General features: G+C 40.0%; 1 protein-coding gene across 1 annotated transcript; it reads right to left on the bottom strand.

Moving 5' to 3' along the window:
- Window positions 1-38,920: 38,920 nt before the first annotated feature.
- LOC140785607 (chloroplastic import inner membrane translocase subunit TIM22-2-like) lies at window positions 38,921-51,477 on the bottom strand. Its single transcript, XM_073133531.1, has 5 exons — window positions 51,235-51,477; window positions 40,308-40,372; window positions 40,037-40,109; window positions 39,894-39,947; window positions 38,921-39,395 (listed from the first exon to the last, which is right to left on the bottom strand). The coding sequence occupies exons 1-5, from the start codon at window positions 51,437-51,439 to the stop codon at window positions 39,157-39,159; spliced, it is 636 nt and encodes a 211-aa protein (XP_072989632.1). The 5' UTR covers window positions 51,440-51,477; the 3' UTR covers window positions 38,921-39,156.
- Between the last annotated feature and the right edge of the window lie 20,612 nt (window positions 51,478-72,089).

Here is a 72,089-nt window from a genome sequence, read left to right as displayed (position 1 = left end):
AGATGATTACAATCGAATATATTTTATCATGCATTTGATTAGGTTGATATGGGATATGAGTACATTGGTGATATATAGAGATGATGAGAGATGATTATATTATTATAATATTATGTCCAGTTGATCTATAGAATGAGTATGCTTGTGATATAATAGCATGAGTATGCATGTGTTGACTACATGGTCGGAGACTACATTGCATTATTTTTCTCTTGATTTCTATTCCACCTAAATTCCTATTATGCATTGACTTGTTATCTTATTGGATATCTGCATATGATCTGTCATTTAGAAGGAAAGCATAAAATGTGATTGATAGGATAGTTGATAGAAAGCGTGAGGATACCCGAGTGGGCGCGAGGGTTAGGACGCGATTGGTGAATGATTGATTGCTCGACATAGTCGCGATCTTGTTGGCCTTACGTCCGAGGTTGTTAGTCTGTGTGCGCAGAAGACATTCGGACACATGCCATTCGGTAGGGCATATGTGGCGAGTTATCCTTATGAGATTTTTATCAGCTAGAAGGGTGCTCGGTCTAGATGGATGTTGATACCCTTAGCAGATGGCAAGGTATGATTATATTTAAGATACTCCTTACGGATGGTAGAGTGTGCTCTGAGCCTTCGGGGATGATGTTGAGACCGGGTACCGGGTGTTGACTATGCAAAGTGGTCTAGTATGATGATGACATATAGAGCGGATATTGATGACTGAGATGTTGAGAAATGCATACGATTTCATTATCATCTGATTACCTGATTATCGAGTAGTCAATATACATCATATATGGTTGCATTTGATATCATAGTATCGTCATGGTCGGCATGCATCATGTGTCATATTTGAGAGAGAGATATGATGATAGTATCACATGAAGATTTGTTTATTCATTGTCGAGGATTATACAATTTATCGATTATGACATATTATTCACTTTTTATTTATGTATTATTAATGATACATTCATATATTCATTCATGACATGATGTTCTTTCTGATTCATCTTATCTAATACATGATTTATCCTCTGTTTGGCATCATTGATTCGGGATAAGGTCTATTCACTGAGTCTTTTCCTCATGACCCTCTCTTTATTTCTTTTCTAACCCCCTGAGATTTGTGGTACATGATAGCGACTTGAGATATCTTGAGAATATAATTTAGAGCGAAGATGAGGTGAGCTATAGATGTGAAATGGTATAGATGATAGTTTATATAGAAATTGAGTTGTACCAGTATTTAATATTTGTACTCTTTTGTATTAGACGATAATTTGTATAATACAAGTTGAATCATAGTGTACTCTTGTATTAGTTGATTTAGTTGTATCTTGATAGTTTGTTGTGGCCTGTGTGGGTCATGCAAGATTATGTAGTGGTCTAGTATATATTTTTATGTTAACAGATTTATTTGGTTAATAGTATGATTTATTTGGTGATGGATTATGTGATCATGGATAGGTTAGCATGTTTTATTTGATGAAAATAAACACCTAATGCAATAAGAAAAGATCCTAACTAAGTATATAACAACGCCGAAAAGTGCACATAGTTGCTCAATCTGTCAACGACCACAAAGATAACAGAATAACCCCATACTAGCAAAAGACCCCCTATGAAATCCATAGAAATGTCTTCCCAAACACGGTCCGATATAGGTAAAGGCTGTAGTAATCTGGCCAGTTTCAATGTGGTTGCCTTAGCCCTTTGATAGACTTTGCAAACACGGACAAAACTCCTCACATCCCGCCTCAATCCTGACCACGTTCATCTCTGAGATATTCTCCTATAAGTCGTCAAGACACCCTCATAACCAGCCTCTAGTGTTTGGTGGAAGTGCTCCAACAATTTCTGCCGCAATCCATCATTTACGGGCACTCGAATGTGAAAAACCCCTAGACACAAGTATGTATCTAAATACTAGGCAATGATATCACTCGTTCGCTTAAGTAAAAGTCCGTAGAAATATTAAGAACGAAAACAGAGATGAACGCCAAGATTTTAACGTGGAAAAACCCAAATGGGAAAAAACCACGGATCCAAACTCGGATCAAAACCAATCACTAGAATAGTAGCAGTTACAAGACTGACTCACAAAACAACCCATCAATCCAAACGACTTTGTTCCTCTCAGTCTTGATCGCTAGAACCCACGATTCACTACTTCTCGTGATTGAAGTCCAATCTCAGTAACCCTCGAGATTGATCTTTCGTCTAGATAGCCCTTAAGACGAAAGATTAACTTTTGTAGATGAGTGGAACCTTGTTAGTTGAAGAACCGATGTAGCCTCAAGAAGTCTCCTACAATAATGCATCTTCAACCACCCTCAAGATAGGGCATCACAATCCTTATATATGATCTCCAAGATAGAGCCAAATCCAAATCTTATCAGTACTCACGAAAGTACAAGATAGAGCTAAATCCTAATCTTATCCGTACTCACGAAAGTACAAGATAGAGCCAAATCTGAGTCTTATCCGCACTCACGAAAGTCCAATATTCTTAAACTTTGTTAGTGCGTTCGATCGGGCTCGAGTGCGTTCAAACGCGACAGCTTGAATTCTTCAGGTTGCGTTCGAACGCATTTGTGAACGCAGCTCTCGGTCTGTGTGAACGCAGTACCCGCGTTCGAACGCGTTTGTGAACACTGCTATTTGTTTGTGTGAACGCAGTACTCTCGTTTGAACTTATTTGTGAACGCGGCTCTATGTCTGTGTGAACGCAGATTCCGCGTTCGAACGCGTTTGTGAACGCGGTGTGAACTCGACGGCTTTTCTCCAATAATCTTGCAATTCTTCAAACCAGAGATATTATAGACTTGTGTAAAGCTTATATACATGAAAAAATACACCTAGAAGACGAAGGAGGCAAGGCAAAACTCAATCTCAATAATCAATAATAATTTTGGTTGCCCTACATATCCTTTTATAGGCTAACGAACAACTCACATTAACCCTAAAACACAATTTTCGCCGACCGCGTTCGAACTCGTCCGACCGCGTTCGAACGCACAGAATTAGCTCTTCTGGATTTGCGAACGCGATGCAGGCGTTCAAACGCGTGATCGAACGCGCCTGTCAGTATTTGCGAACACGATGCAGGCGTTCATAGTGCGTTCGAACGCACAGTACATTCTCTTCACCACGTTCACAACCCCGTTCACAAACCACGTTCGAACTCACTCCACCCGCGTTCGAACGCGACTTACAGAAAACTTATTTTAATGGAAATGAAACACTAAAACATGAAGCAAAAACACTCCTAAAGTGAATCCATGCTCGAGACGACATCGGTGAAGTCCGAATCGTATCAATCCACCACGCTTCCGCAACCTTGTCCTCAATTAGCACTTCAGTCTCTAATCTGGTCCCATGGCGTCTTCTCCTGCGGCCTAATACTCGGACCGGTTTAGTGGAGCCATCTTCCTCCATTAGTTCGGGTAAGGCCAAACCCACCACATGGTTAGGCCCGATCTGGGCCTTCAATGCTGATACATGGAAGACCGGATGTATCCTGGTTCCTTCAGGTAGGTCCAACCGGTAAGCTACTGGACCGATTCGTTGTAGCACTAGGTACGGACCGTTGTACTTGTAACCCAACTTTTGGTTCAAAATCGGTCTCAATGTGGATTGCCGATACGGTTGAGCTCGAACGAACACCAATTGATCCACGTCAAATTCTCGCTTCATACGGTTTTGGGCTGTGGCTAGGTGAGTCTTGAGCCGTCTTAATGTTTCATCTCGATCTGCCAGCTCCAAGTCAAGCTCGGTCCTATCCGCCGCCGTGAGTCTATCATAGGCACGCAAGACAGGGGGATGCGCCCATAAACCGCCTCCAAAGGGTTCATCCTCAGTCGAGCTTGGATACTTGTACTCCTACTAGCCCAAGGTGGAATTTGGATCCATCTACATTGAGTCCACTTGGTCTCGGGTGGTCGAACCACTTGACTCAATGTCAGTTCAGCAATAGTAATCTGGTACATCCGATTGCGCTCGGGAGGTCGAGTTAGATGTAGTTGGTGGATCCAGATTAGTTCCTCCCAATGACTCGAGTTAGGTTCAGCGACAGCCATTTGCATTAGTAGAGCTCGGTCCCCTGCAGAAGGAAAGCTCACAAGTGGTTGCAATGTCAGCCCTTGCCGCGGTTGATTTCCATCCAGCAGCACCCTTCGTCCATTCCTCCGAAATGTCAGTGTGAGGTTTGAGAAATCAAATGTTATGAGCCCCAAGCTTTGAAGCCATTGAGTCCCCAAAACAATGTCGGCACCTCGCAAGGCCAACGGATAAAGATCCAATGTGAAATTTGGCCTTGCACCTTCAATTCCACCTGGTCAAGCCCAATAATATAGCCTTCTTGAAATTCTAACCACTTAGAGTCTTCAAAAAAATTTGAAATCCCTAATCTTTCTCTCATAGTTCCATCTCCATCAGCCATTGCCATAGGAGTTGCCTTAGCACGTGGCAGCCTTGGCTGAGTAGTGACCACCTCCAGTAGTTGCTTTAGTAGGGTTCCCGACGGTGTGGCAGTAGTCGGCGGCGGTGGAAGGCCGAAGTTGGCCCAAAAAATAAAATCTTCAGGTCCTTCTCTGTCCCGTTGCAGCCATGGCAAGGAGCCTTTGGTCATCCGAAATACTAAAATAGTTGCTGGTGAGGCCCCTCTTGGGGTGGCAACGGTTGACTGCTGTGGAAGGGTGAGGTTGACAAAAACTAAATCTTCATCTCCTTCTTCTTCATTTTGTCGTAGCCATGGCAAGGAGCTTTCGACCATTGGGGTGAGAAAAGCATTAGCCCACAAGGTCTTTACGAGGCTGTCAGAGGCTGGTGCTATCGTGGTTGGAAGATTGTGGCCTTCTCCTTCGAGTTGTAGCTCGGTGGAAAGCTGCAACATTATCGCCGGTGATGGCGCTATCGCGGTTGACTTTCGATTGACCGAGGAGAAAGGTGGAAGGTCATTAGAGGCCATACATGATTTCTTCATAGTTGCTGACTCACTGTGGTTGCAAATGAAGGTGGTGTTAGGCGGCCCAAGTGCTGGAACTTGCGGTTCTGGATCATCTCCCTCACCACTGATGAGGATTCCTGATGAGGAATATCTAGCGGCCACGTGTGGTCTTCCTCCATTCAACAGTGGTTCGCACGGTTATCGACTTGTCGAAGAACTCCGTTCTGACGTCAAAAGAACATTTCCAACCGTTGAGCTTGCCGAAGGAAACTGCTGCCTTGAAGCTAGACTCCTCGCCGTTTCTGCAGGGATCGAGAATGGTGCAGCCAGCCCTTCATAGTTTGTTGACGAGGTCTCCGGTGCATGGGAAGATGTGGAGGTTCCGAGGGCTGCTACAATGGTCGAGGATCCCATTGTAGCGGACAGCCATTCGTTGCGGCTAACCATGGGTCGAGGTGTAGAAGCTCGATCTTGCGTGATAGCCGAACTCTCCCCTACTTTTGTGATGAACGAGGAGGCCGTGGAGGATGTTGGGTATGTTGCAGAGGGTTCCCCATGCTGCCTTGTGATTGCCCTGCTTGTTGAAGAAGGTTTCGACCACGCCCGAATTTCCCGCAGCATCTCCATCATCATTTGATTATTGATGGCCATCTGCTTGGAAAGAGACCCCAACACGACTTGAACGCCGGGTTCTTCCGTATTCCGATTAGATCGGGCGGTTCCGCGGGTGGAAGTCCCCGCAACCGTTTCTCTCTCCTCTATTGGGATAATCTCTTCTTCATCATCTCGCCGTGCAGCCATGGATCTGGTTGTCGTCATTGGAAGCGCTTGTCCGAGGAACGGTGGCTCTGATACCAGATTGATACGATCTTCTCTTTGGGGCTAAGGCTCTGATACCAGCTTGATACGATCTGGCACGGAACTTTGAAATAAGATCCCAAAATATGCTTTCGTCAGATCGATATGAGATTTTGATATGTTGCAGCCTCATGAAAGAGCTTTCCAGCAAATCAAGTTTCAGGCAAATCGGATTTGGGGATCTCGAGATATCGTCCGTTTAGTGGACGAAGGTCAGGTGGTCTGTTTTGGATCCGTGGATGGAGGCACGTGATCCTAGGTAATGGTGGATGGTGGAGGACTGGCGTTAATGGGGTGGCACCGATAAAAAGTGGTGGTGGAAAGGCTATGGTTGATGGAAGGGTTAGGGCAAGTGTTGGATAGATTAGACGAAGGGGGAGAAGAGGGCCACCCCTAAGGGACTAGGGTGATTAGCCGGACGAGGGATGTTAGAAGCGGCGTCGCCGGGGATTGAGAGAACGGGAGTGAAGAAGACGAATGAGGCAAGGCAAAACTCAATCTCAATAATCAATAATAATTTTGGTTGCCCTACACATCCTTTTATAGGCTAACGATCAACTCACATTAACCCTAAAACACAATTTTCGCCGACCGCGTTCGAACTCGCCCGACCGCGTTCGAACGCACCGAATTAGCTCTTCTGGATATGCGAACGCGATGCAGGCGTTCGAACGCGTGATCAAACGCGCCTGTCGGTATTTGCGAACGCGATGCAGGCGTTCATAGTGCGTTCGAACGCACCGCGTTCGAACGCACAGTACATTCTCTACACCACGTTTACAACCCCGTTCACAAACCGCGTTCGAACTCACTCCACCCGCGTTCGAACGCGACTTACAGAAAACTTATTTTAATGGAAATTAAACACTAAAACATGAAGCAAAAACACTCCTAAAGTGAATCCATGCTCGAGACGACGTCGGTGAAGTCTGAATCGTATCAAAAGACTCTAATAAACTCCCCCTATTACCATGCTCCCCCCTACACACCGAGACACCTAGACACTCTCCCCCTTTTTGCCACAAATGCCAAAGACTAGGAACTCAGAGGAAACTGACGCTGAAGAATCGTCAACACAGAGTCAAGTACAGTCCCCTGATAAGCTTGCTCAGCTCATAAATCAATCACTGCCGAATGGAGATCCCGCACTTGAGTACTAAGCTGATCGAAACGATTAGAGTACTGTGGTCACTCCCCCTCAAAGTGAGATGTGTCACCGTCAGAGCTATCATCAGAACTGTCAGGGTGCGATGAGCGACAAGCGACGGAAGAGGACGACTTGAGAGGAGACGACTGGTCATGAGCTTGACTCCGCTTAAGAGTAATCCGATCCAACGGTTTGTGCGAAGTAACGGAAGGTTCTGAAGCATCCACACGCACCCCACTCTGAGTGCACAAATTCGTAATAAAGATGCCAAACGGTAACCCCTCACGAGGTGCTTCTTTCTATGCAGCTGTGAGAATCGAATCATAGATCACCGCAGCCAAATCAACAGAGACTCCAGATAACATTGCATGAAGAAGGAATGCACGATCCTGACTGATACTGGAATGTCGAGTCTTGTGAGTAACGTTGGACAAACAAAACAGGTGAAGCATGCGAGCCACTAGTGTTAGTTTCGCATGCGGCATCATGTTTCCCTTCCAACATTCCCCTTTGATCAGTACTGTGCTAGCATATTCATCGACATCAGGAAGTGGAGCAGACGTGGGATACTGGAACTCACCATCAGGAAGACAAAGTTCAGCGCGAATAACATCAGAGTCCAAGTATACAGACACCCCACGAACAGTAGAACGAATACAGCGTTCTAAAACTGTGGCATTACAAAAGAATTCGCGAACAACTTCCACAGAAGCAATCCCGCTCATCCGACACACCGATAACCATCCTCGCTCAGTAAATATCTGTTCGATCCCCAAAGATGAAAAATCGAAAATGACCACGGGTCGTTCACAAATAACAGGACGGGTGCCAAAATTATGCTTGTATCGCCTTGCAGCCGTTGAAATAGAAAACTTTGGGGCCGAAGATGGTGACGAAGGCGGCCTAGGTTTCTTGGAAACTGCAGCTTTCCTAGGCATTCTTGAGAAAGAAATAAGATGCAAGATTCAATACATGCCCAAAGCAACAAAAAAAAACAAGAAATCAAGAAACTATGAAGGCCCTAAATGAAATCCATCATCCACTTGAAAACGCTAAGATATCACGTTCAATCACACAAGAAACATCAAAATAGTAATTTTAACGTGATCAAAACTTGAAAACGCACGAAATCAATCAAGATCAAAAGACTTAATTGAATAAAAAAATAGAAAAATTTATGGATGATCATACCTCGCAAAAGTGAAGAAAAACTCAGAAATTCGGCCGAAAGATGCAAGATCCAGAGGAGAACTACCCTCTAAAAGGGTTTGTAGTGAGAAATTTGATGAAAAATACCAAGATCTTGAAGATTTGAGAGGGAGGAAATGATGGGTTTCTAGGGTTTGGAAGATGGAAGATGAAAATCCTTGGGTTCAGATGCAATATTTAAAGAATCCTCGAGTGCGTTCGAACGCACCAGTCTGCACGTTCGAACTCAAAAATCTGTGTTCGAACGCCCTTTTTTTTTATGTAAAAAGTCTAAAAAAAATCAAAAAATCTTTTTGGAGATGCACTTCTAGAAATTCAAAATAGATTCAAGACATAGAATATGACAATCGAATGAAATAGGTCATACACAGATCAACTAAATCATCAAAAGCATATTATAATCAATTCTAATGCATCACTCAAAATTAAATTAATCTTGATTGATCATAACAATATGCATATGCAAGGTGAGCATAGATAACATGAAACATTCTTCTTAAATAAACTTTCCTATTTAATGTGATGGAATCATGCTCCTATACAGTGTCTGATCAACGCTTTGTCCTGAAATATCCTTACCAAGTTTGGTAGTTGTACTCATAGGAATTCTAGCATGTTTTGCATTTTCTAAACCAAATTTAGTCACTAGATCCTTAGCATACTTGGTTTGAGCGATAAATATCCCTCTTTCCAATTGAGTAATTTGAAATCCCAAAAAGAACTTCAACTCACTCATCATGCTCATCTCAAAATGACTACGCATGAGATCAGCAAACTCCTTAGCTAACGATTGACTCGTTGCCCCGAAGACAATGTCATCCACATATATTTGTGCCACAACTAAACTTCTGTTCGACCGTCTAATGAACAATGTCTTGTCCACTCCCCCTCGAGTGAACCCCGCATCCACTAAAAAAGTGGTCCACTTCTCATACCAAGCTCTTGGAGCTTGTTTTAGCCCGTAGAGGGCCTTTTTCAGTTTAAACACATGAGAAGAAAATTTTTGATCTTCGAACCCTTTCGGTTGTTCCACATAAACATCTTCATTCAGGGTACCATTCAAGAAAGCACTTTTAACATCCATTTGAAACAATTTAAATTTTAAGTGACAAGCAATAGCAAGCAGTATACAAATAGATTCTAATCTAGCAACAGGAGCAAATGTCTCATCAAAATCTATACCCTCAACCTGAGTATATCCCTGTGCTACGAGTCTAGCTTTATTTCAAACTATATTGCCATGTTCATCACTTTTATTCTTGTAAATCCATTTTGTTCCAATGACGTTCACATTCTTAAGTCTAGGAACTAAATACCAAACATCATTCCTAGAAAATTGCTCTAATTCCTCATGCATAGCATTAACCCAAGAATCGTCTAACAATGCTTCCTTCACATTTTTAGGTTCAAAAGAAGATGTATAACAAGTAAATGATACTTCACTTTGGATTTGTCGTCTTGTGTTAATTGGTTCATTTTCATCTCTGATCACTTGTGATAGTGGATGATATGATTTCACTCTGGCAGATGGTTCCGGTACGTTGCAGTCATCTTTGTTCATTTCAACTTTGTCCTCGTCCTGATTCTCAATTTCTAGATCAAGCTCCTTTCCTATTTCTTCATCATATGTATCTGCAGAAACAGAAATAGGAGTAACTTCAGTTAAATCAGTCGTGGATTTATCTATCATTACATTAGCAAATTCCATCATAGTAGAAGTGTTAAGATTAAATACTCTGTAGGCTCTGCTATTATTCGAATATCCTAAGAAGATGCCTTCGTTACTTCTAGTGTCAAATTTAGTCAAATATTTTCGATCACGCAAGATATAGCATTTACTACCAAAAACTCAAAAATATTTAACACTAGGTTTCTTACCTTTCTAGATTTCATATGCAGTCAATTTTGTACTTGGTCTTAGATAAACACGATTTATCACATGTACCGCTGTATTGACCGCCTTTGCCCAAAACCTTTGAGGAACCTTTTTAGCGTGAAGCATAACCCTAGCCATTTCCTGCACAACTCGATTCTTTCTTTCCACAATCTCGTTCTGTTGTGGAGTTATAGGAGCTGAAAATTCATGTTGAATACCAAGAGAATCGCAAAATATAGAAAAATTTTCATTTTCAAATTCTCTACCATGATCAAAACGAATCCTAATTAGGGTAGTAGATTTTTCATTCTGCAATTTTAAGCATAGAGATTTAAAAACTTCAAAGGTTTCAAACTTCTCACGTAGAAAGGCAACCCAGGTATATCTGGAGTAATCATCGACCATTAAGAAAATATAGCGTTTACCTCCAAGACTTTCCATTTTTGTTGGACCCATCAAGTCCATGTGAACTAATTGGAGCACACGGTCGGTGGTAGCTGCATTTACCTTCTTGTGTGAAATCCTAGTTTGTTTTCCAATTTGACACGAACCGCAAACCCTTTTTAACATTTCTTTCATCTTAGGTATTCCTCTTACCACTTCTTGTTTGGACAGAGTAAATAATTCCTTGTGATTCACATGTCCAAGACGTTGATACCAAAGATCTGCAATGTCGAAAGAGGCACTGTTACATTTCAGTTTATGTGACTTTTCAACAACATAGCAATTATCAGATGTTCTAGATCCATAACATATAACATTACCACCATGATCTAGAATAGTACAATCAGTTTTGGAGAATTTTACCTCATAATCTTCATCACAAAATTGACTGATGCTCAGAAGATTTGCTTTCAATCCCTTAACATAAAGAACATTTTCAAGTTCCTATATCTTCAGATATGTGGGGAACCAATGCAGAAGATCATACCATGGAGGAGCTAGAGTTAGATATCATGGATCGCTTCCCAAATTTCAAACCTTGAGGACAAGGTTGCGGAAGCGTGGTCGATTGATACGGTTCGGACTTCACCGACGTTGTCTCGAGCATGGATTCACTTTAGGAGTTTTTTGTTTCATGTTTTAGAGCTTAATTTCCATTCAAATAAGTTTTCTGTAAGTCGCGTTTGAACGCGGGTGGCGTGAGTTCGAACGCGGTTTGTGGACAAGGTTGTGAACGTGAGTGAAGATAGTGTACTGCGCGTTCGAACGCGGTGCGTTCGAACGCACTGTGAACGCATGCATCGCGTTCGCAAATACCGACAGGCGCGTTCGCTCCCGCGTTCGAACGCCTGCATCGCGTTCGCAAGTCCAGAAGAGCTAATTCGGTGCGTTCGAACGCGGTCGGGCGAGTTCGAACGCGGTCGGGCGAGTTCGAACGCGGTCGGCGAAATTTGTGTTTTAGGGTTAATTTGAGTTGTTAGTTAGCCTATAAAAGGATGTGTATGGCAACCAAAATTATTATTGATTATTGAGATTGAGTTTTGCCTTCCCTCCTTCGTCTTCTTCGCTCCCGTTCTCTCAATCCCTGGCGACGCCGCTTCTAACCTCCCTCGTCCGGCTAATCACTCGAGTCCCTTAGGGGTGGCCCTCTTCTCCCCCTTCGTCCAATCTATCCAACACTTGCCCTAATCCTTTCATCAACCACAACCCTTCCACCATCACTTTTCACCGGTGCCACCACATTAACGTCGGTCCACCTTCAACCATCATTACCTAGGATCTCGTGCCTCCATCCACGAATACAAAATAGAGCATCCTGATGTTTGTCCACTAAACGGACGATATCTCGGTCTGTGTGAACGCAGTACCCGTGTTCGAACGTGTTTGTGAACGCGGCTCTCTGTCTGTTTGAACGCAGTACCCGCGTTTGAATGCGTTTGTGAACGCGGCTCTCTGTCTATGTGAACGCAGTACCCGCGTTCGAATGTGTTTGTGAACGCGGCTCTCTGTCTGTTTGAATGCAGTACCCGCGTTTGAATGCGTTTGTGAACGCGGCTCTCTGTCTATGTGAACGCAGTATCCACGTTCGAACGCGTTTGTGAACGTGGCTCTCTGTCTGTGTGAACGCAGTACCCGCATTCGAACGCGTTTGTGAACGCGGCTCTCTGTCTGTGTGAACGCAGATTCCGCGTTCGAACGCGTTTGTGAACGCGGTGTGAACTCGATGGCTTTTCTCCAATAATCTTGCAATTCTTCAAACAAGAGATATTCTAGACTTGTGTAAAGCTCATATACATGAAAAAATACATTTAGAATATTTTGTACACAATTGCCAACAAATAAAAACCTAACAGAATGCATCCACGGTCCAGTAGTAAACCGCCTCAATTCTCCAACTCTGGATGGTGATCCAGATCATCCATCACCTCCAACAACAATCTTAAGATATCTAGGTCAGCTGTACATGCATACCTCAACTTGTCAAAGAAGGAAAAGGTAGGAGAAGAATAGGCTACAAGCTCGGAAGTATCAGTTTAGCGCGATAGTGCATCCGCCGCTTTATTTTTCGTTCCCTTCTTATATTAGATTTCATAATCATACCCCAATAATTTTGTGACCCATCTCTGCTGTGCCGGAGTGTGTATACGTTGTCCCATAAAGTATGGAAGACTCCTTTGATCGGTTCATATAATGAATCGTCTACCCATCAAATAAGGCCTCCACTTTGTCACCACATGCAGAATTGCCAACATCTCTCTCTCATAAGTCGATAATTACTGAGTTTTTTGTGACTAAGCCTTACTAAGGAAGGCTATGGGACATCCTCCTTGCATTAGTACAGCTCCTATGCCAACACCCGACGCATTACATTCGATAATAAACTCTTTGGTGAAGTCCGGTAGCGCAAGAACGGGTGTCGTCGTCATTACTATTTTTAATTTTTCAAAGGCTGAAGTGGGCTTCATCCATCCATTTAAAAGAGTCCTTCTTTAACAAAGAAGTGAGAGGAGCAGCGATCTTGTCATATCCACCAATACACCATCCGCTGAAATGATGTGGCCTAAATACTCCACTTGTGGTACTCCCTATAGGCGCTTTGACTTCTTAATCTTCAATTGGTTTTGCTTCAACAAATTCAGCACATCCTCCAAATGCCTCCAATGCTCCAATTCAGTCCTACTATACACCAAAAAAGTCGTAAAAAAATACCAAGATATACCTTCGCAAGAGAGGCCAAAATATATCATTCATGAGGCCTTGAAAGGTAGCTGGAGCATTGGTGAGACCAAAAGGCATCACTCGGAACTCGTAATGCCCGTCTAGAGTCTGAAAAGTAGTTTTTGAGCATATCCGCCGAGTGAACTCTAATTTGATGATACCCGGCCCTCAAGTCAAGCTTGCTGAATATAGTCACCCCTACAAGCTTGTCTAGTTGCTCCTCTATAACCGGTAATAGTGTTTAGTGCACGATAGTCAATAAAAAAATATCATGTCTCGTCCTTTTTTTCCACCAATAGCACGGGGGATGAATATGAGCTATGACTTAGTTGAATGAGACCTTGCTCCAATATCTCGGCTACCATCTTTGAGATAACTTTGTTTTACACATGTGGATACCGATATGGCCTCACGTTCGTTGGTGCAGCCTCGAGTATAATTTCCAGGAGATGGTCTACTACCCTCTTCGGCGGAAACTCCTGTGGCTCCTCAAACAGTCTAGAAAAGTTATCTAATAAATTAGACAATTTAATGCTAGTCCTAACTGAAAAAGATAGGCCAAATCATGTGCACAAGGCAGCCCCACCATAGGCTGCATCGTAGGAATCGACGAGGACCAAACGTTATCAAACCGCACATCTTTGTTTCTCTGTTTAAATTTCATCCACATGCTTCGGAAATTAAATGTGACGGGTCCCAAACTCTGTAAGCACTGAGGACCAAGGACAATGTCCGCCCCTCGCAACGCCAACGAATACAAGTCCACAATGATATTGTGTCCTTGCACCCATATACCGACCTGGTGACACAAGCTTCGTGCCGTCTCCAATAGCAACATCACATCCCGTGATCGGTTCGGCATCCAAACCCAATCTCCTCACTAACCTCTCGTCTAGAAAGTTGTGTGTAGTCCCCAAATCAATGAGGATGTGCACAAAATGCTTTCTAAAGAGTCTGTCTACTCATAGTGTCCTCGGCGCGGAAGTACCCAAATATGCATGCATCGATATTTCAGCTTAGATATCTTCCTCCACGCCTTCCTCAACAGTCTCCTCATGGACCTCCTCTGGACACTCTCCATCATCAACAACCTCATCATCTTCCTCAATACTATAACGCCCCCGCCCGGCACAGGCACGTGCATGCCCACGCGCCCACACAGCACGCGCGGCGCACGCGACAAGTCAAGCGGGGCCCGTCACGCACAGATACTCTCTTGTGCACATATTATCATGACATCATCAAATAAAACTTGCTAACCTATCCATCATCACTTAATCCATCACCAAATAAATCATACTATTAACCAAATAAACCTGTTAACATATGAATATTCTAGTTCGCAATAATATATATTAAACCACTACATAATTAGGCATGACTCACACAAGCCACAACAAACCATCAAGATACAACTAAAATAACTAAAATAAGAGTACGCCATGATTCGACCTGTATCATATAGATCATCGTCTAATACAAAGAGTACAAATATCAAATACTGGTACAACTCAATTTCTATATAAACTATCATCTATACCATTTCGCATCTATAGCTCACCTCATCATCGCTCTAAATTATCTCATCAGGGTATCTCAAGGCGGTGTCACGTACCATAATATATGTGGGGGTTAAAAAGAAAGAAATAAAGAGAGTGATACGATCACGCCTTTTTGGTGAAGGGTCGATCTCTTCCAATTCTTGATCTGGACTAGATCTGACACTGAACTTTGAAATAAGATCACAAAATATGCCGCCGTCGGCTCGACGTGAAACTTTGATATGTTGTAGCCCCAGAAAAGAGCTTTCCAACAAATCTAGTTGCAGGGAATCGGATTTGGGGATCTCAAGATATCGTCCGATTTGTGGACAAAGGTCAGATGGTCTGTTTTGGATCCGTGGATGGAGGCATGTGATCCTAGGTAGTGGTGGTTGAAGGTGGACCGGCATTAATGTGGTGGCACCGGTGAAAAGTGATAGTGGAAGGGTTGTGGTTGATGGAAGGATTAGGGCAAGTGTTGGATAGATTGGACGAAGGGGGAGAAGAGGGCCACCCCTAAGGGACTAGGGTGATTAGCCGTACGAGGGAGGTTAGAAGCGGCGTCGCCGGGGATTGAGGGAACGGGAGCAAAGAAGACAAAGGAGGCAAGGTAAACTCAATTCTCAATATCAATTTTGGTTGCCTACCACATCCTTTTATAGGCTAACCAACAACTCAAATTAACCCTAAAAACACAATTTTCGTCGACCGCGTTCGAACTCGCCCGACCGCGTCCGAACGCACCGAGTTCGCTCTTCTGGATTTGCGAACGCGATGTAGGCGTTCGAACGTGCGATCGAACGCGCCTGTCGGTATTTGCGAACGTGATACAGGTGTTCACAGTGCGTTCGAACGCGGTGCATTCTCTTCACCACGTTCACAACCCCGTTCACAAACCGCGTTCGAACTCACTCCACCCGCATTCGAACGCAACTTACATAAAACTTATTTTAATGGAAATTAAACACTAAAACATGAAATAAAAACACTCCTAAAGTGAATCCATGCTCGAGACGACATCGGTGAAGTCCGAATCGTATCAATCAACCACGTTTCCGCAACCTTGTCCTCAAGGTTTGAAGTTTGGAAAGCGATCCATGATATCTAACTCTAGCTCCCAGGTAGACTCGTCAGTAGATTTGCCCAGCCACTCAATTAGCACTTCAGTCTCTAATCTGGTCCCATGGCGTCTTCTCCTGCGGCCTAATACTCGGACCGGTTTAGTGGGGCCATCCTCCTCCATTAGTTCGGGTAAGGCCGAACCCACCACATGGTTAGGCCCAATCTGGGCCTTCAATGCTGATACATGGAAGACCGGATGTATCCTGGTTCCTTCAGGTAGGTCCAACCGGTAAGCTACTGGACCGATTCGTTGTGTCTTCTCCTGCGGCCTAATACTCAGACCGGTTCAGTGGGGCCATCCTCCTCCATTAGTTCGGGTAAGGCCGAACCCACCACATGGTTAGGCCCAATCTGGGCTTTCAATGCTGATACATGGAAGACCGGATGTATCCTGGTTCCTTCAGGTAGGTCCAACCGGTAAGCTACTGGACTGATTCGTTGTAGCACTCGGTACGGACCGTAGTACTTGTAACCCACCTTTTGGTTCAAAATTGGTCACAATGTGGATTGCCGATACAGTTGAGCTCGAACGAACACCAATTGATCCACCTCAAATTCTCGCTCACGTCGGCCTTTGTCATGAGTTTGCTTCATGCGGTTTTGGGCTGTGGCTAGGTGAGTCTTGAGCAGTCTCAATGTTTCATCTCGATCAGCAAGCTCCAAGTCAAGCTCGGTCCTATCTGTCGCCGTGAGTCTATCATAGACACTTAAGATAAGGGGAGTGCGCCCATAAACCGCCTCAAAGGGGTCATGCCGATGCTACAGTGATGAGCAGTATTGTATGACCACTCAGCCCATGGAAGGAATTTGACCCAATCCTTTGGTCGTTCCACCACAAAGCATAGCAAGTATTGCTCCAGTCCGTGATTCACCACCTCGGTTTGGCCATCCGTCTCGGGGTGATAAGCTGAACTCAGGTTGATTTGAGTCCCTTGCAATCTGAAGAACTCGGACCAAAACTCACTGATGAAGATGCGATCCCGGTCTGACATGATCGTCCTAGGCATCCCATGCAAGCGTGCCACTTCCCAAACAAAAATTTCAGCAACCCTTTTTGCTGAAAACGGGTGAGACAATGTTATGAAATGAGCATATTTGCTCAGTCTATCCACCACAACAAACACCACCGATTGTCCCTGAACCTCCGGCAGCCCCTCGATGAAGTCCATGGAGATATCCTCCCAAATACGCTCTGGTATAGGTAGTGGTTGTAGCAGCCCGCTAGGCTTGAGTGTCTCCGATTTGACTCGTTGGCAGATTTGACATTCACGCACATACTTCTTCACGTCCGTCTTCATCGCTGTCCATGTACAGTTTTGGGCCAGCCGGTTGTAGGTACGTAATACCCCTTCATGCCCTGCTATAGGAGTATCATGGAAGTGTGCCATCAATAGTCTCCGTAGCTCTTCGTTCCGGTACCTTGATTCGCCCACACTGTACTAACCCATCGCGCTCCTCGTGCTCGGCTTGAGGGGTTCTCTCTCAACTCCTCCATGAGTTGGACCAGCTCACTATCCTCTGCACTAGCTCTCCGCAGATCTGAGAAGAAAGGAAAGGTGGGCGCCGAGAAAGAAGCGAGCTCCCTTGCGACCCGTTCATTTGGAAGTTCAAGCAGCGGTTGGCTTCCATCTAGCAGCACTCTCTTGTCATTTCTCCAAAACGTCAATGTGAGGCTTGTAATATCAAATGTCACGGGCCCCAAGCTTCGAAGCCATTGGGTCCCCAAAACAATATCGGCACCTTGCAAGGCCAACGGATAATGATCCAATGTGAAAGTTTGGCCTTGCACCTTCAATTCTGCACCTCCACATATAGAATTCGCTCGCAATGTGGTGCCATCTCCGATCGTCACATCGAACCCTTCCGTGGGTTCCGACTCGAGCCCAATCTTCCTAAGGAGCCTCTTGTCAATGAAGTTGTGGGTGGACCCGGTGTCAATCAAGATTCTCACTGTGGTTTTCTTGACTACCCCATTCACCCGCAAGGTCTTTGGCGCAGCTGTCCCCGAATAGGCGTGGAGGGAGATTTCGGCTATCATGTCCTCCACGTGTTGCTCCTCAGCTTCTTCTCCTTGATGTCCAGCCACATCTGCACCTTCAGCTGCAAACTCGTCCTCCGCTTCCTCCAATCCATCGATTAGCATCACCGATCTCATCGGTTTAGCACAGCGATGCCCGGGTACAAACTTCTCATCACAACGGAAGCATAGGCCCTTGGCTCTTCTTTCTTCTACTTGGGCTAGTGTGAGTGCTCGTCCCGGACCTCTAGGTGCGTACTTCACATTTTGGGATGGCTTCAAGGGTGCTCGAGGAGGTACCACTACAACAGCAACTCTTGGTGCTCCGGTGATGTTTCCTGCCGCTATGGTTGGTTGAGATTGATTGCGGCTTCCTTGGCTCGTCCAACTCTGTTTCAGGTGTATCTTCATGGCCCTATGTTTGTCTTCCATAAGCACCGTATCTTCAAAGGCCTCCTTTAAGGTTCTAGGCCTTAAAGCCCTCACATCGGCTTGTATGTCACCCCGCAGCCCGGAGATGAAGGTGCTGCGAAGTTGCTGATCCATCCATGGTGGATGACATCGGCTACTAATCCTCTCAAATTCTTCTTGGTATGACCCAACCGTGGTCTTTTGTACCGTCTTTGAGAGGAGAGCATCAAAGTCTTCATAGCCCGATGCTCCAAATCGCCGTGTGATATCGGCGCAAAATTCAGCCCAAGTTTCGATAGCCTCAGTGGCATTGGCTGCTCGAAACCAATGAAGCGCCGCATCCTCAAGGTGGAAGCTCGCAAGCGTCACCTTGTACTCTTCCGCCGTTCCTTGGTATGCAAAGAATTGCTCCGCCCTATACAACCAATCGATCGGGTCACCACCTTTGAACTTGGGGAATTCGAGACGCAAGACTTGTCCACAGATGCCATTGTCTCGTTCCGGATCATGTCCTTGTCTAACCGGGAGAGGATGCACCATGAAGGGTTGATGATACCTCCTTCGGTTTTGATTAACTTGTTGTGGTTCCGGATCGTATTGACCCGCCCACGGATCTTGATCTCCAAGGCGGTCTCCATAGTGGTTCACCCGTCGGATGGGTTCACCTGCAACTGGACCTGGTGTAACCATCCTTGCTTGCCTCTGCCCATAGGGTGGTGGTAGCAGCGGCTCTTGTGGTTGCAAAGGCTAAACCGGTGGCGGTGGGTTCAAGGGGGTGGACTCGCGTCGTGGGGTCGATGGTGCTTTCCCGTTCGCCATTGCTTCCCTTGTCGCCCGTAGTTCCCGCATCATCTCCATCATCATCTGGTTGTTGATGGCCATTTGCTCTGTAAGAGACCCCAACATGGCTTGAACGCTAGGTTCTTCCGTATTTTGATTAGATCGGGCGGTTCCACGGGTGGAAGTCCCTGCAATCGTTTCTCCCTCCTCTATTGGGAGAATCTCTTCTTCATCATCTCGCCGTGCAGCCATGGATCTGGTTGTCGTCATTGGAAGCGCTTGTCCGAGGAATGGTGGCTCTGATACCAGCTTGATACTATCACGCCTTTTTGGTGAAGGGTCGATCTCTTCCAATTCTTGATCTGGACTAGATCTGACACTGAACTTTGAAATAAGATCCTGAAATATGCCGCCGTCGGATCGACGTGAAACTTTGATATGTTGTAGCCCCAGAAAAGAGCTTTCCAACAAATCTAGTTGCAGGGAATCGGATATGGGGATCTCGAGATATTGTCCGATTTGTGGATAAAGGTCAGATGGTCTGTTTTGGATCCGTGGATGGAGGCATGTGATCCTAGGTAGTGGTGGTTGAAGGTGGACCGGCATTAATGTGGTGGCACGGGTGAAAAGTGATGGTGGAAGGGTTGTGGTTGATGGAAGGATTAGGGTAAGTGTTGGATAGATTGGACAAAGGGGGAGAAGAGGGCCACCCCTAAGGGACTAGGGTGATTAGCCGTACGAGGAAGGTTAGAAGCGGCGTCGCCGGGGATTGAGGGAACGGGAGCGAAGAAGATAAAGGAGGCAAGGCAAACTCAATTCTCAATAATCAATTTTGGTTGCCTACCACATCCTTTTATAGGCTAACCAACAACTCAAATTAACCCTAAAAACACAATTTTCGTCGACCGCGTTCGAACTCGCCCGACCACGTCCGAACGCACCGAGTTCGCTCTTTTGGATTTGCGAACGCGATGCAGGCGTTCGAACGTGCGATCGAACGCGCCTGTCGGTATTTGCAAACGCGATACAGGCGTTCACAGTGCGTTCGAACGCACAGTACATTCTCTTCACCACGTTCACAACCACGTTCACAAACCGCGTTTGAACTCACTCCACCCGCGTTCGAACGCGACTTATAGAAAACTTATTTTAATGGAAATTAAACACTTAAACATGAAATAAAAACACTCCTAAAGTGAATCAATGCTCGAGACGACGTCGGTGAAGTCCGAATCGTATCAGAGAGTCATAAGAAAAAGGCTCAGTGAATAGACCTCACCCTGAATCAATGACGCCAAATAGAGAGTAATTAATGTGCTGGATAATATGAATCAGCAAGAGCATCATGTGATGAATGAGTATATGAATATATCCTCAATAATATAGAAATAAAAAGTAGATAATATGTTGTAACTGATAAAAGTATATAATCCTCGATAATGCGTAAACAAATCTCCATGTTATACTATCATCACAACTCTCTCTCAAATATAACACATAATGCATGCCGATAATGACCATGCTATGATATCAAATACAACCATATATGATGCATAATGATCACTTGATAATCAGGTAACCAGATGATAATGAAATCATATGCATTTCCCAACATCACAATCATCACCGACATCTCGGTATAATATCACCATACTAGACCACTGTGCACAGTCACCACCCGATATCCGGTCTCAAGATCATATCCGAAGGCTCAAAGCATACTCCGCGACCCGCAAGAGTATTTCAAATATAATCATACCTCGCCACCCGCTAGAGTATCAACATCCATCCAAACCGGGCACCCACATAGTTGATAGAAACCTCATGAGGATAACTCGCCACATATGCCCTAGCGAACGGCATGTGTTCGATTGTCTGTGCACCCTGACTCAACTAACCTCAGACATAGGCCATGAGATATTGTATATCAGCGACCATAATCATCACTCCAGGCACCCCTAACCCTGGTGCCTACTCGGGTATCCCCACGCTTTCTATCAACTAATATATCAATCACATTTCATGCTTTCCTTCTAAATGCCAGATCATATGCATATATCCAATACGATAACGAGTCAATGCATAATAGAAATTTAGGTGGAACAGGAATCAAGAGAAAAATGATGCAATGTAGACTCCAACCATGTATCTAACACATGCATACTCCTGCTAGTCTATCACATGCACACCCATACTAGAAATTACTTCGACATAAAGTCATAATAGTATAATCATCTCTAATCATCTCTATGTATCATCACCATACTCATATCCAAGACCAGCCTAATTCTATGCATGATAAAAATATGCTCGACGATAATCATCTCTAGATAAAGTCATATAATCATGCTGGAGGTCAAAACATGCATGTACATAATATATACTATAACCTAATTTGAGAAAGGCATCTAGGGGATAAGACTACTCACACTTGATCAGAAGACGCAAACCATATATCCCTCACATCCGCCAATCAACCGAGTGACACTCATCGCTAGCAAGGTCCACAAGGTCTCAAATAAAGGGTTCAGGATCTGAAAATATTTAAGTAGTATGATGTTAACCGTTTATCTAATTAGAATTACTTCTTTTTATGTTTGATTACATAACTAGATTTATATTATAGATACGATTCAAATACTATAATTATACTATTATCATAAAATACTAATTATAGTATAAGGAGAAGAGGTTTCTTTTCTTTTATATAAAAATATTTCTAAATATATAATTATAAAATAAAATGCTAAATAACTATAAGTATATTGTTGGTCTAATTATAATTAATTTTATTTTACTCGATAAAATAATAAATAAATAACTAAATAAGCCTAGTATTTTATTTGTTGTAGAATAATAATATATAATAAATTAATAGAATTACTTAAAATATATATCATAAGAATATTAGAATATAAATCTAATAATTATAATTTACAAATCTATCTATTAAACTACTAGACATATAAGTAAATAAATAAATAAATATTGGTATTACCTATATTTATACGTAATAGTTTATAACATAATTAATCATTAATTAATTATAATCAACAATAATCATATTGATGAATATATATTATTATCCAATAATTCATGTCTAAATCTATTTGTATTAATTAAGAAAGAAATATCTAAATAAATAAATAATAAAAATAACGATTATTACACTAGTGTTGGGCTTGGTCTAGCACTGGCCTGCTACAGTGCTGTGCTGGGCTGAGCTTAGCACTATTGTAGAAAACAAAGAAGAGAAGAAGAAGAAAGGAAGAAGAAAGAAGAAAGAAAAAGAATAATAAGAGAAGAGAAGAGAAGAAGAGAAGAAAGAGAGGAAGGGAGGGAAGTGCAGACCCGGGCCGGTGGGGTCCGAGCTCGGGTGTGAGAGAGAGAGAGAGAGAGAGAGAGAGAGAATAAGTGAGAGTGAGAGATTTAGAGGGAGAGAGAGAGTCGGCGGTTGTAGGCGCCACGTGTGCCCACAATTTGCATGGCACGAGCTCGTGCCATGCAACATCAATTTTTTTTTCTTTTTGTCTCTTATTTATTTATTTAATTTATACATTATTATTATTATTATTTATTTTTCAAGATTATTATATTATTCTTATTATTATTATTATTTTTATTTATTTATTTATTTATTTATTTATTTTTTTGGGTTATTACACAATCCATGCCTAATATCCTCGTGATGTGATCCGACCTGACCCATATCGCATCAATCCGTCACTCTTCCATCCACCTTGTCCTCAAGGTGTCCATAGTAGTTTTCAAACCTTCCGTATTTGCCAAATTGTTCCCACCAATATTTGAGCTGAGTCCAAGAGCGCAAGACTTGTGGAGGAGACCATGGCTTGGCCAAGTGTAACACAATGTAGCCCGCTAATTGGTGCTCGACCAATTAGTTCAAGGCTAAGATGTAACTCACCCACAATCAAATATAGGCTCGCATCTAGTATAGGCCTCACGCAAGGGCTGATCGGTTTAAGCTTTGGCACAGTGCTTATAGGCTGAGGAGGTTGTCTTTTAGATTGGTAAAGAACTTGAAAGGCAGCCACGACCATAGGATCGGGCCATCGAGATATTGGATCCTAGATTGGTAAAGAACTTGAAAGGCAGCCACGAACATAAGGCTCTAAAGGGGAAGAGAGAGAGAGAGAAAGAGGGTTTGAGAAAGAGAGAGGACTATAAAGGGAAAGAGAGAGGCGGTGGGGACATCGGCGCTGCGGCTACGGCGCTGCGGCTACGGCGCTGCGGCTACGGCGCTGCGGCTACGGCGCTGGCGGGCCCATCGGAGCTAGCTAGCCCGACCTGGTTGGCTGGGTCAGCGAATGGGAGTGCGTGGTACCCCTACCTCGCGCCAGCAGCCATGGTACGGTTGGCTACGTCATGCCATGCAAAATTCTCTTTTTTTTTGGGAGGGGATTGGGTTGTTACAAATACCGTCGATAAGCATCACACTCCCGATCGGTTTAGAACATCGATGACCGAGGGTGAAACGCTCATCACATCAAATATTCCAATAGCATAATGAAGTTGTCTGCCTTCCACATATATATAAAGGCGAGCCAACAAATCCTAAAACAATATGAAACTCTAATTCTAGAACTTTCCCGTTGATCGCGTTCGAACGTGCCCAATCATGTTTGAACATACCAAAACACGTTCTCTATATGTGCGAACGCCATGCAGGCATTCGAACGCGAGTGTTTGAACTCGCCCGACCGCGTTCGAACACACAATATGCGGTCTCTGTACTTGCGAACCTGATGCAGGTGTTCGCAAGGGCTTTCGAACGCGACCCCTCCTACGTTCGAACCCGACCTATAGGCACTTGGACATTTTGATCTTCAGTTGGTTTTGCTTCAACAAATTTAGCACGTCTTGCAAATACCGCCAATGCTCCAATAGAGTCCTGCTATACACTAAAATGTCATAAAAAAATACCAAGACATACCTTCGCAAAAGAAGATAAAATATATCATTCATAAGGCCTTGAAAGGTAGCTGAAGCATTGGTGATACCAAAAGGCATCACCCGGAACTCGTAATGCCCATCTGAAGTTCAAAACGTAGTTTTGAGCACATCCGCTGAGTGAACTCTAATTTGATGATACCCGGCCCTCAAGTCAAGCTTGTTGAATACAGTCACCCCTACAAGCTCGTCCAGTAGCTACTCTATAACCGGAATAGGATACCGATCTGATACGATTCGGACTTCACCGACGTCGTCTCGAGCATGGATTCACTTTAGGAGTGTTTTGTGTTTTAGTGTTTAATTTCCATTAAAATAAGTTTTCTGTAAGTCGCGTTCGAATGCGGGTGGAGTGAGTTCGAACGGGGTTGTGAACGTGGTGAAGAGAATGTACTGTGCGTTCGAACACGGTCGGGCGAGTTCAAACGCGGTCGGCGAAAATTGTGTTTTAGGGTTAATGTGAGTTATTGGTTAGCCTATAAAAGGATGTGTAGGGCAACCAAAATTATTATTGATTATTGAGATTGAGTTTTGCCTTGCCTCCTTCGTCTTCTTCGCTCCCGTTCCCTCAATCCCCGGCGACGCCACTTCTAATCTCTCTCGACTGGCCAATCACCCTAGTCCCTTAGGAGTGGCCCTCTTCTCCCCCTTCGTCCAATCTATACAACACTTGCCTTAATCCTTCCATCAACCATAGCCTTTCCACCACCACTTTTTACTGGTGCCACCACATTAACGCCGGTCCTCCACCATCCACCATTACCTAAGATCTCGTGCCTCCATCCACGGATCCAAAATAGAGCATCCTGACATTTGTCCACTAAAACGAACGATATCTCGAGATCCCTAACTCCGATTCGCCTGAAACTTGATTTGTTGGAAAGCTCTTTTCCGGGCCTAAAACATATCAAAATTTTACATCGATCCGACGGCGGAATATTTCAGGATCTTATTTTAAAGTTCCGTGCAAGATCTAGTCCAGATCTGAGAATTAGAAGAGATCGATCTTTAGCCCTAAAGGAGAGATCGTATCAAGCTGGTATCAGAGCTCCATAGCCAGAGGCATGATCGTATCAAGCTGGTATCAGAGCTCCATAGCCAGAGGTGTGATCGTATCACGGTCCTTGACGGTAATAGATTTAATGCCCGATAGTCAATAAAAAATGCTATGTTCTGTCCTTTTTTCCTACCAATAGCATGGGGGAAGTACTCGAATATGCATGCATCCATATTTCAACTTGGATATTTTCCTCCATGCCCTCCTCAATGGTCTCCTCATGGACCTCCTCTGGACACTCTCCATCATCAACAACCTCATCATCCTCCTCAATATCGTCGATAAGAATCACACTCCTAATCGGTTTAGAACACCGATGACTAGGGGTGAAATGCTCATCACATCGAAAGCAAAGGCCCTTTGCTCTTCGCTCCTCCATCTGGGCAGGTGTGAGAGTTCGAACAGGGGGTCTTGTGCCTCATCTAACATCGAAAGAAGGTCTGAAAGGTGGTCTAATACTCACAACCATTGTTTTTGAAACTGCAGAATTTTTAGCCGGGCGTTATAAGTGCAAAACGCTCATCTCGATTGCCCCAATTGATTTTCGCTCAAGAGTAGTAGGACATAGAGCACGAACATCCGCTTGTATCTCATCCTGCAGCCCTAAAATAAATGTACTCGTCAATGTCCGTTCGGGCCAAGGTGGCTCACAATATGCGTTCTTTGTATTTGTGAACTTGATGCAGGAGTTCGCAAGGGCGTTCGAACGCGACCCCACCTGCGTTCGAACGCGACTTACAGGAATTTTATTTTAATAAAAATAGACAACTAATCTAGTAAGAAAAAATCCTAACAAAATGTATCATGCAGTGGCAAATTTAACGCTAGTTTGTTTGCCCAACACACAAGGTTTGCCAAATTCCAGTTTGAGGCTCTTCACACCCTTTATCAAACTTTGACTTGACAAGCCTTGCAAAGCTTTCTGTCCTGAATGCCCCAACCTCATGTGTCATAATCGAGAAGTGTCAGTGATAAGCTCTGATACCAAATTAATAGGCTCTGATACTAATTTGATAAGATCTGGAACCAAAGATAGGGTACACAATGATTCCTTCAAGATCTAGATATATTATAGGAATCAGTCCGTGCAACCATGGAAAAATATTCATCAAATATTCTCTTGTAGTCAGACAATTACAAAATAACTTGGGTTAGATCTGTAACATCCTGATCTACAACTTTTTTATTTACACCCTTCACAAATTCAAACTGCAGCAAGGACAAAAATATAGAATAACGTGGGTGATGGTGGTGGTGACGGGTGGAGTGAATGTTAGGGTTAGGATAGTGAAGAGGGGTGACTCAACAGTCGAGCCAGATTAGAAGTTAAGAGAAATCTTGCCAACGGTAGAGGTGGAAGGATAGGGAAGAGGGAGGAGGGAGGAGGGAGAGAGTCTAGATAGAAGATAGGAGGCAAGAAATTAATATTCCAATAGCATAATGAAGTTGGCTGCCTTCCACATATATATAAAGGCTAGCCAACACGTTCTAAAACACTATAAAACCCTAATTCTAGAACTTTCCCGTCGATCGCGTTCAAACTCACCAAAACACGTTCTCTGTATGTGCGAACGCGATGCAGGCGTTCGAACGAGGGCATTCGAAGTCGCCCGACCATGTTCTAACGCACAATATGCATTCTCTGTATTTGCGAACCTAATGTAGGCATTTGTAAGGGCATTCGAACACGACCCCTCTTGCGTTCGAATGCGACCTACAGGAATTTTATTTTAATAAAAATAAACACCTAATGCACTAAGAAAAGATCCTAACTAAGTGTATCAGTCAGCCTCACTAACTGAGTTACTTGAGGCGACCGCTACACTTCCCAAATCTATAGAGCCTTGCACGAAGTATAGATTACTTCTTCTTATGCCCTTCATCACCACTAATGCCCCCAAGGACACCTTTAAAGCTCCACCCTTTAAAGTAACAGTAAAGCCCTTTAATTCCAAAACCCTAAGAGAGATGAGGTTCTTCTTTAATCCTAGTATGTACCAAACTTTAGTTATCTCTTTCACGGACCCATCTTGGAGCTTTAGGCAAATGGTACCAATGCCTTCAGCTCTACAAGAACTATCATTGCCAATGATCACAACTCCACTAGAGATTTTCTCAAAAGTGGAAAAAAATCATGATAGGACACATACGGTATGTACAACCGAAGTCCAAAATCCACTCATTAGTGCTACAAGCAAGAGCTGAACCTACCAAGGCATTCTCTGAATCCTCATCATCTGAATGTGCCAGATTTGCCTTTTGAGGTTTTTGTCCTTGTTCTTCAAAATGGGACAATCCTTCTTTCAATGCCCTTTATTGCGGTAATAGGAACATTGGTCTTTTGCAATCATCTTCTTATCTGAAGATGCATCTCTTGACTTCGAGAAGGTTTGCCTCTCTTCACAAATTTCCTGTTCTCTGATCTATCCCTTACCATCAAGCTCCATAATGATGACTCTCATACCACTTGTTATGATCTAATCTCAGCTACTGGTTCAAGCTCAAATGTAGAATGCAGTCCGAGCAGTTGAAGGAGAATATTCAAAAGATATTCTCTCGTAGTTAGAGAAATGCAAAACCTATTTGGTTCGCTCTGTAAGAAAGAGAGCGGTAGCCCATTGTTAAATTCATAATTGCAATATTTGTTATGCCCAAATTATTAAATATTAATATTTTATTTTAATTAATTAATGTATTTTAGTTATATGTAGACCTTTGATCAATTGAATCTCATTTAATCACTAAAAATGGTCAAATTTGGGCTCAAATCAGAATTAGGCTTAGTCACTACTAACCAACTAAATGTACCTCTCATCTTTCAAGTCATGCTTAAGTCAAACTATGATCTACTAATCACTTTCTTCCTTATCTAAATCAGAATGAGTCAAAAAAAAAATTTATCTAGCAATAGATTTTCAGCAATCAAATCTCCATCAAGTTGCAGAATTAGTAAGAAATCTTCACCTAATGCAGCAAATTTTCATCTCCAATTCAGGCAAAATTTCAGCAATAATTGCAATAGTAAACAAAATTCAAATTCCTATTTGAGCAGCAATTCCAACCAAGCAAATTTCCTACCTAATGCGGCAGATTTCTAATATATTTTATGTAGATTTTCACCAGATTTTATGCACATATTTAGCAGATTTCAAACACAATCACAGCAGATTTCCAGCCGATTTGGAGCAGAATTTCATACTCCAAGAAGTCTATAAATAGAGGGGTTGAGAGCTAGAGAATGATATCTTTTCTTGTGTATTTTCTATTAAGTTATTCTTTTGAGGAGTTGTAGTTTAAAATTCAGCATTCAAACTTGCAATTATTTCAATTCAATTGGCAACAATAGAGCACATTCGAAGAAATTTCAATCTTTATATGTCAGCAAAGTTCATATTCCCATTTTCTTTTAGCATAATCTCTTGTTTTTGGTTCATATTCCGATCATTTTTGGGTCATGCGGGTTTTTACCGACAATTTGTTAAGGATTTCTGTAAGATATCACAACCTTTATGTAATTTACTAGCTAAGGGTTCTCAATTTGTCTTTAATGAAGAATGTCTTAGGGCTTTTCAATGGTTAAAAACTTAATTAACTTCTGCTCCTATCATTCAACCACCAAATTGGGATGAGCTTTTTGAGATTATGTGCGATGCATTTGACTATGCAATTGGAGTGGTTTTAGGACAATGGGTTAATAGGTTACCACATTTGATCTATTATGCTAGTAAAACCCTGAATGATGCACAACTAAATTATTCCACTACTGAGAAAGAGTTGCTAGTAGTTGTGTTTGCTTTAGACAAATTTAGTGATACGATCTCGCCTCTGGCTATGGAGCTCTGATACCAGCTTGATACGATCTCGCCTTTTTGGTGAAGGGTCGATCTCTTCCAATTCTTGATCTGGACTAGATCTGGCACGGAACTTTGAAATAAGATCCCGAAATATGCTGCAGTCGGATCAATGTGAAACTCTGATATGTTGTAGCCGAAGAAAAGAGCTTTCCAACAAATCTAGTTGCAGGCGAATCGGATGTGGGAATCTCGAGATATCGTCCGATTTGTGGACAAAGGTCAGATGGTCTATTTTGGATCCGTGGATGGTGGCACGTGATCCTAGGTAATGGTGGTTGAAGGTGGACCGGCGTTAATGTGGTGGCACCGGTGAAAAGTGATGGTGGAAGGGTTGTGGTTGATGGAAGGATTAGGGCAAGTGTTTGATAGATTGGACGAAGGGGGAGAAGAGGGCCACCCCTAAGGGACTAGGGTGATTAGCCGGATGAGGGAGGTTAGAAGCGGCGTCGCCGGGGATTGAGAGAACGGGAGCGAAGAAGACGAAGGAGGCAAGGCAAAACTCAATCTCAATAATCAATAATCAATTTGGTTACCTACCACATCCTTTTATAGGCTAACCAACAACTCAAATTAACCCTAAAAACACAATTTTCGTCGACCGCGTTCGAACTCGCCCGACCGCATTCGAACGCACCAAGTTCGATCTTCTGGATTTGCGAACACGATGCAGGCGTTCGAACGCGCGATCGAACGCACTTGTCAGTATTTGCGAACGCGATGCAGGCGTTCACAGTGCGTTCGAGCACACCGCGTTCGAACGCACAGTATATTCTCTTCACCACGTTCACAACCCCGTTCACAAACCGCGTTCGAACTCACTCCACCCGCGTTCGAACGCGACTTACAGAAAACTTATTTTAATAGAAATTAAACACTAAAACATGAAATAAAAACACTCCTAAAGTGAATCCATGCTCGAGACGACATCGGTGAAGTCCGAATCGTATCATTTAGATCCTACCTCTTAGGGTCTAATGTCATCATCTATTCTAATCATGCAGCACTAAAGTATCTTCTCTCTAAAAAGGATGCTAAAGCCCATTTAATTCATTGGATTCTGTTGCTATAAGAATTTGATCTTGAAATTAGGGACAAGAAAGGTTTTGAAAATATTGTCGCAGATCACTTATCTAGGCTTATCCTAGAATCATCTTATGAATCCAAACCAATATTTGAATCTTTTCCAAATGAGCAGCTAATGAGTGCTTCTCAGCTACCATGGTATGCTGATATTGTCAACTATCTTGCTACTTGTCAAATGCCTCCTCATTGGACCAAGCAAGATAAGTCCAAATTTTTAGCTGAGGTTAAGTTAAGTTCTGGGATGACCCATACTTGTTTAAGAATTGCCTAGATCAAATCATTAAGAGATGTGCGTCTGATGGTAATTTTTATAAAATTATTTCTTTTTGTCATGATCAAGCCTGTGGGGGTCATGATTTTTATAAAATGATGATGCCACTCAATCTGATTTTAATTGTTGAAATTTTTGATATACAGGGTATAAATTTCATGGGACCATTTCCAAATTCTTTTGGTTATGAGTAAATTCTTGTTTTTGTAGATTATGTTTTAAAATGGGTTGAAGCTATAGCTTGTAGAACAAATGATCACAAAGTTGTAATCAAGTTTTTGAAAGACAATGTTTTTGCTCATTTTGGTACGCCGCGTGCCATTATAAGCGATGGAGGGAAACATTTTTGCAATCAAGTTTTTAAAAGACTTATGCTTAAGTATTCTGTCATACATAAGGTTGCCACTCTTATCACCCCCAAACTAGCGGCCCGGTCGAGATATCCAATAGAGAGATCAAAAGAATTTTGGAGAAGACGGTTAACCCCACTAGGAAAGATTGGTCATTAAGGCTTAGTGATGCATTGTGGGCATATCGAACTGCATTTAAAACTCCTATTGGGATGTCCCCATATCGAGTTGTGTTTGGTAAGGCTTATCACCTTCCTGTAGAGCTAAAACATCGAGCTTATTGGGCGATTAAGCAACTGAATTTTGATCTTGATAAGGCAGGTGCTCATAGGAAATTACAATTGAATGAATTAGAGGAAATTAGAAATGATGCTTATGGCTGTACTAAAAGCTATAAGGATAAAATGAAACAATATCATGATAAACACATTTTGAGAAAATCATTTAGTCTTGGTCAAAAAGTCCTACTTTATAATTCGCGTTTACATCTTTTTCCTAGAAAATTGAGAAATAAGTGGACGAGCCCTTTTACTATACGCACTATCCTTATAGAGCTATCGAGATTGAAAATCCTAAAAATGGTGAGGTATTTAAAGTGAATGGTCAAAGGCTTAAACCATTTTTAGAATTATGCAATCGAGAAGTGGAAGAAGCACTTCTAGAAGATCCTAATTATCAAGGCCGATCTCTATATCTGCTAGAGATTGTTTTTGTACATTGTTATTTGACTTTTTATTTTTATTATTATATGTACAACATTTGACAGGAGGAAGCTTGTAGTATAAATTATCCTTCAAAGGTAAATTCTACCATTTTTTGTGCTTTATTTTCTTACATTGAGGACAATGTAGAATTTAGATTCGGGGGGGTGAAATTTCATATTTTTTTCTTTTTTCTAGGTCTTTTCTTTTCAATTACTTGTAGTTATGTTTTGTTTTCCGATATTTTTCTATGTGTTTTTGTTCCTTAGAATATGTAGTGGTATTTAGCAGAGTCAATTTGAATAGAAAGTGAGGATCAAACACGAAGTGATGTTTTGATTAAGCAAAGCATAAATCCTATTTTCTTCATTCTATTTTTATACACTTATTTTTTTTTTTTAAAAACTAAAGGGACATGTGTTTTAGTGATGCAATCCTCAAAATATAGTCTTGTTACCATTATGTTTCTGAAATAAATGCGAGGATCAGTATAAAATATATGGTATTCTTAGTAATTCTCGATCTATCATCATAGAGTTTCATGCTAATTATTCAGGAGAAATTTTTAGATCACATGTAGGTTGACTGTATAATATGCTAATGATAAATATATCAAGTTGATTGAAATGCAAAAAGGTATAATTGATGTTAGAGCAATAGTCTCTCTTCTGAGTAATCGGGCATTCGCGTAACCACTCGGGAAATGTTTGCATCAAAAGGCAGAGTTACCATCTCTAATTCATGGTTGTTAGTTGTATACCGCCTTTTTGGTTCGAGGTGTGATGCCCGAGGAGTGCCTCGTCACCTAGCAGAATCCTCACTGCAAGGATCATATGGAAAGCAAGATAACACTAGCATTGCTCAACCATAAAATTCAAAGTTAAGTTAATAAGAAAATTAAGATCATAATAAAGCATATTATACATATATACCCTAGTGTTCCAGTGTGATTCAAATATGGATCTATCTCCTTGTGTTTAATTGCAGCATGCTTTCTATTTTGATTTTTGGAGAATTAATAGTTTCAATAAGGTTAGAATGTATATTAATGCTAAATGAGAAGATAATTGGATACCTTGCCTACATTTTTGAGATTGATTGACTCTAGCTATGTCCGCTTTGTGAAAATTTACTAGTATTTACCTGTGTATATTCTTAGTATGTGGTCTTGAGGGTAATTGCAAAGTTTGAGATTTGCTTATCTGAGTGGATGTAATTGTTAGTATTCCTGAGTTGATTTTGCTAAATTTTGCTACATAATCAATAAGGAGCAAAATTTTAGGTAATTTTATTGTTTTCTTTTCAAGATTTTTTTTAATTACTTGAGTCTTGTATTTTCTTTCTTTTATTTTGTTTAATTGACTTAATAAATTTTGTAGGTAAATTCACTGCAAACCCTCACGAGACACAACTCGTCCACTAGTGGAAGCTAGGGCTTTAAAGGTTGCTGCATATGCTAAATGCAATTGCGATGCGTGCAAAAGTGAGTTAGAATTTTATTTTATTTTATTTTCCGAATTCTTCGTTCTTCTATTTTGCTCGAGGACTAGCAAAAATCTTGGTTTGGGGGTATTTGTTAAATTCATAATTGCAATATTTGTTATGCCCAAATTATTAAATATTAATATTTTATTTTAACTAATTAATGTATTTTAGTTATATGTAAACCTTTGATCAATTGAATCTCATTTAATCACTAAAAATGATCAAATTTGGGCTCAAACTAGAATTAGGCTTAGTCACTACTAACCAACTGAATCTACCTCTCATCTTTCAAGTCATGCTTAAGTCAAACCATGATCTACTAATCACTTTCTTCCTTATCTAAATTAGAATGAGTCAAAATTCATTCTTTTTTTTATCAAACAACAGATTTTCGGCAATCAAATCTCTATCAAGTTGTAGAATTTTAGCAAGAAATCTTCACTTAATGCAGTAGATTTTCATCTCCAATTTTGGCAAAATTTTAGCAATATGTGCAGCAATAAACAAATTTCAAATTCCTATTCAGGCAGCAATTCCAACCAAGCAAATTTCCTACCTAATGCGGCAGATTTCTAACATATTTTATATAGATTTTCACCAGATTTCATGTACATATTTAGCATATTTCAAACACAATCACAGCAGATTTTCAGCCAATTTGGAGTAGATTTTCATGCTCCAAGAAGTCTATAAATAGAGGGGTTGAGAGCTAGAGAAGGATATCTTTTCTTGTGTATTTTCTGTTAAGTTTTTCTTTTGAGGAGTTGTAGTTTAAAATTTAGTATTCAAACTTGCAAATGTTTCAATTCAATTGGCAAAAATAGAGTACATTCGAAGAAATTTCAATCTTTGTAAGTCAGCAAAGTTCATATTCTGATTTTCTTTTAGCATAATATCTTATTTTTGGATTTAGATTTTATTGTTGAAGAAGTATTCTGCAACTCTCTAGTGTTAAATCTCATGTTTATTTTTATTCAAGTTGTATTATTAACTAGTAAAATGAATTTCTAATTTTCTTAAGGTTGAGGATGAAGCTTGTTGAGAACATATTTCTTTTATTCTAAATCTCTTATGTGTTCTTAATTGCTAAATAGGTTCTTGTTTCTTCTACTTTAAATTTGTTGTTTAGAATTTAGATATTAGTTGTTTTTCTTAAAAAGGATACATCTAATGATTTAAAATTCTTATTCCATATTTTCTAAACATGAAGGAAGAACGTAATTTTTATGAAAATTAAATTGTTCACTGAAATATAATATTCCGATCCACTAGTGCATTCGAATGACCTCGCGATGCATTTGAATGGCCAAAATAATGTCTCTATATGTGCAAAAGCAATGCAAGCGTTTGATCTCCCCTTCTTTGCATTTGAACACCTTAGTCATAAAACTTTATTCATCATAATATCCTTAATTAAAGTTGCACTCTACATTATATATTGAAGGCTAACTAGTTAACCCAAACCACATTAAGTCCAATGTTAAATTGACTTGACTAACATAATGATATGAACTAAACTCAGCACAGATTAACCACAATTGCAAGAAGATAGAGTGTACAGTCTGTGGAGAATATTTGCTAAATATTATATCATTGTTAGATAATTACGAAACTGGTTGGGTTTAATTGGTATCTTCTTGACCTACGCTATTGGTATTTTTGCCCTTCGCAGATTTGGATCACTACTAGGGGAAAAGTTTGATGGAATCTCGATGGAAGGATTGGTGATGGGAAGTGATGGCAATGGTAGAGATGTAATGAATATGGGGTAATGATATGGGTTGCTTGAGGGCTATAGGATGAAGGAAGAGGAGAGAGAAGTGAGTTGGTGTCCCAAGAAAGGGGGAGGGTCCGATGGACGAAGGAGGCTAGGGGTAACCAGCAATAATGGTGCATGGCTAGGGCTTGAAGGAGGAGAGAGAAGTGTTTAGTCTAGAGAGGAGAAGAAAAGATAAATTAATAATGTCATTCATAAACCCTAATGAGGCTGCCATCCATATTATATATTGGTGGCTAACCTAACATAAACAACCTAAAATCACGTCCTAATACAAGCATCTTCGTTGAGTGCATTCAAATGCGCCCGAAAGGCATTCTAACGCACTTTGAGTGATCTCTATATTTGTGAATGCACTCAGGTGTTCGAACATAGTCACCGAACATAATTTGTGTGTTCTCTATCTTTGTGAACGCACTCAAGCGTTCAAACGGCCGCGTTTGAATGCCCTTTCCTAGCATTCGAACACATCTGCTAGAAACTTTATTTTCTAAGAAAAACTAGAAATTACAAAAGAAATAAAACCACAAGTTAAATCCTAACACATGTAAACTAAGTGCTGAAATTAACCCTCCATCTAGATAAGTGACTCAATCCATGAGCCTAATGTCCATGAGGTGGTCCGGTCTGACCTTGATCACATCGGTTTTTGCATATAATTTATATAGGTAATATGTTTCATTTTTACTTAGTTTCGACATGTATCTTGCTGAGAACTAAACCATACATTTTGCATTGTCATTGCGTATAATTTATATAAGTAATACATGTTACTTTTCATTAGATTTCAATGCATACCTTGTTAGAAACTAAAGCTTACATTTTGCATTGTCTTTGCGTATAATTTATATAAATAATGTGTGTCATTTCTTACTAGGTCTTGATATGTACCTTACCAAAAATTAAAGCCTACATTTTGGATAATTTTTACGTATAATTTACATAGTCAATGTGTTGTTGTATCTGGTTAAAAGCTAAAGCATATATTTTGCAATATTTTTGTCTATAATTTAGAAAGGATAGCATGTCGTTTCTTACTAGGTCTTGTTGCGTACCTTGTCAAAAATTAAAACCTACATTTTGCAAAATTTTTGCATATAATTTATATAATTTATACGTCTCATTTTTTACTAGGTCTCGATTCGTACCTTGTTAAAAACTAAAGCATACATTTTACATTATCTTTAAGTATAATTTACAGAATTAATGCGTGATGTTTCTTACTAGGCCTTGATGTATACCCTACCCAAAATTAAGTGTATATTTTGCATAATCTTTGCGTATAATTTAAATAGTTAATGCGTGTTATTTTTTACTAGGTTTCATTGCGTACCTTGTTAAAAACTAAAGCATAATTTGCATTATCTTTGTGTATAATTTATATAGGTATTGCGTGTCGTTTTCTACTATGTCTTAATATGTACCTTTTCAAAAATAAAAGCCTACATTTTATATAATCTTTGCATTTAATTTACATAGTTAATACGTGATATTATTTTACTAGATTTGGCTACATACTTTGACCAAATAGAAAGTGTACATTTACATTGTCTTTGCAAATAATTTACATAGTTAATGAATGTTGTTTTATAGTAGATTTCGATACATAAATTGGCTAAATAGAAAGTATACTTTTTGCATAGTCTTTATATATAACTTACATATGTGATCTATGTCAAATCATTTTCGCCCCCATCTATTATGGCTACAAAGTTACCTAACTTATTTTAATACTTAGTTATTCCATTTTTTCAATTACGGATTTTTTATTCTAAAACATTTAAATATGTTTGGTTAATAATATATTTTTGTTGTAAAATTTATGAATGTTATGTATCAAATGGATTGACTTCTTTATTTCTATTTAATATCATGTTTTTTTTATATATAATAACATACTATTATATTCTATTCACATGGTTTCTTTATTTAGGTTTCTGTATATATCTCGACTAAAATAAAAACATATATGCTATATATTCTTTGGACATATTTTACATAAGTGATGCAAATAATTTTATTACTAGGTTTCATGCATACCTAAGCTAATATGAATCAAAGTTTGCATTGAATTATAAAAAAGCAATATTTTGTATAGTAGAACAGCAGTCCTACTAAACCTAAATATTTTGTTTGATGGTGCTAGATCCTAAAATATATGCATATCTTCAACTGCCCTCTTATCCCCTCATTGTATAGGGAAGAAGACTAAGAATATATTTCAACTGTCCTCTTATCCCCTAATATGAAAATACACATTTTGTATAGTATTGTATTACATATGTGCATAAATAAGATTTAAATGACAAACTTCATATAAATAGTTCAGCGAAAGTTTTAATGCTTTTGTTGGGGCCATTTGCAAATTGGCTCTCCCATTTTCAAATTGCATTTTCTCACCAATTTTACAAGTCCCCTAATAAATTTAAAAAAGACTACCGTGTCCTAATATTGAAGAATTAATTCTTGCCAAATTACATTGTTTACTAATTTAGCTTTAACAAACTAAAAAATACAGCCATGTACTAGTAATACCTACTAAATAAGCTATTTCCTTCATTTTAACATGATTTTCTAAATATTCTGAAAGTCAATTTATAGATCATATGCAATTTAAGCGCATATATTTTGGCCTACAACAACTCGTGAAAGACTCATTCAGTGAATCTAGAAAATGTGTACTTTAATTTTACAAAAGTCGTATGCATCACTTATATAAATTATGCATAAAGATTATGCAATATGTATACTTACATATTAGCCAAAGTACCCATTGAGAGTAGTGAAAAAGTTGTGCACATCATTTATATAAATTATATGCAAATACTATATAAATGTGCACTTTCATATTAGCCAAAGTATGCATTGAGTAATAAAAAATTCATATGCACCACCTATATAAATTATGTACAAAGATTATACAGAATGTGTGCTTTTATATCGGTTAAGGCACATATTGAAAATAGTGAAAAAGTCTGTGCGCATCACTAATATAAATTATACACGGATTACACAAACTGTGTGCTTTTATATTAGCTAAGGTACATGTTGAAATTATTGAAAAATTTGTGTGCATCACTTATGTAAATTATACGCACATTTCTTTATGCATGTGTACCAATAGTTACATGCAAATCGAGCCAAAGAACAAAGCACTGCTGTAAAGAAGCATAGAAAACGTGAGGTTCAGAAAAAATATTGGTAAATCATTTCTTTCGAGCCAAGGAACAAAGCATTTCTTTTCTCTCGCAGCCAAAGGATAAGAAATTGAAACAAAAGTTGTGCATTAGTAGGTAAAAGATTAAACAAAAGGGAAAAGAAACGACAGCCCACGGTAAACTGCTAAGTGATGAGACATCAAGTAGATTGAGAACCCTTTACTTGAGAGCCAAAAGAACTATTGGAATGGTGCAATCTATCAATAATATCTCTAGTTAGGCTGATCTAATGAGATAGTCGAATCCAAACCGTAAAAAAGGGGGCACTTCCACAAAGGTTTGCTTCCTAGGAAAGTTACTTCTTTTTCAATGCAATGGAGACCACAAGATCCCCAAGAGTCTCAACATACATGATCCACTTCCAACTGTGCATGTTAACTCTGCAAGTAATCTGAAGGATCAGCAGTGACAAAATCATTGAGATGATTTGTTTTATAAACGACCACCACTATAACATCATCACACAGCTATGTTCATCAACAGAGGAATATAGATACATCTGAAAGCGTAACATGCACAAACAATGGAATGTCCGTTGGGAGGCAAAAGTGCATCTTGACCTAACATTATAACTATACATATAATTCCATATGTGAAGCATGAATACTAATACAATACATCTTAGAAAGTAATGATTTGGTATATTTAAACTATGTAGTACGGATATATTAGTGTAGTTGAGTACTTGTATTTTTCAATTGAGAAATTATACATTATTATACTATTATAGTTTGTGTAATGAGACCTATTTATCTATTGAGAGAACTACCAATCATAACAAAATGTCCAGTACCTTCAGTGTATTATTAACTAAGATGGAAAATAGAAAAGTAAATTCAGTCAACAAATTACAAAATATTAACCATTGTAATATGAACAGACAATCGAAGTCAATGCTTTTAACAAAGAGAACCTTTATAGACCCGATAAGAAATATAAAATAATAGTCTTCTTTAATTTGACTCATTAATAAAAATATAAAAAATACCCAAGAATATCCACAAGAGAAGCTGACTATTTTAAGGACTTATTCAATATGTATCAGAAAAGCATCTACGGAGTAAGTATTTATGCTTTCTAATGCAGACTTTTGGAAAGGAACACCATTAGACTCAATTCTAGCATAAAAAGTTCATCTCAGCATTTAGGAACGCTGTACAGAAAAAACGAATTTCCAACACCAATACCACGATATAACCAACATATAATCGATTAGAGAAATGCAGAAAAATAGAGCTTCTGTTTCTATACCACAAAATTGACAAGATGAGTAAAAGTAGAAGAGCAAGAAAAGGTGTGTGTGCACATTCCGACAGATCTGAAATTAAAAGGGAGTAGTGGTTTTCGGCTTGGATAAGGATTTGCAGAAGGAAGAAAAGCCCTCCATCATATCATGAGGTAGAGGCAGGGTGAAAGGAGGAAGAATGCTCTGCTGTCCTCTTACACTCCAACTGCCAGAATCACGGGGGAGTGCCAATGCAGGCTGCCGTTTGTTGAGCCCTTCCATGATAAATGAAAATGCTCCAAAGGTCAGACAACTTTGAAGTAGAGCCTGTGGTGCCCCTGTTGAGAAATAAGAACATCTCTTGTCTTAAAATCTTAAATAACCAACCGTACATTTGAAAAAATGCATGACTGGCTACTAGTCACTGGCAATAAAGCTTTATGATATTGATGCTTCAATATATAAACATTAATGATCCACAAACTAAAGATTAGGAATAATAATCTGAAATTATGAATTAAAAAAAAAAAAGGAATATTATGACCCAAAATAGCTAGAGTAACATGCTGCAACCATTCTTTCCAACTTCACGGCTGCAACCATTTTTATTGGTAGGGTGTTGTGTGACTCAATACTGTCTTTTACGCAGCATCACACAGACAAATAAAATGTATGTGGAAGCAGGATAAGGAAGGGAATGTCAAAGAAACAACGGTGGGCCAAACAACCTAATGGACTAGCATGAAGCAATTCAGAGTGTCTACTTCTAGCAACAAAACTGTTCATTCCGCAATGAATTTTCAGTTGCGAACTTTTATTGTTTGATGTAATTTTACCTGGAAAGCTCAAAGCAAGGCCCGTGCAGCAACCAGCTACACCTGCATTGATGACTTCAAGCACACGGAGAATGTTTATCAGAAGTAGCCTATATTTAAAAGACCTGCTGGAAAGAGAAAGAAAGACAATATTGATGACTTACCATCATCTTTTCCTCGCAATCTCTTCAAGAAGCAGACAACCAAACTATGAACTCCAGACAGAACTGCAAAAGTCTGATAAAAGAAACAAGTGAAACTATGAATTTGTTATTAAACGAACACAAAGGAGAACCATAATGCATGCTCCAGAACAAGACAGATAAATGAAGTCAAACAATAAAAATAGAACTTCTAGATGAAAATATCCACATGAATTATATATCTATATTTGTGTAATTGTGTATATGTATACACAATGTAAGCATATATTACCTTAGCAGAAGATCCTGCATCAGCAAAGGAGCCCTTAAAACCTTTCTTGCTCACCAAACCTTTACCTGGTAACACATCAAGAACTCAATATGAAACTTGATCTTTCATCACTGCAAATGCTCTAATCTACCAAAAAAGTGATTCAGATTACATCTTAAGAGAAAAATGCATACTTAAGAATCATATATAACCAAAAGAAGATATGATTGTGAACTTCTGTCATAAAAGTATCCCATGAATGTTAGATAAAACAATAAATTAATAAAGGTGTACTTTGCCTCATTTTCCTGTGGCCTTACTAGCAGAATCATGGTACACAAAAATAAAAGTAACTGCTTGAAAAAAAGATATATTATGAGAATAAAAATGTATAATATATTAACAATATTATTGTTATAGTTGTAACCGAGCCAAATTGGTCATTGTTGAATACTGTTATAGTTGTGTTAATGAGAATGGGCCAGGTTACCTCTGCAGAATGGTTTAACTTGATTGAAAATAGAAATGTAGTAAAAGAGAAGGAATATACTGGATAACAAGAGGAATAATGAAAGTAAGCTTGCAGTTAAAAAGAACTTGAACAGCCAGCAATATAGGGGTAACGAGCAAATTACATGATCGCTATGGCTCACTATGCAACAGCTAGAAGATGAAAAGCTGACATGACATCAATGCTAGGATAAAATTTACAGCTCAGTAGATCACTAAGTAAAAATTTGACAATCAACACAGATAGGTTATGATAACATTGATGTATGAAATGGACTACTCCATGTTTATGTACTCCCTCCTCTATATTCTATATAAAAGTGCATCCTGTTAATGATGATTACAAATCATAACTGCCAAGACATGTGCTACACTTGAAAAGTGGACTTGTGAATTCTCACTGACCAATCATCAAATTAACAGGTACCACCTGGTTTTAATGTTCTAAACCGCGGTCAGGGTATGCAGGCAGTCAACTCACCACATAGCACTTGGTGGTATGTTGATGCATATGCAGTTTAGCATTTGAAAGATATAAAAGAATAAAAGATGTTTTAAAAAGATATTTTATATCAACTGTATCTTCAATTATCCTATGGACATAATATGATCAATTACGACTATATGATCATTACCTACCACCGACAAGCAAATAATTCTAAATAAGTAATTATCTAACAAATACAAGATATAAGATATTAGCACAAATTGCTTGAAAAGTGAAGCCAATATGAGCTGACTATTTGGCCCATTGCAATCGTAGCCTACTATCGCCGCCATGAGCAGACAGCAATAGGCACCATCCACCATGGCAGTCAACCTACAAAATCCCACAATTGTAGCCTCTTACAGTGTGATGCGAACCGGGTTAGCTCAGATAATATCAAAAGAACATTGGGCTCAATTGATTGAGTCTATTTATTTTATCTGCTTTTATAGTTTAGTTAGTCTTAGTAGGTTGGAACTTTATTTAATTAGCTAAAATTAGCTTTATGTAGTTTCAGAAAAATATTCAGAAGATATTCATGAAGTTTTCGAATATTATGAAACCACATCGATAAAATCGGCGACATCTTGATCCATAATTTTCGTATTCAAGGTTTCTCGAGATTCAAAATCTATCTATGGCAAAACGAAGGGCTAATCCGAAAAAGATAAGAAAGACCGGTTTGGTTCAAGGTTCCCAGTATCGGGATCAGGATCGGTATCGGCCGTCTAGAAAAACGATATGTATCGGCCGTATTGGCCGTTTGTATCAGATTGAACTATTTTTTAATTATATAAAATTCTAAATATCATTTAAAAATGCAGAAAAATTTAGAAAAAATGAAAAAAAAAATAAGAAAACAAAAATTACTCACACATGAAGTCTAAAAACTTAAAAAATGTATTAACTTACTCAAAATTTAAAACTTTGATGAATACCGAGCTGGTTCTCGTAAATTTCTATAGTCTTCATCATCATAATTACCATAAGTTTGTAAATATTAATGTATGGGACCTAATGCTCCAAAAAGTGATTCCATCATACTAGTCATATTGTATGGATCTTATTGTGTGACTTGCATTTGAGGAGAATAATAACCAGCATTTGAATCTTGTGCCTGAGAATACTGAGGATAATAACTAGCATATGGATCTTGTGATGGCTCCAAACAATAAATATTCGATGTACCATAATCATAGAAACAAAAGGCATCTCATGACGACGTCACTGATATGTATATATATCCTCAGTTTCTCTGTCTTCACTCCTTATACTTCCTTGACTTTTCTCAATAAATGTAAATGGAACGATCTCACTACCATATGTATCATCAGGACCATGACTGGTACTAGTACGTATATTATCTCTCGCTACTGAATGACTCGTACCAGCCTCTGCCCTCATCGTGGTCTCTCCCAATATTTCATCTAACCATGGGTTATCTCTGTCATTTAATAATCTGTCCTCTATTTCTCTTATTCATGGAGTCAAGGGTCTTCTTCATCAAAAACATGATTTAAATCAATCAGTTGTTCATTTTCTGCCTTTCTTCTTAAATTTATCTCCCTCAATCTTATATTATAATGACAAAAACTAATTTTTTTTTATCTTTCCATTGTCAACCGGTTGCGTGGTTTTTGTGTGGATTAAAGAAAAAATAGTCCAATTTCTTTTACACTGTGATGAAGACAATTTGACTTAAAATTTTTTTTGCTATTAGCGTCAGATTTGGTGCCTCCTCCCATCCATAGATAGACAACCATTTAGCTGGAGTGTTCAATATATATCTCTCCATCTAAAATCAGAAATATATTATTAGCTTATTGATTAAATTGAAAGTTAAAACTTGAAATAAATAATAATAAAATTATTTAATTGAATCATAACTCACTTCTTTATCGCAAAGGATTTGTTTATGAATATCGGGCTCAAGCTTGTTGATTACCTTTCTAACCCCCCAACAAAACTTCACTATCATTATTGACATATTTAGATAATTAAATCTTGGATTAAGAAAATACCCCGTAGAAATTTAAAATTTGTAAGCATTCAAATTTTTAAATATTCATAAATAAAAATAAATTAGTAAATTAAAACTTAAAATCATGCCTACTAGCAGCGTGTATATCACTATGTAGTTGTTTGTTCCATCTAGAATAAATCATCTTCCACTTTCTATAACTTTAGCCTACATTTTTTTATTAATTCTTTAGCTATGTCCATTGCCTCATATAAAAAATCCATCTCAGACTTGTCATCACTGTCTACAAGTCTTAATACTTTGACAAGAGGCTCAAATACTACGGTGGCAATTGTAATATTATCCCAAAATGCATTTCCAAGAGCCATATTTTCCAAAGTTTCACCTAAAGAATTTATTTTTAGGTTTCATATTCTTAATTTTTATAGACCATTTATGTGATGTAAACATCCGCATAATATCATCCTTATAGCGCATGATGCTCTTCAAGGCTAAAAAGTGAGTGGCAAATCTAGTGACCCCGGGTCTGATGATCTCTTTACCACCAATCATCTACCTGAGTAAATTAAGAACCTAACCATGGTTATATATAAAATTTATTAACCTCTGACCTTCACATATGACCATGTCAATTTTAAGCTTTTTTGCAATATCCTCTAACATCATATCAATACAATGTGTAGCACATGGCGTCCAATATAAATGAGATATTTTAATTATTAGTAAATTTCTAGCAACTTTATAATTTATCTCATCATCAGTAACTATTTGGACTACTCTTTTTTCACCGATTTCTTGTACCATCTCATCCATCAACTGACAAATATAATCTGCATTTTTGAAATGAGCAGTAGCATCCACAGACTTCAAAAATATTATCCCCATGCGAGAGTACAATAAAAAATTAATTATACTTCTTCTGTTTTGTGTACTCCACCTATCACACATCAGTGTACAACCAAATTCATTCAAATATCGTTTAAATGTCTCAATGTAAGTACGAAGTTCATCTACCTCTAAGTCAAGATATTTAGTAGCAATATCATTTGAACTAGGAGGCGGAACACCAGACCCTACTAATTGTATAGCATCCACCATAGTGTGATAGTAAGGACTATTAGCTACATTGAAAGGAATATGGTTGTAAAAGAAAAATTTAAAGATAGCCCTACCAATGTGTTTATTTGCATTTTTAATTCTTTTGAGAGCCGTCTTGATGGAAGTTTGTGTACGACCCCTTTTTTCTGAAGATATGTATTCATTGGTCCAATATTTTCAAACTTTGCTGTAACACTAGGAGTCCTATGGGTAGAACTGCTGCCCCCATATTCTCTCTCCTCGTATATTAACTGATCTAGATCTCTGAAAGTTACCACCAGTGCTTTTTCTCATCTCTTCCTCTTCTCTATGTATATTTCTGTGTATATTAACTGCCCCAATATTCTCTCTCCTCGTATATTAACTGATCTAGATCTCTGAAAGTTACCACCAATGCTTCTTCTCATCTCTTCCTCTTCACACATCAGTGTACACGTATTTTATCTTGCCCAATAATGCTGCAATGTTGCCACCCAATGTCGGTATCATATGACTTCTCTTTTAGAGTCATTGATATTTTAACTCTGCAACTAAAAAACATAAACAAAAATAAAAATAAAAATATAAAATAATTTAAAATTTATGAGGCATAACTGCATAAGCAGCATCAGCCCTACCACTCGGGATAAATGCTCCTCCCCATAACTTTCACCTTTCGATGGTGTCCCTTCACATACTACCATCACCTTCACTACCATCACCCCACCCGACACCACTCCGTTAGACTCTTTGCCACCATTGACTCATCAAGATCCTCATCAAACAGCTAGCACCACCACCTCGACAACTGTTGTTTGTTAACCCCTACTGCTACGATCAGCACTGTTGTCGCCTTTCTTCTCGCCACCGTCACCTCCAACACTAATACTGCTGCAACCGCCATGTCCACCGCTCCGCCGCACCACCCCACCTCCAAAGCAAAGCCTTCCGTAGTCTATCGTCTTCGTCGCTTCATCACCGCTTCCTGTGACCTTTGTTAACCTCCACCACTTGCATCACGGCCGCCATTTCTTCCCTGCAACCTCTACCGCCTCCACCACCGTCTTCTTTGACCTCGTCGCGCCATGTGGTGTCAGTGGCAGAGACAGTCATCACTGTAGCTTCCTCCACTACCATCTGTCGCATGCCACTGCCGCTGCCGCCGCCACCACCAATGTCACTATTGCTGCTGTCAGACTGATTCCACCACTGTCACTGCAGCCACCTTTCAGTGAATTTATGAAATACGATAACATCCATCCTTGTTTTAATGTTATCTATTAATTTATAAATAGCAACTATCTTTCTTTTAGTGTGGATCATAACTTATATATATTTCATTAACACAAATGCCTACGCCTGCCTTGCCTAACTACTAATATTACTTATTCAAATCAAAATAATTAATATTAATGGTAGAATTAGATAGGTTAGAGAAAATTTTGATATATCTAAAGTCATCATCTCGATCTCAAGAGCGTGTATTACTGATTTGCAATTTTCTACTAAATTTGACTAGCTTTTATTGAAAACTTTACAAGTGGTTGTTAGTTATTCTATCTATTACTCTCTTATTGTTCGTTGTGATCTTCATATTTGCATTTCATTATTCATTTATTGCATTTGTTTCCTTACTAATGAAAACACATTACATAAACCTTCGTAGTGGTAGGGTAGTCTCTAACATACTATCCTAGTGTGTTATGGAATCTAATGCAATGAAAGATTTTTGTATATTTTACAAGAGTCTGTTGAAAATATTACAACTAGATTGGACAACTTCAATGCATGCCTTGAGGCTATTGAGATGAGTCATGAACAATATGAGAACAAGAGTGACATTCGTGCATCTAACACCAATGCTAGACGTACCGTTCCTAATGTTGACACCCATCGACAAGCCCCATACTATCCTTATCATGAAAGAGAACTCCTCGGGCAAAATTATTGTGAAAATGCATTTGATCTTCACAATAACAGAGAGTTTAGAATCAATGCTGCTTTTAGAGAATTTCAAAACCACAAAAATCAACTTATAAAGAACATTAAGTTGATGTCTTCACTTTTAACGTTCGTTTAAATTCTACTTTGTTTACTAACCAACTCTGTGAGATGGACCACTTCTTTGGGTAGTATGAGAAAACCAAAGAGTTAGATTTGCCCAAATGAAACTACTCGGTCGAGCCAAATTGTTTTGGTTAGATTTGCCAAATGAAACTAGCTGATCGAGCCAAATTGTTTTGGCAAAGTATTGAGCAAATCTTAGTGCGATGAAATCAACCTCCAATCATTCATTTGCATGAAATGAAATAAAAATTTTAAAAAAATAATTGCCACTCTTATCTTAATAACCTTTTGGATCAATGAAATAATTTTAGACAAGAGAATAGGTACATGAGCAATTATGTCTCCCAATTTGAGGAGTATATGTTGAGGTGTAATGTTGTGGAAGATGAGAGGATGACGCTGAGTCATTTTAGGCGTGGCTTTAATGATGACATTCAGAGAGAGTTAGTTTTTTAGAAAGTTATCTCCTTGGATCAGGCTTACACTCTCACGTTAAACTACGAGATGATTAATAGACAACATTTGACAAGGCGACCACATCCACACTACAAGAAAAGATAGATGTTATTTTTAAATGATCCAATAACATCTATGTTGCGGTTCTTCATTTAGCGCATAGTAAAATCGCTTCAATTTGTATCAATTTCTATTTATGTTTTAGAAAAATAAAATAGTTTCTAGCAGGTGCATTCGAACGCAAATAGACTGCGTGCAAATGCCTAATTCATGTTCGCACATATAGAGAACACATTTTGGCCATTCAAACGCGATCGAGGTGCATTCGAACGCACGCCGTAAAAGTTGAGTTGTAATAGGACTAGTTTAGGGTTAAATTGAGTTGTAATAAAATTTGTTTAGAATTTTTAGATGTTTGGCTAGCCTTTATGTGAAAAACCAGCCTCTATTGATTATTTAATATTGGAATTAGTTTTCATCTAGGCTTAAGCCATTTTCTCCCTCCTCCTTCCCCCCTGGTATCCAACCCAAGTTCTCTTCTACGGCCGAAGTTAATCCTCAGTCGCTTCTCTCTTCTCTCTCTAGCGACCAGCCATACCTGGAAGCTCCCTTCTCTCCCATCCAGTTCCAAGCACTAATCCATCCACTATACTATAATCATCTTCCATAATCCTAACCACGTATTCCATGTCCATCCTGCTATTTCTTGACCTTCGGTCACTACTTCATATATAACTTTCGATCTACTCATCCGATCGTCGTGATTCCAGTTGCGCTGGATTCTTAACTTAGAGAGATTCAAATCTCAAATCAATCCAACAATTAGATCGATCCCAGTTACCTTAACAAGTTCCTTGCTGATTTTTGTTTAAATTATTGATTCGTATGGAAACTCATCTTCACCAAAGGAGGACATAACAATCTACTACAGAAAGAGGGGTTCACCATTTTCTAGTTCATTGGCAAGGTCGACCAGAGTCTAATTATACATGGATCACTCACAAGAAGTTACAACAATTTGACCCTGACATCTTGGAGTACTATCAGAGTCGTTCACACCCCCACTCAACTGAGAGTTGGTATGGACATCGCTATTCGCCACATTTATTCTCGTAGGCACAAAAGGGCTGCATCCATGACCCTATGGCTTAACGAAGATTTTGACTAGCCTTATAGGGCTATTTTTGTCTTTTGCTTTGCTTTGCCTATATAAAGGCATGTAATCCTCATTTTATTAGTTTATGAATATTTTGAGAATTTTCATATATTGAGTGTTTGTTAGTTGATTCTAACACTTTGGTTAGTAGATTCTCCGAGTTTGGCTACTTTTGTTACTTGTTCTTCTCAAATCTGCAATCAAGGAGTTTGTCCCGTACCAACCATCTTAGTAAGAAGAGCATCGAAATCTTCAGAGCCCACTGCCCCAAACCGATTAGTAAGGCCAAAACTAAAGGATTTCTACCAATCCAAGTTTCGATGCGGTGGTGACTCACTACAAATGTAGATGAAAGCTTACAAGCAAAACTTTTTGATTCTCCGGCATCTTTTAAAAGTTAAAGAATTGCTTCGCACGATATAACCAATCAACCAGATCTCTTTTAAAAGCACATCATCTCATCTGTTTTTGCGCCAACTCTTGCGTCACCTCCATATGCCTTTGGGCCATTACTTGCGTCGCCTTCGCATTTCTTTGTGTCATAAGAATTATTGCTACATCAATGTTTCCAACAATGTAGGAGAGGTTTCATTGAGGCTATTTGTTATCGAAGTATCCTCCGATCTCCAACATATTTCATCTTGATTTGCAGCGGTCATGTCGCCCTCCATGCGAATTATTTCTTTTGCATTCTTTCTCAATCTTGTGTTCACCATATTTGATGATCCGAAGTTGCCTAAGGTTCACCCATCTCTGATAGCAAACGATACAAATAAGGGTCTGAGTATGCAACGTCAATCTGGAACTAAATGTTCTACAATTAGGGTAGGCCGTAACTTTTGATTCTGATGGTGGATTTGGATGTGTAAATAGTCGAAATCGATGAGAAGAACGAGAGGAAGATGATGGTGGTGGCGGTTTTCGTGAAAAACGTGGATATGAAGATGATAACCTGTGGTAAAGGTTATGTGGTAGATGATGGTAGATTGCGAAAGATGTGCGAGGGACTATGAAACACAGACACTTCAAATAGCATGCCGTGTCCGTGTCCGACACTTGTCGGACACCGATACTTGTCGGACACTCATTGGACACGTGTCGGATACTTCTACGACATATCCTATATTTAAAAAATTATAGAATAAATTCGGACACTCCTTAGACACTTTGACACTCTTGAAAAACTTTTTGGACATAAGATTTATCATATACTATAAAAGTTGATAACATAAATTATCAATTTTAGGAAATTCCTACATATGCTATAGAAATATAATGCAACAATTACAAGTTAGTACATACAAGAAAATTAATATTAATGCAAATTATTGTAAAATCACAGATTCGCCTATGCCATCCACTGTAGTTAAATAATGGTAGTTAGTTATTTATTCTCAGGTAGTTAGATATTTATTCTTATAATATAGAATTGTATTATCACATATTAGCATTATCATTTTTGGCTTTGTTGTATTGTATACGTTTTGTTTTTATCTCATGAATAATTTATGCATGCTTGTGTATTTATACTATAAGTTTAGAAAAATATTTCTTTAAACGTATCGATAATATATATAATGCTTTTATTTATTTATTTTGCCGTGTCCTAAACGTATCGTGCCCTGTTTTTTTAAGATTTGTCGTATCCCCCTGTCCGTATCGTGTCGTATCCGTGTCTCGTATCCGTGTTTGTGCTTCTTAGGCGAGGGATGTAATGAGTTGTTGTGAGGGTGAAGGGACAAAGAGGGAGAAGGGGGTTGGCCTCAGGGACGAGGGGGGAAACTAGATAAAGGATATCTAGAAATTAGACGAGAAAACTTAGCAAAGAAATAAAGTTCTAGAGGGTTAGAGGAAGATAGAGACTAGAGAGATAAGTCTTCAACTAAATAATTAATGCATAATCAAAATAGGTTGCCTAGACATGTATTTATAGACTAACCCATGTCCTAAAGTAATTCCAAAAGTCCTAAAGCAATTCAAAGAGTCTTAAAGCAAGAAAACATCTAAAGATACAAGTTTGATTCGGATCCAACATCGAGCTTTCGAACGCCTAGACCGAGATAGTTGATCCTGGGTTGTTTTGGTTCGTCTCACCTCAGCATCACATATCCCACAAATTGAAGACTATTAATCACATGGTTACATATTTTGAGCAGCTTGGAATCATTATAACAGTGAATGGGTCAAAAAAGAGAAGTTTTTCATAATTCAAATAATCTTAATCAAAAAATATAGAATTAGAAAATGAAAATTGATCCTTTATGGATATTTGAGAGCAGCACCTTGATCTATTGTTAAAAAAATCAATTAAGAAGATAAAATGTTCCCGACACCTAGGTACACCTGACGGGGCTAATAACAGTTGGAGAAGATTCTTATGACAATCCACTTGACCTTTATTATAATGAGTGATGTAACACCTAGAGATACAATTCTCTGTTTTAGCAGGCAATTAAACAAACATCTTACATCCAGAAAACATATTGCCAGAGAGATCCAATATCCAGATAATTAATATTTTAGATGCATCATTTTGTTTTCCATGATTTAGATGATATATGCAAGGTAATACATCCATATATACTAATACAGAATTCATCAATTATCTGTAAAAGAGGATTGCTACTTTGTTTTCCGAGATATTTGATAAGGTACAGTTCAAATTATTGCTATCTATGACCGATTGTTCTTAGGGTAAAAGAGTATAGTCATACTACAGCATAGACAAGATCGCAATATCTACATTTTCTATTTACTAATTTAAAAGGTTAAAAAATGGATCCTACAAAAATACATCTACTCCAGATGAATTTGAACATATACCAGCATAAATACAAACGCCAGGAATCAAATAACCAAACTTAAGAAGTTAATTGCACAATATATGGGGCTTTTAGCTGCCTTTCTCTATAAATAGCAACGCACTTGACCTCAACGAGAATGCACATCTAGAAATGCAACTCTTATTTATTGGGCAATTGTACAAACATCTTACGCGCAGCAAATATCTTCCCATGGAAGAGAAACAAGGGAAGCAGCAAGACAAATTCTGAGGCGGATAAACCAAGAAGAAGAAATAAACTCTATAAAAATTAAAATAACAAACAAATATGTTGAACTAATTAGCAATTGCTCCCGGAATGGATTATGAATCAGAACCCATCGAATAAAAAGAAAGATTAGTGGAAAAATGGAAAGGGAAGAGGAACCGCACCATAACCGAAGATGGAACCGACGAAGGCTCCGGCTGCCGAATCCCCAGCGAACCTTAGTAGGCACACAACAGGCGCCGCAACGATGGGGTCGATAGGATTAGGGTTAGGGTTAGAATCGACAGAAAGGTTCGAAGGATTAGGTCTTTCGTTCCAATCCTCGGCATCGGAATCTGTCTCAGGTTTGGGGGAGGCCGTCGTTGCCATCGTTTCTTGTTCTGCTACTCTGCTAGTGTGCGAGTATATCTGTATATATTAGTAGGCGCAGTGTCCTAGTAGATATTTGGCCTAAAATTACAAATTTGGCCTAAAATTACAAACTTGGCCTAAAATTACAGCGTCTAGACTATATGAACTTAATTTTTCAACTACAAAATAATACAGAAGGTACGAAATAAAATTTCAAATTAACTGAGAAAATTTCCCTGTTAGAATTGGCTTTCTCTTTCCATTGAATTTATTCACCCTATTTTATTCTTCAAATTTCTAGCTATTACCGTATGATTCCATTTAAATATATTATTATGTAAGAAAAAAATTTAATCATTTACAAAATATGAGTAGAAGTTTTATATTTACTCAAACAATCAAATTATTAATATCAATGGTTTTATGATAATTTATATTTTCTTTAGTAATTTCAATGAAAAAATTAAGAGTTTCACATAGTCTAAACCAGAGGAGACAAAGTATTCAAATAAAAGTTTACGAAGATAGAAATATTTTATTTCAGATCTCTCAATGCACTTTTTTTTTTACGATCAGACCATATTGGTTAAGTCGAATCGGGTCAAATTAGTTATTTAACTTTATCTTATTATTTTAAATTTAAAATAAATCGGATAATTTGCATGTGGATTCCATCTACTAGGAATTTTACTCCTATAAATAGGGGTGGACATGTGTTGATAATTATCATTAGAAGAAATCTGAATTTAGCCAATTATTATTTTCGTCTTTATCTTTTATCTAACTATTAGATCACTTTATCTTTTCTAAGAGCAAATCATAGCCGTAGATCATAACTTTTCAAACCCTAGCCACCTCCTACCTTTAGCAGCCACGCTATAATACAGCCATCCACCACCACCCTTGGCTGTCATTGCACCATCTCGAGCCTGACCTCGAGTTCGACCCTCCACTACCACGAGGACTAGCTAAGGGTTGACTACCGGTGAGCCTCGATCGAACCCAGCCGTTGCTACCCCCCATGCACCCTATGGCAGCACCCCTAGGCCGAATTCTAATTCAGCCTTAGGGTTAGGGTTAGGTTATTGGAATGAAGGACATGATCGCACAATTTTTGAGGCAGGCCAAATTTTCGCGAACCGGTTCGATCACCTTGTGCAAACCTATTTGGAACCCATGAACTAGACCCCGAGCACGAATACGAGCCTAAGGAAGAATGGTGGAATGAATCGATAAGCATGCATCATCAAACTGAGCCGAACCCACGTGCAGCCCAGGGGCAACATAAGCCAAAGCCGTGGGCCTATAACCCACAAGGCCATCCTCGACCCCTAGGTCACTTCGCCCGTGATGACATACCACATTTTGGGATACAAGATAGGACTGTTAAGCTTGATTTCCTAAAATTTTTTAGAGAAGACCCACTAGACTAGGCCTATCTAACGGAGCAATTTTTTACGTATCATGTATGCCCAACCACTAGAAGGTCTAGCTAGCCTCATTCCACTTGGAGGGCATGGAGATTAGGTGGTACCAGTCGATAGAGCGGACTCAACCATTCAAGTCTTGGTAGGACTTTTGCGAATGTGATTTGTGCTCGATTCGGTCTAACCTAGTACGAGGACTTTCAGGCTATGTTGACTAAGCTAACTCAATCAATAATAGTTTGAGCTCACCGGAAGGAGTTTGAGTGGATATGCAACTGAGTCACAAACTGGTTTGACTCGACCCTAAAGTATACATTTACTAGTAGGCTCAGGCCTGACATTTAGGTTGAGTCAAGGCTTTGAGCCCCACTACTTTTGACAATGCCTTCTCCTCAGCTGTTCTGATGGAGTCCAAGTTGAATCAGCTGAACTAGATCCGCGAGAAGGAGAGAAGAAAGATGGCCCAAGCCTGTGACCTACTAGAGATAGCATCTACCCCAACTTAGCCTACACCAACGGCTCAGCCTATCTAACAGATGATCATGCGCCACTTTATACCCAACGACTTGGAAGAGCATTGTAGAAAAGGCTTGTGTTTTTACTGTGACGATCGATTTACTCCCGGTCATAAATGCAAGCGTCAGCTAGCCCATGTTATGTTCCATGGCAGACTCGAGGAAGACAAACCTGAATCCACTGATTGGCACGACAAGTTATATGAGTACAAAGATGTGAGAGACTAGTCACCTTGAGGACAAGGTGTCGGAAGGGTGGTGAAAACGATCTCACCACATGGGTTAAGTCGAGTCAAGTCAAGTTAGTTAATTAGTTTTATCTTATTATTTTAAATTTTAAATAAATCGGATAATCTGCATGTGGATCTGATCCGCAAAGAATTTTACTCCTATAAATAGGGGTAGACATGTGTTGATAATTATCATTTGAAGAAATCTGAATTTAGCCAATTATTATTTTTGCCCTTATCTTATTATTTTTGTCCTTACCTATGGCAGCACCCCTAGCCAATTATTATTTTTGTCCTACCTCCTGCAGCCACCCTATAATACGGCCATCCACCACCACCCTTGGCCATCCGCCACCTTCCGACAACCATCACAACGTCAGATATTTACTGTTCTACCCTCTCTGACCTATCTCCATAATTTGATTTTTAATCCCGGCTTCTGATTTAGGTGAAACTAGAGCCATTAGAACCTTAACTCATTGGGCTACCTCTACCTAAATTTTCATAATTTTTTTATGTCCGGTTCGGTCGAGATTTGGTTCGTAACTTTTTTTCTTACCTCCTTGACAAATAGGACTAAAGGAGACAATGAGAAGAAAAAAGACTATACAAACCGCAAAAAAAAATAAATATTGTGAGATGACTTGAGGGGTCTCGTCTCACTCGGGGATCTTTATAAGAGTGATAAGAGAAGGGTTGTACGGTTGAGAAGGGAGTTTGATTTTAGGCATGACTAGAAGGGATAATTTGTAATTTACTTTGTTACATTTATATATTCCGTGATATTTTGAGTTGAATATACAGCACTGGGTTTGTGTCACCATAAATGTCACCTTCATTTAGTTGTGATAAAAACATGAAATATAACTCAAATTGGTATTCAATACAAGCAGATTCTGCCCAATCAATAAAATAGTGCAATAAGATATGTGCTTGCATGTTGATCACACATACTCAACAATCCTTACTACGCTTACTTTAATCTGATGACCTTCTATATTTGATTTCACACAATTATAATTATTTGATGCCCATTGTTTTATAAAAATATGCAACATTTTAAAGCAGTGTTTCGTATTATTTGTAAATATCCATCAATCGTATGATTGTAAGTTAGCATAGCAAATTAATTGAAGCTTTAATTCAAAAATGGAAAATAGATGAGTTGTCAAAATACTAAAGTGGGAGATGGGTGGCTACTATAGCACCCTTTCAAAAGAAGAGAAAAGGACATATCGAAGGAAATATCTAAGTGCCAGATTGGCCTGGGCGAAATATATGAAAAAAGCTTTGAAGGAAATAGAGAAATAATATATTTAATGGATAATTTTATTTAGATGTTTTCCATACACACTTATTAAACTTTTTTATTCCTTACATACATCCCTTAAACTAAAAAAAATATTTATATATACCTTCTTGAATTAAGAAAAAAATAACTATATGGACCTCTAAACTAAAAAAAAAAATTAGAGTAGGAAGTGTATATGGTAGAAAAAATTAAGAAAGTGTGCGCAGAAACTGGTAATAGTTAGGGAGAGAGGGGTCTAAATAGAATTATGCTTATATCTAATCCTACCTTTTTTACCTTATTATAATATATGCGCTACTCTAAGCACTTGTCTATAGTGACTATTTATATTTTACTCTCTAAGAAGATACTCAGGCTAACAATGGTCTTGGATTGGCATTACTAGACATCTCTACATGGTACATACACTTTTTAAGCCTAATCATGCCCAAATTGACTATTTCCATTAAAAAAAGCCTTAATTTCACCTAACATTTTATATTTTGCATATTCTGCAAGTCTTCATTGTCTCAGTGGCAATATACCAGAAAATTTAAAAATGAGAAATTTTGAAGCTCTAGTAGTTGAAATAAATCTGAGAGGTGGACATCATATGCATTGCATGCTCCACTTTTTAAGCATTGCTTGTTTATGTAGGTGTAGGTATTGACCTTCATACTCATCTCATGCTCCAAAACTTGTGCATAGTTTGTCTTTCAATATGAGTTTTATGTTTCATGTTCATTGCATGCTCCGAAATTCTTGTTTTATCTATATATTCTTGATCTTTTCTCTTACAACGTTTTGTTTCTACAAGTCATCTTTATTCTTTTGGTCCATCATTCTATGTTGGCTTAAGTATTAATAAGGTCACATGACAATGTGGATCTCATGCATACTAATGTTTTCTTTTTAAGAAGGTTCATAAGCTGGTACATTTATTCATTCAAATCATTAGGTACAAAAATTCTAGCGGCGGATCACTACATTTCTTACATATACAATCTTGAAGAGCAAGACTAACTAGATCATGAGCAATGGTATTACTAATCCTGCTTATGTGAAAAAAAACCCCTGATACTATGAAAGATAGAAATTCACCTAATAAATATTGGAATGATACGATTCGGACTTCACCGACGTCGTCTCGAGCATAGATTCACTTTAGGAGTGTTTTTATTTCATATTTTAGTGTTTAATTTCTATTAAAATAAGTTTTCTGTAAGTCGCGTTCGAACGCAGGTGGAGTGAGTTCGAACGCGGTTTGTGAATGGGGTTGTGAACGTGGTGAAGAGAATGTACTGTGCATTCAAACACGGTGTGTTTGAACGCACTGTGAATGCCTGCATCGCGTTCACAAATACCGACAGGCGCGTTCGAACGCCTACATCGTGTTCGCAAATCCAGAAGAGCGAACTCGGTGCGTTCGAATGCGGTCGGGCGAGTTCGAACGCGGTCGACGAAAATTGTGTTTTTAGGGTTAATTTGAGTTGTTGGTTAGCCTATAAAAGGATGTGGTAGGCAACCAAATTGATTATTGATTATTGAGATGAGTTTTGCCTTGCCTCCTTCGTCTTCTTCGCTCCCGTTCTCTCAATCCCCGCGACGCCGCTTCTAACCTCCCTCGTCCGGCTAATCACCCTAGTCCCTTAGGGGTGGCCCTCTTCTCCCCCTTTGTCCAATCTATCCAACACTTGCCCTAATCCTTCCATCAACCACAACCCTTCCACCATCACTTTTCACCGGTGCCACCACATTAACGCCGGTCCACCTTCAACCACCATTACCTAGGATCACGTGCCTCCATCCACGGATCCAAAACAGACCATCTGACCTTTGTCCACAAATTAGATGATATCTCGAGATCCCCACATCCGATTCGCCTTCAACTAGATTTTTTGGAAAGCTCTTTTCTGGGGCTACAACATATCAAAGTTCCACGTCGATCCGACGACGACATATTTTGGGATCTTATTTCAAAGTTCCATGCTAGATCTAGTCCAGATCAAGAATTGGAAGACATCGACCCTTCACCAAAAAGGCGAGATCGTATCAAGCTGGTATCAGAGCTCCATAGCCAGAGGCGTGATCATATCAAGCTGGTATCAGAGCCACCGTTCCTTAGATAAGCGCTTCCAATGACGACAACTAGATCCATGGTTGCACGGCAAGATCATGAAGAAGAGATTCTCCCAATAGAGGAGGGAGAAATGATTGTAGGGACTTCCACCCATGGAACCGTCTGATCTAATCAGAATATGGAAGAACCTAGCGTTCAAGCCGTGTTGGGGGTCTCTTTCAGAGAAAATGGCCATCAACAACCAGATGATGATGGAGATAATGCGGGAACTACGGGCGACAAGAGAAGCAATGGCGAACGGGAAGGCACCATCGACCCCACGATGCGAGTCCACCCCCTTGAACCCACCGCCACCGGTTCAGCCTTTGCAACCACAAGAGCCGCTGCTACCACCACCCTATGGGCAGAGGCAAGCAAGGATGGTTACACCAGGTCCAGTTGCATGTGAACCCATCCGACGGGTGAACCACTATGGAGACCGCCTTGGAGATCAAGATCCGTGGGCGGGTCAATACGATCCGGAACCACGGCAAGTTAATCAAAACCGAAGGAGGGATCATCAACCCTTCATGGTGTATCCCCCCCGGTTAGACAAGGACATGATCCGGAACGAGACAATGACATCCGTGGACAAGTCGTGCATCTCGAATTCCCCAAGTTCAAAGGTGGCGACCTGATCGATTGGTTGTATAGTGTGGAGCAATTCTTTGCATACCAAGGAATGGCGGAAGAGTACAAGGTGACGCTTGCGAGCTTCCACCTTGAGGATGCGGCGCTTCATTGGTTTCGAGCAGCCAATGCCACTGAGGCTATCGAAACTTGGGCTGAATTTTGCGCCGATATCACACGGCGATTTGGAGCATCGGAATATGAAGACTTTGATGCTCTCCTCTTAAAGACGGTGCAAAAGACCACGGTTGGGTCATACCAAGAAGAATTTGAGAGGATTAGTAGCCGATGTCATCCACCATGGACGGATCAGCAACTCTCGCAAAGACTTCATCTCCGGGCCGTGAGGTGACATACAAGCCGATGTGGGCTTTAAGGCCTAGAACCTTAAAGGAGGCCTTCGAAGATGCGGTGCTTATGGAAGACAAACATAGGGCCATGAAGATACACTTGAAACAGAGTTGGATGAGCCAAGGAAGCCGCAATCAAGCTCAACCAAACATAGTGGCGGGAAATACTATCGGAGTACCAAGGGTTGCTGCTACAGTGGTACCTCCTCGAGCACCCTTGAAGCCATCCCAAGATGTGAAGTATGCACCTAGAGGTCCGGGACGAGCACTCACACCAGCCCAAGTAGAAGAAAGAAGAGCCAAGGGCCTATGCTTCCGTTGTGATGAGAAGTTTGTACCCGGGCATCGCTGCGCTAAACCGATGGGATCGGTGATGCTAATCGATGGATTGGAGGAAGCGGAGGACGAGTTTGCAGCTGAAGGTGCAGATGTGGCTGGACATCAAGGAGAAGAAGCTGAGGAGCAACCCGTGGAGGACATGATAGCCGAAATCTCCCTCCACGCCTATTCGGGGACAGCTGCGCCAAAGACCTTGCGGGTGAACGGGGTAGTCAAGAAAACCACAGTGAGAATCTTGATTGACACCAGGTCCACCCACAACTTCATTGACAAGAGGCTCCTTAGGAAGATTGGGCTCGAGTCGGAACCCATGGAAGGGTTTGATGTGACGATCGGAGATAGCACCACATTGCGAGCAGATTTTATTTGTGGAGGTGTGGAATTGAAGGTGCAAGGCCAAACTTTCACATTGGACTTTTATCCGTTGGCCTTACAAGGTGCCGATATTATTTTGGGGACCCAATGGCTTCGAAGCTTAGGGCCCGTGACATTTGATTTTACAAGCCTCACATTGACGTTTTGGAGAAATGACGAGAGTGCTGCTAGATGGAAGCCAACCGCTGCTTGAACTTCCAAATGAAGGGGTCGCAAGGGAGCTCGCTTCTTTCTCGGCGCCCACCTTTCCTTTCTTCTCAGATCTGCGGAGAGCTAGTGCAGAGGATAGTGAGCTGGTCCAACTCATGGAGGAGTTGAGAGAGAACCCCTCAAGCCACCCCGAGCACGAGGAGCGCGATGGGTTAGTACTAGAGTGCGGGCGAATCAAGGTACCCCGGAACGAAGAGCTACGGAGACTATTGATGGCACACTTCCATGATACTGCTATAGCAGGTCATGAATGGGTATTACGTACCTACAAGCGGCTGGCCCAAAACTGTACATGGACAGCGATGAAGACGGACGTGAAGAAGTATGTGCGTGAATGTCAAATTTGCCAACGAGTCAAATCAGAGGCACTCAAGCCTAGCGGGCTGCTACAACCACTACCTATACCAGAGCGTATTTGGGAGGATATCTCCATAGACTTCATCGAGGGGCTGCCGGAGGTTCGGGGACAATCGGTGGTGTTTGTTGTGGTGGATAGACTGAGCAAATATGCTCATTTCATAACATTGTCTCACCCATTTTTAGCAAAAAGGGTTGCTGAAATTTTTGTTCGGGAATTGGCACGCTTGCATGGGATGCCTAGGACGATCGTGTCAGACCGGGATCGCATCTTCATCAGTGAGTTTTGGTCCGAGTTCTTCGGATTGCAAGGGACTCAAATCAACCTAAGTTCAGCTTATCACCCCGAGACGGATGGCCAAACCGAGGTGGTGAATCGCGGACTGGAGCAATACTTGCGATGCTTTGTGGCGGAACGACCAAAGGATTGGGTCAAATTCCTTCCATGGGCTGAGTGGTCATACAATACTGCTCATCACTCTAGCATCGGCATGACCCCCTTTGAGGCAGTTTATAGGCGCACTCCCCCTATCTTGCGTGCCTATGATAGACTCGCGGCGGCGGATAGGACCGAGCTTGACTTGGAGCTTGCTGATCGAGATGAAACATTGAGACTGCTCAAGACTCACCTAGCCACAACCCAAAACCACATGAAGCAAACTCATGACAAAGGCCGACATGAGCGAGAATTTGAGGTGGATCAATTGGTGTTCGTTCGAGCTCAACCGTATCGTCAATCCACATTGAGACCAATTTTGAACCAAAAGTTGGGTTACAAGTACTACGGTCCATACCGAGTGCTACAACGAATCGGTCCAGTAGCTTACCGGTTGGACCTACCTGAAGGAACCAGGATACATCCGGTCTTCTATGTATCAGCATTGAAGGCCTAGATCGGGCCTAACCATGTGGTGGGTTCGGCCTTACCCGAACTAATGGAGGAGGATGGCCCTACTGAATCGGTCCGAGTATTAGGCCGCAGGAGAAGACGCCATGGGACCAGATTAGAGACTGAAGTGCTAATTGAGTGGCTGGGCAAATCTACTTACGAGTCTACTTGGGAGCTAGAGTCAGATATCATGGATCGCTTTCAAAACTTCAAACCTTGAGGACAAGGTTGCGGAAGCGTGGTGGATTGATACGATTCGGACTTCACTGACGTCGTCTCGAGCATGGATTCACTTTAGGAGTGTTTTTATTTCATGTTTTAGTGTTTAATTTCCATTAAAATAAGTTTTCTGTAAGTCGCATTCGAACGCGGGTGGAGTGAGTTCGAACGCGGTTTGTGAACGGGGTTGTGAACGTGGTGAAGAGAATGTACCGAGTTCGAACGCACTGTGAACGCTTGCATCGCGTTCGCAAATACCGACAGGCGCGTTCGATCGCGCGTTCGAACGCCTGCATCGCGTTCGCAAATCCAGAAGAGCGAACTTGGTGCGTTCGAATGCGGTCGGGCGAGTTCGAACGCGGTCGACGAAAATTGTGTTTTTAGGGTTAATTTGAGTTGTTGGTTAGCCTATAAAAGGATGTGGTAGGCAACCAAATTGATTATTGATTATTGAGATTGAGTTTTGCCTTGCCTCCTTCGTCTTCTTCGCTCCCGTTTTCTCAATCCCCGGATCCAAAATAGACCATCTGACCTTTATCCACAAATCGGACGATATCTCGAGATCCCCATATCCGATTCGCCTGCAACTAGATTTTTTGGAAAGCTCTTTTTTGGGGCTACAACATATCAAAGTTTCACATCGATCCGACGGCGGCATATTTCGAGATCTTATTTCAAAGTTCCGTGCCAGATCTAGTCCAGATCAAGAATTGGAAGAGATCGACTCTTCACCAAAAAGGCGTGATCGTATCAAGCTGGTATCAGAGCTCCATAGCCAGAGGCGTGATCGTATCATGAAAAGAAATATTGAAATCAGATTTGGTTCCAACTTGAAAGGGGTGTTTGTTGGAAAGAAATATTGAAATCAGATTTGATTCCAACTTGCGGGGGAGTATTGGAAAGAAATATGAAAATCAGATTTTATTACTATTATTATTTATTTGGTTAATCTGATTGTTATTTACTTTCCTTGTATATAACAGCTCTATCCTAATCTGTTGGATAGACAAGCTTAATTGTAGGAGAGATTATTATAATCCCCTCCTATTTATGTACTTAATTCATCTCAATGAAATACATAATTTCCTCATTATAATCCTTTTACATGGTATCAGAGCTAGAACCCTAGCAACCAAGTTCTATTGCAGTCATATTCTAATCCATTGAAACCTTCATTACCCTCAATGGCTGAAGATAATCATTCTTCTTCCCAAGGTGTTGTTCTAGCAAAGCCATCAAAGGTAGGGAAAGAAAAATCCCCTGCTAAACTCTCCAATCCTTACTTCGTCCATCCTTCCGATCATTCCGGATTGGTTCTCGTTTCCAAGCCCCTCAATGGAGATAACTAATCCAGTTGGAAAAGATCCATAATTCGAGCCTTGAATACAAGAAATAAGCTCGGATTCATCAATCTTAGCTCCTTCAGAAATAGATGATCCTGAAGGTCATGCCATTTGGTCAAGATGTAATGACATTATCCATTCTTGGATAGTCAACACCTATGATCCAGAAATTGCTGACAGTGTGAATTTTTATTCTACTGCTAGAGAAGTTTGGGAGGACCTCGATACCCGATTCTCTCAAGGCAATCTAGCCCGCATATTTAAGATCTAGCAGGACATCGCCCTCTACAAGCAAGAAACCACCTCTGTCTCCACCTATTACACTCAATTGAAAACCCTATGGGACGAGCTAGGGATGCATTGTGAAACACCACAATCGGAGCAACAAAAGGTAATGCAATTTCTAATGGGTTTGAATGAATCTTACAGTGCAATCCGCGGCCAGATCCTCTTGATGAAACCTTCCCCCTCGGTTCGCGAAGTATACTCCTTCGTTGCTCAAGAGGAGAAACAACACCATCTAGGAGTTGCTTCTGCCTCCACTGAGCGACCTCAGTTGCTTCCATGGCTGTTTGTAAGCTTTATTCGCCATCATCAGGGAAGAACGAGAGGAGCGATAGTCCTGATTCTAAGCATAGACATTAGGGCTGTCAGGCTTGACGAGCAGCTCAGACTTGGCTCGGGCTCGGCTCGAGTGAAGCTCGAGTCCGGCTCGGCTCGGTCAGAGTTTAGCCGAGTTCGAGCCATCATAATAGGCTCAAAATTAATATCGAGCCGAGCCTGAGCTAGAGCCGGCTCGCTCAGGCTCGGCTCGATAGGCTCGATAGCCTGACTACCTATAACTAAGGACACGTGGCATAAAGAAATATTGCCACGTGTCCCTCACTAACCCATCCTCACCCGTAACCTATTGAATATTCATCACTCTCACCTACCCCACCCTCACCTACCCCACTCTCATCCATCACCTCACCTTGCCCATCACGTCACCTTCCCCATCCTCAATTCCCTCACCCACCCCACCCTCACCTTCACCCTCACTCTCACCCTCACCCTCACCCTCATCCACCCGATCACCACTCCTAACCTCACCCCACGCGCCGCCACCTCCTCCCTCCCTGTCGGCCTCCATCGGCAATGACGGCAAGCAACACCACGGTGCCATGCCTTCCTCTTCGTTAGCCTCCTCCTCGTCCACTCCGTTGGCTTCCTCCTCCTCTTCCTCCTCTTCCTTCTCGTCGGCCTCCTCCTCGTCTACTCCGTCGGCTTCCTCCTCCTCCTTCATTCACCATCTCCTTGTCGTCGCCTCCTCCTCCATCCATCTCCGACTCCTTCAGCAAGCAGCCGTCCATGTCGCCACCGCCCACGCCGCCACCGTCTCATCCTCTAATCAAGCCCGAGCTTTGCTCGGGCTCGGGCTCGAGTTGAGCTGAGCCGAGCCTGAGCAACATTATGAGGCTCGAAAGTAATTTCGAGCCGAGCCTGAGCTAAAGCCGGCTCGCTCAGGCTAGGCTCGTTTACACCCCTAAGAGACATAGACCCAATTTTGGAAAGGTGCGACCCCACTGCACCTATTATGATGCCGATGGACATTGGGTCCAAAAGTGTTACAAATTACATGGCTACCTCCCTGGCCATCCAAAGGCCAAGTCCAATCCGGGCTCAAGCTCTGCTCGGCCTAATTACTTTGCAGTCAACCAGGCGAGTTGTGAAGAAGGTGGACCTAACACCACATTCACAAAGGCCCAATTAAAACAGATTATGGAACTTCTCAATAATTAGGCAGAAGGTACCCCTAATCCTAAGGCAAATGCGGTCACAAAACCATGTTTGTCTCAATTAGCTCGTCAAAATTGGATTATCAATAGTGGTGCAACAAATCATATCACCTCATCATCAAAAATACTGCATAAAGACAAAGGTTGCTCGTTGTCACCCGTATTATTACCTAGTGGAGATAAGGCCAAAACTATTGCTAAAGGATCCATGTCTTTGAATTCTATCTATAAATTGCATGATGTGTTATCTGTTCTTGTATTCAAAGTTGATTTGTTGTCAGTAGGGCGATTGACAAAAGGCTTAAATTGTTCAGTGACATTTTTTCCTTATTGGTGCATTTTGCAGGATCTGGATACGAGGAAGATGATTGGTTTGGGTGAAATGCGTGACAGACTCTATTATCTGGTGCATTAGGTGTAGGAAAGTCTACCACTAAACAAGCCACGTCCTCAAACCAACCAATATGCAATCTCACCATCTCACCTACCGACCTTTGGCACAACTGCTTAGGGCATGTATCATCTTCTCGTTTGAATTTTATTGCCCAAAATTTTTAAAATTTTTCTGCTAATTCCAATAAATCTTGCTTTATTTGTCTCCAAACAAAGTCGTTTACCTTTTAATGTCAGTAATACTTTCTCTATTAAACTATTTGATGTTATTCATTGTGATATTTGGGGTCGCTATCGACATCCTTCCCTTTATGGTTCTCATTATTTTCTCACCACTGTGGACAATTTTTCACGTTTTACTTGGATATTTTTGATGCGACATAAAGATGAAACACAACTGCTTTTAAAACATTTTTTCAGTTATGTTTCTACTCAATTTGAAACTCACATCAAAACTGTTCGAAGTGATACTGGTGGCGAATTTATCTCTCTTCATTCTTTTTTTCAAGATAACGGTGTTATGTTAGGTTTTTATTTGTTGGCAATTGTGTACAAAATATTCTAAGTATATTTTTTCATTTATATGAGCTTTACACAAGTCTAGAATATCTCTGGTTTGAAGAATTGCAAGATTATTGGAGGAAAGCCGTCGAGTTCACACCGCGTTCACAAACGCGTTCGAACGCGGGTACTGCGTTCACACAGACAGAGAGCCGCGTTCACAAACGCGTTCGAATGCGGGTACTGCGTTCACATAGACCGAGAGTTGTATTCATAAACGCGTTCGAACGCAACCTGAAGAATTCAAGTTGTCACGTTCGAACGCACTCGGGCCCATTCGAATGCACCTGAGTTCAAGTCATGCCGTTCGAATGCACCCGGGCCGCGTTCGAACGCACCAACGAAGTTTGATAAAATTGGACTTTTGTGAGTACGGATAAGACTTGGATTTGGCTCTATCTTGGAGATCATATATAAGGATTGTGATGCCCTATCTTGAGGGTGGTTGAAGAAGCATTATTGAAGGAGACTTCCTGAGGCTACATTGGTTCTTCAACTATTAAGGTTCCACTTATTTACAAAAACTTAATCTTTCGTCTTAAGGGCTATCTAGACGAAAGATCAATCTCGAGGGTTACTGAGATTGGACTTCAATCATGGGAAGAAGTGAATCGTGGGTTCTAGCGAGCAAGACCGAGAGGAACAAAGTCGTTTGGATCGATGGGTTGTTTTGTGAGTTAGTCTTGTAACTGCTACTATTCTAGTGATTGGTTTTGATCCGAGTTTGGATTCGTGGTTTTTTTCTGTTTGGGTTTTTCCACGTTAAAATCTTGGCGTTCATCTCTGCTTTCATTCTTAATATTTTCACAGACTTTTACTTAAGCGAACGAGTGATATCATTGCCTAGTATTTAGATACATACTTGTGTCTAGGGTTTTTTCAATTGGTATCAGAGCAGGTTCTCTCACCTTTGCGAGAGAGCAGATAGGTTTTGGGCAGAGGCGGTCAATACAGCAAAACATGTGATAAATTGTGTTTATCTAAGACCAGGTACAAAATTGACTGCATATGAAATCTGGAAAGGTAAGAAACCTAGTGTTAAATATTTTTGAGTTTTTGGTAGTAAATGCTATATCTTACGTGATCGAGAATATTTCACTAAATTTGACACTAGAATTAACGAAGGCATCTTCTTAGGGTATTCGAATAATAGCAGAGCCTACAGAGTATTTAATCTTGATACTTCTACGGTTATGGAATCTGCTAATGTTATGATAGATGAATCCACTACTGATTTAACTGAAGCTACTCCTATTTCTGTTTCTGCAGATACATATGACGAAGAAATAGAAAAGGAGCTTGATCTAAAAATTGAGAATCAGGACGAGGACAAAGTTGAAATGAACAAAGATGACTGCAACGTACCGGAACCATCTGCCAGAGTGAAATCAGATTATCCACTATCACAAGTGATCGGAGACGTAAATGAACCAATTAAGACAAGACGACAAATCCAAAGTGAGGTATCATTTACTTGTTATACATCTTCTTTTGAACCTAAAAATGTGAAGTAAGCATTGTTAGACGATTCTTGGGTTAATGCTATGCATGAGGAATTAGAGCAATTTTCTAAGAATGATGTTTGGTATTTAGTTCCTAGACCTAAGAATGTGAACGTCATTGGAACAAAATGGATTTACAAGAATAAAAGTGATGAACATGGCAATATAGTTTGAAATAAAGCTAGACTCGTAGCACAGGGATATACTTAGGTTGAGGGTATAGATTTTGATGAGACATTTGCTCCTGTTGCTAGATTAGAATCTATTCGTATACTGCTTGCTATTGCTTGTCACTTAAAATTTAAATTGTTTCAAATGGATGTGAAAAGTGCTTTCTTGAATGGTACTCTGAATGAAGATGTTTATGTAGAACAACTAAAAGGGTTCAAAGATCAAAAATTTCCTTCTCATGTGTTTAAACTGAAAAAGGCCCTCTACGGGCTAAAACAAGCTCCAAGAGCTTGGTATGAGAAGTTGACCACTTTTTTAGTGGATGCGGGGTTCACTCGAGGGGGAGTGGACAAGACATTGTTCATTAGACGGTCAAACAAGAGTTTAGTTGTAGCACAAATATATGTGGATGACATTGTCTTCGGGGCAACGAGTCGATCATTAGCTAAGGAGTTTGCAGATCTTATGCATAGTCATTTTGAGATGAGCATGATGGGTGAGTTGAAGTTCTTTTTGGGACTTCAAATTACTCAGATGGAAAGAGAGATATTTATCGCTCAAACCAAGTATGCTAAGGATCTTGTGACTAAATTCGGTTTAGAAAATGCAAAACATGCTAGAACTCCTATGAGTACAACTACCAAACTAGGTAAGGATATTTTAGGAAAAAGTGTCGATCAGACACTGTATAGGAGCATGATTGGTAGTCTTTTGTACTTAACTGCTAGTAGACCAGACATTGCATTTAGTGTCGGTGTGTGTGTTAGGTTTCAATTTGAACCTAAGGAGACACATTTCTTTGCTGTGAAACGTATTATAAAATATGTCGGTGGCATAGTTGACTTAGGTATTTGGTTTATGTATGACTCGGAAGCTATCATATCTGGATACACGGACTCTGATTGGGTAGGTTCATGTGATGATAGAAAAAGTATCTCAGGTGGATGTTTTTATATTGGAAATAATCTGGTTGCTTGGCACAGTAAGAAACAAAACTTGATATCTTTATCTACTACGGAGGCCGAGTACATTGCAGGGGGAAGTTGTTGTTCTGAGTTACTATGGATGAAACAGATGGTCAAAAATTACGACATTGAACAAGATACTATGGTGCTTTATTGTGACAACATAAGTGCTATTAATATATCAAAAAATCCTATTTACCACTCGCGTACGAAACATATTGATATCCAACATTATTTTATACGCGAGTTAGTTGAAGACAAAATAATAGCACTAGAACATGTTGAGACGGAGAAATAATTAGGTTATCTATTTATAAAACCTTTGGATTTACAGAGATTTGAGTATCTTGGTACTTTTTTAGGGATTTGTGCTTTGGATTGATTTTTTTTGTTTGGTTTGCATGTTTCATTTTTATTATTTTTTTTCATTTCTTTTTAGGTTTTCTTTACTTTGAAATTTTCTTTGTTTTTAGTTTCAGATTTGTCTAGAGTTTTTTTTGTGCTTAGGGATTTGATGCACTCCTAGATTCAATAATATACTCTTGACATATAAATATAATTTTTCTCTTGATTATAAGTTATTATAGTCAATTTTGTCATCTTGTAGTATATTGTATCATTTCTGATTTATTCACTCTCTCGACTTCTATGATAATTATACTGAAATTAATGCACTCATAATGTGTGTATATTCTTGAGTGAGCATGACTTCATGAAATTTTTTTAAATAGCTCACTATTGATGTTGATTTGCACAGTTTGACCTCATGCTTAGTCATCACAAATGTGTTCATAAAAGATCAATGGAAAGGGCTACAATGAGTTTGTGTGAAAGCTATCTTGTTTAGAGTCCAATTTGACTCAGTATATTGATTGCAAATTAAATAATTTTTTTAATATTTGTGAATATCTTCTTGCACATTGTTTGATATGTACTACAAGAAAATGGCTACCTACTCATGTGTGAAAGCCGTCATTGCACCTATATAGTTAATATATAAAAATAAATAATACAGGAAAAATTCCTGTTCGGTTATGGAGAATAAGTCAAAACGTGCAAATTTAAATACTAAGTCAGTTTCACTACTGTGTTGAATCATTATTTAAATATGAAAGTTTATTTAAGAAAAATGTTTCATGTTATCTATGCTCACCTTGCATATGTATATTGTTATGATCAATCAATATTAATTTAATTTTGAGTGATGCATTAGAATTGATTATAATATGCTTTTGATGATTTGATTGATCTGTGTATGACTTATTTCATTCGATTGTCATACTCTATGTCTTGAATCTATTTTGAATTTTTAGAGGTGCATCTCCAAAAAGATTTTTTTGATTTTTTCTTAGATTTTTTACTTTAAAAAAAAAGGCGTTCGAACGCAAATTTTTGAGTTCGAATGCGATGATTGGCGCGTTCGAACGCGCAGACTAGTGCGTTCGAACGCACTCGAGGATTCTTTATATATTGCGTCCGAACCCAAGGGTTTTCATCTTCCATCTTCCAAATACTAGAAAACCCTCATTTTCTCCCTCTCAAATATTCAAGATCTTGGTATTTTTCATCAAATTTCTCACTACAAACCCTTTTAGAGGGTAGTTCTCCTCCGAATCTAGCGTCTTTCGGCCGAATTTCGTAGTTTTTCTTCACATTTTCGAGGTATGATCATCCATCAATTTTCCAATTTTTTTCATTCAATTAAGTCTTTTGATCTTGATTGATTTCGTGCGTTTTCGAGTTTTGATCATGTTAAAGTTACTATCTTGATGTTTCTTGTGTGATTGAACGTGATATCTTAGAGTTTTCAAGTGAAAGATGGATTTCATTTAGGGCCTTCATGGTTTCTTGAATTTTTTTTTTTTGGATTTCTTGCTATTGTTTTGGTTGCTTTGGGCATGTATTGAACTTGCATCTTGTTTCTTTCTCAAGAATGCCTAGAAAAGCAGATAGCAACAACCATTTCATCAGACATGCGTATTTTTGAGCAATTTCCAAGAAACCTAGGCCGCCTTCTTCACCTACTTCGGCTCCAAAGTTTTCTACTTCAACGGCTGCACGGCGATACAAACATAATTTTGGCACCCGTCCTATTATCTATGAACGACCCGTGGTAATTTCCGATTTTTCTACTTTGGGGATAGAACAGATATTTACTGAGCGAGGATAGTTATCGGTGTGTCGGATGAGCGGGACTGCTTATGTGGAAGTTGTTCGAGAATTTTTTTGTAATGCCACAGTTTTAGAACACTGTATTCGTTCTACTGTTCGTGGGGTGTCTGTATACTTGGACTCAGATGTTATTCGCGCTGAACTTCGTCTTCCTGATGATGAGTTCTAGTACCCCACGTCTGCTCCACTTCCTGATGTCGATGAATATGCTGGCACTGTACTGATAAAAGGGGAACGTTGGAAGGGAAACATGATGCCGCATGCGAAGCTGACACCAGTGGCTCGCATGCTTCACCTATTTTGTCTGTACAACGTCACCCCCAAGACTCGACATTCCAGTATTAGTCTAGATCGTGCATTCTTTCTGCATGCAATGCTAACTAGAGTTTCTGTTGATTTGGCTGCGGTGATCTATGATTCGATTCTCACAGCTGCCCAGAAAGAAGCACCTCGTGAGGGGTTACCATTTGACATCTTTATTACAAATTTGTGCGCTCAGAGTGGGGTGTGTGTGGATGCTTTGGAACCTTCTCTTACTTCTCACAAGCCGTTGGATCGGATTACTCTTAAGCGGAGTCAAGCTCACGACCAGTCGTCTCCTCTCAAGCCGTCCTCTTCCGCCACTGGTTGCTCCTCGCACCTTGACAGTTCTGATGATAGCTCTGACGGTGACACATCTCACTCTGAGGGGGAGTTACCACAGTACTCTGACCATTTTGATCAGCTTAGTACTCAAGTGCAGGATCTCCATTCGGCCGTGAATGATTTACGAGCTGAGCAAGCTCGTCAGGGGACTATCCTTGACTCTGTGTTGACGATTCTTCAGCGTCAGTTTCCTCCGAGTTCCTAGTCTTTGGCATTTGTGGCAAAAAGGGGGAGAGTGTCTAGGTGTCTAGGTGTGTAGGGGGAGCATGGTAATAGGGGGAGTTTATTAGAGTTTTTCTGTCTTGCTAATCTTGCTTATAACTTTGCTTGGATAAATTGTGAACTTTGTATGTTTAAGTACTTTTGAACTTATGCTCCATTGATAACTTGTGTTTGGATTGTTTATTCATTTCAAGTTATTTTCACTTGATCTTGGATTGGCATCTACAAAAACTTAATCTTTCGTCTTAAGGGCTATCTAGACGAAAGATCAATCTTGAGGGTTACTGAGATTGGCCTTCAATCACGAGAAGCAGTGAATCGTGGGTTCTAGCGAGCAAGGCTGAGAGGAACAAAGTCGTTTGGATCGACGAGTTGTTTTGTGAGTCAGTCTTGTAACTGCTACTATTCTAGTGATTGGTTTTGATCCGAGTTTGGATCCGTAGTTTTTTCCCATTTGGGTTTTTCCACGTTAAAATCTTGGCGTTCACCTCTGCTTTCGTTCTTAATATTTCTACGGACTTTTACTTAAGCTAACGAGTGATATCATTGCCTAGTATTTAGATACATACTTGTGTCTAGGGTTTTTTCATGTTATTTTTCAATATTCTTGCGTATACACACCTCAACAAAATGGGGTTATGGAACGCAAACACCGTCACATTCTTCAAGTAGCAAGAGTATTAAAATTTCAAGCTAATCTTCCTTCCCAATTTTTGGGAGAATGTGCACTTACTAGTGTTCACATCATTAATCGGCTACCTTTCCCAATTTTAGCCGACAAGACACCATTTGAGCTTCTTTACTCAAAACCTCCTAGTTTTTCCCATCTATGAGTTTTTGGTTGCTTGGCTTATGCCACAAACATTAATACCTCTCATAAATTTGACTACCGAGCTTTCCATTTTCATTGGATACCTGATAGGTCAAAAAGGATAAAAACTTTTTGATTTATTAATAAAATTTTTTTTAACAAGTAGAGACGTCCATTTTAAAGAAGATATTTTTCCTTATTCTCCAAATAATACCTATTCTCTACCCTTTCCTTTGATCCAAACAACAAGCCCATCAAGGGGAGATGATACAGGTCCTATAAGCCTATATGACCATTCTTTTGAACCCAACTCAACCACATCACCATCATTTGAACCTAACCTACCCACCTCACCACCCTCCACTGCAACTCCACCACCACCACACATACAAGCGCCTGAAATTTGTTCACCCATGTACCTTCTCCCCTCTAGTTCCTCCCCACCACCACCACCTTGCCATACTACCACCATTCCCTCTACCAGAACACCCAATCCACCACCATCAACCAATATTCCTCTCCGCCGCTCCACTTGACAATCTAATCCACCTGTGAGGTTCAACAATTACCTCTGCTCCGTAGTCACGCATTCTCCCTTTGATCCAGTCACCTCCTCCTCTCCAAATTCCGACAAAGGAATAAGGTACCCACTGACCAATTACCTTTCTTATCATCGCTATACACTTGCACACAAATCGTTTATTGCTTCTATCAGTCAAGAGCAAGAGCCGACCTCTTACAATGAAGCTATCACCAACCCTCAATGGCGTGATGCAATGAAACTTGAGTTAGATGCCCTTGCTGCCAACGGCACATGGAGTCTGACCTCTCTTCCGGCTGGCAAGAAACCCATAGGATGTCAGTAGGTTTACAAGATCAAACGTCGCTTTGATGGCGTAATAGAGCGACATAAGCCTGGTTGCTCAAGGATTCACCCAAATGGAGGGCATCGACTACCACGAGACTTTCTCTCCCACAGCAAAAATTATTTCTATTCGCTATCTTCTTGCATTAGCTGCTGCCAAAGGTTGGCCACTTCATTAGCTTGATGTCCACAATGCATTTCTCCATAGTGACCTAACTGAAGAAATTTACATGTCTCCACCACCAGGGCTTCGGAGATAGGGGGTGGAACATCTCGTCTGTCGCCTACA

The sequence above is a fragment of the Typha latifolia genome, chromosome 4 (genome assembly GCF_019914945.1).
Source record: "Typha latifolia isolate L0001 chromosome 4, TyphaL0001v2, whole genome shotgun sequence".
NCBI lineage: Eukaryota > Viridiplantae > Streptophyta > Magnoliopsida > Poales > Typhaceae > Typha > Typha latifolia.
Note: the sequence above shows the minus strand (reverse complement) of the source record. Positions and strands in the feature narration are given on the sequence as shown.

Bases quoted from the DNA above. Each gene is read 5' to 3' on its own strand.
- LOC140785607 (XM_073133531.1), bottom strand. From the start codon at position 51,439: ATGGCAACGACGGCCTCCCCCAAACCTGAGACAGATTCCGATGCCGAG. The intron at 40,373-51,234 runs GTGCGGTTCCTC...ATGTGTTACCAG, and splicing joins CGGTTCCATCTTCGGTTATG to GTAAAGGTTTGGTGAGCAAG. The intron at 40,110-40,307 runs GTAATATATGCT...TTCTTTTATCAG, and splicing joins ATGCAGGATCTTCTGCTAAG to ACTTTTGCAGTTCTGTCTGG.